This window comes from Lynx canadensis, chromosome D3 (genome assembly GCF_007474595.2).
Source record: "Lynx canadensis isolate LIC74 chromosome D3, mLynCan4.pri.v2, whole genome shotgun sequence".
Classification (NCBI taxonomy): domain Eukaryota; kingdom Metazoa; phylum Chordata; class Mammalia; order Carnivora; family Felidae; genus Lynx; species Lynx canadensis.
Window position 1 is genome coordinate 44,856,555 of NC_044314.2, and position 72,089 is coordinate 44,928,643.

Below are 72,089 nucleotides of genomic sequence, written 5' to 3' on the forward strand. Positions count from 1 at the left end.
TGTGTAAATTGCCTGTTTTTTTTCAGGGCCATTTCTCTTCATTAAATGCATTCAGAACTATTAGTATGCACATACAAATCAGTGCCCTTCAATCCCAATAATTTTGCAGGCTGGTTGTAAATATTTGTCCTCAGAGAGTACACTGTCCCTGCTTATGCTCCTGCAATTGAAAATCCTGTCTATTCAACATCTTTATTGTTATACTAAGAAAAGTGGTCAAGTCTTTAAGGTTTTTGTTGTTGTTGTTGTTTATTGGAGGGAATGGAGCAGAGAATAAACAGGATGTGAGATTATGTTCTGAATCAATATCCTTGATAGTACATCATTTAACACAGATCTCAATCTTGCCTTCCTTTTCTCTTATAGATGACACTAGAATTTCAGCATATTTGGGGGCAGTCGTCACGATTTCCATATTAATTCTTCATTCTATTGGTTCTTCTGTCCCAAGGTTTTTTTATTTTTACTGTTTATTTATTTTTGAGAGAGAGAGAGAGAGAGAGAGAGAGAGAGAAGCAGAGAGAGAGGGAAACACAGAATCCGAATCAGGCTTCTGGCTCTGAGCTGTCAGCGGATAGCCCAATGCGGGTCTTGAACTCCCTAACCATGAGATCATGACTTGAGCCAAAAGCAGATGCTTAACGGTCTGAGCCACCCAGGCACCCCGTGTCCCAAGTTTTGTGACATATTCCCCAAATTTTTACTCCTTTTCATGACAGTGGTTATGCATAATTCCAAAGGAACAGAAAGCAGTCTTACACCCTTACCCTCTGAACTATAAACCCTGTTTCTGAATCCATTTTATTACTACCTAATAAAACTTCCTGACTCAGAGCATAGCTGAAGAGGGGAACTTTGAGAGACAGATACATTAGGAAATGTACAAGGCCCACATCACATGCATTGTTCAGTTTTTATATACATACGCTCTATGTGCCTAAGAACCATGTTGTTTAAATCAGTGACATTTAAGCCACCATTTGTGTTGCCTCCAGTAGTATCCACATCTGGAAAAGAATCCATCAAGTCTGAAAAAAATGTTTTACTGCTTTAGATAAAATACATATGTCTACACATTTGTATATTTCTCTACCATTATTGATCCATTTGACCTTCATACCAGCCTTGCTTGAATACCTGAATAAGTTTGCTACCAGAATTGTTTTTTTAATGTAAGACTCTAGGGTTTAGTATTATGTAGTTTCAAAATCAAAATATAAAATAAAAAAAGCTACAGAGCTTTTTATTAAAGTTGACAAATACTAAGTAATCTTAATCCAGATTCAAGGAAGCGTTGTTGTTATCAAAGTAATCAAGGTGGGAATCTAGAGGGTGACAGTTTACATAAGTATGTGAATGGTTTGTGCATGTTCTGACTCTCATTTAAAAGTTGCCAGATATATCTAGCCCTCAGTTTGCTCTTCTGTAAAAGAAGAGAATTGAACTGATTGTCCGGCAGGTCTCAAATATGGCCATGACCAAATCACCTGAATGATTCTCAATCCCATTCCAATAATTTTGCTATGGGTTGAATCGTGTCCTTCACAAAAGGTATGTTAAAGTGACTGACGATGTGGCCTGATTTGAAAATAGGTTCATTGCTCATGTAATTAGGTAAGATGATGTCATACTGGCATATGGCGGAGCCCAATCCAATATAACTGGTGTCCTTATCAAAAGAGCCACAGAAGCACACACATACAGGAAAATAGGCCATGTGGTACCTGAGGCAGAGTGGAGTGATGCCCCTGCAAGCTAAGGACTACAAGAGATGGCTGGTGACCACCAGACGTAGGGAAAGTCATGGAAAGATTTTTTTTTTCAATATATGAAGTTTATTGTCAAATTGGTTTCCATACAACACCCAGTGCTCAACCCAAAAGGTGCCCTCCTCAATACCCATCACCCACCCTCCCCTCCTTCCCACCCCCCATCAACCCTCAGTTTGTTCTCAGTTTTTAACAGTCTCTTATGCTTTGGTTGTCTTCCACTCTAACCTCTTTTTTTTTTTCTGTCCCCTCCCCCATGGGTTTCTGTTAAGTTTCTCAGGATCCACATAAGAGTGAAACCATGTGGTATCTGTCTTTCTCTGTATGGCTTATTTCACTTAGCATCACACTCTCCAGTTCCATCCATGTTGCTACAAAGGGCCATATTTCATTCTTTCTCATTGCCACGTAGTACTCCATTGTGTACATAAACCACAATTTCTTTATCATGGAAAGATTTCTTTATAAGATTCAGATCCAGCCTCCACAACTGTGAGACAGTAAACTTTCGCTCTTTTAAACTACTCTGTTTGTGGCACTTTGTTTTGGCAGCCCATGGAAACTAGTATCATTACCAAAGATCTTTAAGAATAAACCAAGGGAATCTGTATTTTGAAAACCCCACCCTCCCTGGTGGTGATTCTCCTATGAGCAAGGTTTGGGGCACTGGATGGATGATCTCTGAGGTTCTGTTAACATCCCAGATTCTACAATGTGTGGATGCATATGTGTTGCAAACAGTAAAAAGAAAAGAACAAAAAGATATATATACATGTCAATGATGAAATAAGGTTGAGGACTACTAGCACTTCACAACAATACCAAAAGTTTCCCTCCTATTTATGATAATGAAGCCCTAAATGATGCTATTCTATTGCTGCTACCCCAAAAGTACAAGGCACTTGAAGGTCAATCCAATTTCATCTTGACAAACACATCTATTTGAACTTATTTGCTCTTGGAGATATGATGCTTATTCAGTTTTCAGTCAGTAAGTGTTGGGGTACTGTTTGTGATAGATTTGCCTCCTAATGGGTAATATATCTTCTGTGTGTGAACATCCAGTTCTTTTGCAATTGTCTGTGATGATTGATATTAAACTATCATTCCTTGGTCTGTGTCATCAAGTACAAACTTATCTTTCATATTGCCAACTCCAGACGCTTCTCTCTCCTGCCTGGGTCTGCCCTTGAGACACAAGCACTGTGGGAGCATCAGGGATCCGCATCATGCCTGGAGCTGACAGAGTGCCCTGAGTAATGGCGGCAACCTTCCAAAACACACTAGTGGGGCCTCCATCTATAGCCGTACCAGACAACAATGACCCCTAACTCCACAATACATCTTGTTCATCATTCCTGTAAGCTGTTCTTCTACATTTTTCTCTTTCTTTTGTGTCTTCACCGTGGACTACCAATGGAATCCTGTAAGAAATGCAATTCTCTGAGAAAAAAATTCAGAAGGAAGAAAAGAAAAGAAATACTCTTTAACATTTTTCTCTCCCATAGTATATTACCAAACAGAATGGGATTGGAAATGCTGGTCAAAAGTAATGAGGCACCTGGGAAACAGAAAGAAAGCTTGTCCTTCACAGCCCTGTCCACTGAAGTGGTTTCAGTACACAGGGTGGGTACCACCTGACTTCTGTCTTCATTGTCATCCTGTGTGTGTGTGAGCATGTGTGTATTCATTTGTGATTGGCTTATTATCCCCAGTTTGGCATGATCTCTTTATCCACTCCAATAGGAATGTCCATATGAGAGTTAATCATCATGGTTGTATAACTGTCCTTTCTCAATCTTTTGTCTCACAAATGAAGAAGATTGCTTCCTTTTAGATGATTGCAGCAAATATATTATCTTCTATCTCTTCTATTGGAATTGACAAGATTAGTGTATTGGAGGCATCCGTTACAATATTAAAATGATTAGTTTATGTGTATACGACCACCAGAATATTGTAAGGTCTCTAAGATTAGGACTCATGTCTAAACCTATATTGGTATCCCATTCCTTAGCTTTGTACCTGGCACATACTAGGTACTACATATATATACATATATATATATATATACATATATGTATATATATGTATACGTGTATGTACACGTATATATTTCCCCCCCCCCCCCCCGAATTGTTTCCTGATAGGTGAGGCACTTCTGTCTTCTAGAGTGAAGGAGGAGCATACAGAATTCTGTATCATGGTGGTATTCACTCCAAAGTAGTTGGGAATCAAGTTTCAGATGAGAAGCAAGACACCAGTTCATAGAACTGGTAGATTATAAATATAGTATGAAAACTGTGGAGAGCCAAGGCTAAGAAGAATGGAGAAGGTCTAAACTGTTGTTGCGAGCATAGTTAGAGGTATAGAACCATTTGGGAAAAGTGTAAAGTGAAAGGGAAGTTTCAAGACTCTAGAGTCTGAGGATCAGTGAGCTGGAATTTGAGTCAATAGGCAAGATGAAGACATTACAGTCACTCTCAAAGACCAATATAGATCCAACACATGGGTTGAGCAATAGGAGGTGAGGAATACATTCCTTTTTCTTCTCCCAAACAAGGAAACTGAAAATCAAGAAAGAGATACGCCATTTTGGGCGACAAGATGTAAATGGTTTGGTTAAAAAGAACAAAGTAAAGCATAGAATGATTGAGTATATCGTGTGTTGTTGTTGTTGTTTTAAGCACACGTAAAGAATTTCCTTGAAAGAATTTTATCCAGACTTTCAATTCTAGTTTCAAATATTTAATAAAATGGTTAATTACCCACTTTATTTTAAAAAGTCCAAAGGTAAGGCTCATATAATTACGCTGATAAACTATGTTGAGGCAAAAGTATTCGGCAGATTGCATTTATACCTGAGCTTTAAGAGAACTTCACATACATAATTTAATTTAAACAATACTTTTGGAGCATGCTGATATTTCTGCTTTAAGACAAAGTAATGGACACAATTTAAAACAACTGTTACTGAAGCAATAGTATACCTATTCACACCCATTAAATCTCTTCACACTGAAAGGGTCAATTATGCAACCAACAAAATGGTTCCATACCAATGTGAAAATCACCAATGTGGTGCCTTAAATATTAAAAATTCAGTCCTTCTTGAGTAAGGAGCAGTTCCAAGATGTGGGAATTAGCCCTGAGGCATATCTTAAGACATTCAAAGACCAGGTGCATTCAGCATTCATTTGACTAAGTACTTGCAAATGTTATGTAGAATAATTACTTAAGCACAGAATATCTGCTTACAAAAGTGAAAAGCTATTGGAAGCAACATTAAGATGAATAATTATGATTTTTACTAGTGTTTTATGGGAGTATAATTTTTATACAGTAAAATGTCAAGTCCTAAGTGTTCAGCTCAATAAATTTTTTCATGTGTATACTTCTGTGGAATCACCACCTACTTAAAAATATAGAACATTTCCGCCAGCTCCAAAATAATTTCTATTTTAAAATGAAGCTGCACTGTGAACATTGGGAAGATGATGGGGGATTACACATCCAAATTTTTAAAAAATAATCAGTAGGAAATCATAATTCACTTTATAAATATTTGATTCACACACAATTTTTTCAGGCGTGTTTCTGGTGTATATAATGATGGTCTCCCACATATCTCAAAGTCACTTACCTACTTTTTTTTTACCATAATCCATTAAAATATTTTTAAAGACACTTGTCTGGTTATAAACAAATAAATAGTATTTGTTAAAGGTATGACTTCCCACTGTTTCCCAGCATGCCTATATTTCTTCATCAGCCTGCCTCACTCAGCTTTGATTCCTCTGAAGATATAGATAATTGTGGTTGAGAGTATACTAGTGACACCTAGTGCTTATCCACTAAAAATGTCTGTGCTTAAGAGAACATTTATTTTCTCATGGTTAGCTACTGTTAATCAAGTTCCTGTTTATGTGCGGAAAGTGACAGTGATAACATAAGTGCTATTTCGTGCTGTTAAAGACAAAATGGATAACCTTCCAACGTAACCTCTTAACATAATTAAAGCAAACAGATTTGACATTAACACTGTGCATTAAGAGCACGAGCAGAGAATGAGAGGATCACAGAATGAGAAGGCATATGCTTGAATTGCATTTTTATTATTCATAAGCAGATATGAATGCCAAAAAGTTGTGGCATATTGGCTTAGTCCACTCATTAGGAACTAGTAGGTGACATGGGAAACAGAGGTGAGGTCTCTTCACACAATGAAAAAAGACATAAATAAGGCTCCTTGTTATTAATACTTTGGTTCTAAGAGTTTCCATAACTTAGGTCAGATCCTGAAACACAGTGAGCCCCTCAGGCAAATGTCGCAAGGCTTGTCACTTCAGTTAGATGGACAAGTCTTAGTCTCTCCTCTCTTGCTGTAGTACAGAAAGAAAATCTCAGCTCTCAGTCCCGTTACCTTTGTGGAATAATAGTGATAGTGCCAGGAAGCCTCTCCATGCCCAACCAAAGTATTTTCCATCTACCTATCATTCCTATTATACCACTGTTATAAGAACTTCTGTCCCTTGAACCACCAAAATCTTGGTATGGTATTATAAGCTAAACAATACTGGGGATGAGTCAGCAGTTGATCTCTGGTTGACAGTGGTGAAGCAAAAGTGACTCTGGGGGAGGAAAGAGTCGTGATGAAGGTGAAGACAGAGAATGCTAGATTAAATTTAAATTCAAAAACATACTGCACAATTTTGCCAAAGATAAGTCATGAAACCATGTAGCTACTTTCACTTTTGTTCAGCAAACATTTTTTTTAAATTTCTTTAATGCTAATTTATTTTTGCGAGAGACAGAGCATGAACGGGGGAGGGGCAGAGAGAGAGGGAGACACAGAATCCGAAGCAGGCTCCAGACTCCGAGCTGTCAGCACAGAATCAGACGTGGTGTTCAAACTCACAGACTGTGAAATCATGACCTGAGCCGAAGATGGCCATTTAACCGAATGAGCCACCCATGTGCCCCTTTCTGCAAACATTGTTAAACATCAAGGATGTTGGGCACTCTGCTCAGTACTGAAACATTTTATATATATTTGATATATATTATATATATGTTAATGCATAAGATATATGTATATGCATATATATTTATATATCATATGCTAGGTTCTAGAATCTGGAGCTAAAGTAATAAACAGTATAAGTAAGAGGTCTTTCCTTATGCAGGTCATATACTACTACAATACACAGATAGTAACTATAATAACAACAATAACAAAGATAATTTTGGATATTCATAAGTACCAAGAAGGAAAAACAAGGTGAGATAATGTGCTAGAGTGATGTTAGAGGGATAAGGAAACTAACTTCTGCAAAGGTATCCAGGGACAACCTCTATTAGGAGATGACACTTGAACTGAGAGCTGAATGAGAAAGCACATGAAGACATGGCAAAAAATGAGGTCCTGGTAAGTACAAGGTCCTAAAGGTAAGAATAATTTTGGTGTATTTAAGGAACAGAAAAAGGACCCATGTGGCAGGAGAGGAGAAGAAGACCAGGTCTGAGGGAAAGACTGGAATGAGATCTTACAGGTTGTTATGGGCTCAATGTTTGTGTCTCCCACAAAATTCGTTATGTTGAAAACTTAGCCCCAATTTGATGGTAGTTAGAGGTGTCTGGGGAGGTAATTAAGTTTAGACCAGATCTTGAGCATGGGCCCCCATGATGGGATTAGTGCCCATATCAGAAGAGGAAGAGCAAGAGATCTCTCTGTCTTCACCAGCATATTCCAAGGAAAACCCATGTGAGGACACAGCAAGAAGTCAGCGGTATACAAGCCTGGAAGCAGGCTCTCACCAGACACTGAATCTTCCAGCACCTTGACCTTGGACTTCTCAGCATCTGACACTGTCAGAAATAGCTATCTGTTATTTAAGCCACCAGTCCATGATATTTTGTAAGACACAAATGATGGCATGAAATTTGGAATATGGTTGTATAGATGTAGATAGATAGATAGATAGATAGATAGATAGATAGATGATAGATAGATGATAGATGATAAAGATTTCATTTTATTGCAGAACACTGTGATTACCATATAGATAATAGATATAAGGGGTAAATATTCGGATCAAGATGCCCTAATGTAATTTACCATCTATCTAGGAAGGTAGGACCCCTACATGACAAAAGCTAACATTCATAAAGAATATAGCCTACATTATGAACATACCCTATTCTGCAACATTGATACTAATGATTTCTTCCCATGGGTATATCAGTTGCATGTGAAGAATGCCCTTAAGAAACAAACCCTTAAGAATGACAAGTTAGTGGACTTGGAAAATCTACATCATGAAATTCTACTCTCTTTTGGGACTTTACACTATTATAGTTCTAGTCTCATACATCAAGTCACTTGAGGTGTCACCTTACATGATTTAAGACTGAAAAAGATAAACCCTCTCTGTCTCTGGGCACCATGTATTGGGTATTTGAAGGGCAGGCCAATGATTGTTTATTTTCCTGAAAATGTCCACGGCTGGAAACATAATGAGAAATACCTCCAACAACTTTGCCGAAGAGCTAACAAAAACTCCCATACAACATCAAAACTGTGTTTTGAATTTCTATGTTTTTTTCTGTGGGGCTCAAGTTGAACTTTATTTAAGGAAACAAAGTCTAGTTTTTGGTTTTGCTCTTTCTTTTGATTTTACATCATACATTATTTTGTAATGTTTAGGAACACAACCATACCTTCTGCTCATAGTTCGGTTTAGATGTATCATTCCAATAATTGCTGCTGCTTTCTAAACACACACACACACACACACACACACACTCACACACACACATGTGCACACAAACACAGTCACAGTTATGCAGATTCTAATAGCACATTACCATCTGGTCATTTATTAGCTTATTTTTCTTATTCTGCTAATTAAATGTGATTCCACTAGAGGCTCTATGTTAAATTGTATATTCCTATTTGGTATTCTAGATGACAAGAATTCTTTCCATCCAAGACCAGGGTTCTTCATTTATTTACTCAGTATTGAGTGTAAACATGTAAGGGATATTTCACCTTGCATGGATGGCAAAACTTGATATGACATAGCTCTTGCCCTCAACAGTGGCACACTGTCATGGAGAGGCTTACCAGGGCTGAGACAAAGGGCAACTCCTACTTACACACAGAAGGTGGGGAAAGGTGTTGTGATAGTGGTGAACTGAGCTGGTGGGTGCTCTACAGATATTATTTCAGGCTTGGTTGCATCATTTATTATACATCCCCAAAATGCCCATTCAGCCATCTGATTCTTTGTTCATGTGCCCATTCCCTCTAAAAAATGTTTGTTCCAAGACTGTGCTAGGCACAAGATAGGCACACAGAATAGTGATGACACTAGAGCTTACAGTCATACTGTTCCACCCTCACTCCACATCTCAAAAACAAAGAGTGTTGGGGTGCCTGGGTGGCTCAGTCGGTTGAGCATCCTATTTTGGCTCAGATCATGATCTCACAGCTTATGGGTTTGAACCCCACATCGGGCTCTGTGCTGACAGCTCAGAGCCTGGGGCATGCTTCAGATTCTGTGTCTCCCTCTCTGCCCCTCCCCCCCCACTCATGCTCTGTCTCTCTTGCTCTCTCTCTCAAAAATAAATCAACATTAAAAATAATTTAAAAAAACAAAGATTGCTTATGGTGCATACTCAGTACATATAATGTTTATTAAGTGAAATACAAGCCTTTTGATACAGTCAGTATCTAGACATATTTGAATGATGCCTCTCAATTACCCTATTTGTTTTTTATTTTAAAAAAGGGTTTAATGTTTATTTATTTTGAGGGAGAGAGAGAGTGCAAGCAGGGGAGGGGCAGAGAGAGAGCGAGAGAGAGAGAGAGAGAGAGAGAGACAGAATCCAAAGCAGGCTCCAGGCAGGCTCTGGGCTGTCAGCCAGAGGACGACGCGGAGCTCGAACTCATGAACTGTGAGATCATGACCTGTGCTGAAGTCAGACACTTAACCGACTGAGCCACCTAGGCACCCTATCCAATTTGTTAATAAAAGGTATGGAAGTGATTTACCCAGAATGACTTGATATTTTTTCTTGAATTATTTAACAAATGTTTATATAAAGCTTATGTCATTCTATGCACTATTCCACACAGTGCAGAGTGTAAGCTCATTTAAGGCTCACAAAAACCCAGTGCTGCTGGTAGGATCCTCCATCTTGCAGACGATGATACTAGGCAAGGGAAGATCAGAGGCAGAACCCACTTTTGAATCTAGGCAGTCTGGATCCAGAGTCTACACTCTTGACCACTACCCTACGCTGGTTCACTTACCATGCTGGTCTTCCTCACGTTGTTGGCTCTTGAATCCTACATCCATTCGTGTATTCAGCAAGCATATTCTTTTCCAAGTGCACTGCCACCACTCTTGCCAAGCCCTCACCTTCACGTGCTCATGTTTGAAAAATAGCTTTCTATCACCTCCTCCTGGACTTTCATCGCTAAAATCACCCCAGACTGGGTTCCTGGTTTTGTGTTTTTATCTCTTTACATTCTCTGCCTTGGAGAGCTTCCCATTCAAAGTGCTCTATCTTCTGGTTCCAAACTTATGCCTCAGCTTCCCTTGTCAAATATTCTGCTCCAAATATACCTTGCCAACACAGCATGGAACTTGCTTCTGTTTTGTCTGGTCTCCACCAGCTCCACCTCTCCACTTAGGAAAATTCTATATCTTTAGGGAGATGAACCAGTCTCCAAGAAGCTTTTGCGCCTTCCCTGCTCCCTCCCTGTGATCCTTCCATCCCTCCTGTGTGTGTTCCTTTATGCCTGCTCCCAACACCTCTTATTTGGTATCTAGGCAGTACCTTCTAGTGGTTGGTAACAGAGGATCTGCAGTCAAGTTGCAGTACTCATAGCCCTGTTCTGAAAACTCTGGGAAGTTCTGTCTCATCCATGAAATAGGGATAAGAATAGTGAACTCATGGAATAGATACCAGACTGATTAAATTAACTAATGCCTTGATAGCTTAAGATTAAAATATAGGTTGGATACTGCCTGGCACATTGAATACATGTTAGCTACTATTATTCAGCTATATATAGACCCTTGTAACATCTCTGATGATAATATTTAACTCCTAAGATGTTTCCTATCCATTATCAGTCCTTATCTCATTTTCCATGCTGTTGTTCCCTGCAATCTGCTGTCATTGTGTTCTTTATTTTTAATTTGTAATATATTTTTTAATTTAATTTTACTTTCAATAGGCTCTGCACCCAATGTGGGGCTTGAGCTCACAACTCTGAGACCAAGAGTCACATGCTCTACTGATTGAACCAGCCAGGCACCCCTGTCATCTCATTCTTACTAGCTTTGTCCACTGTTCTGAACTTTCTGATTGTAATACCTGAACCAGATCTAAAATTGGATCCAATGGGTTAGACTTCCTATCTGTCTTTGCTGAGGCTTTCACTTGTCCTGCATTCAGCCAAGTTCTCACCTTGTTCTCTTTCTCTGTACTTGCCCATTGACACAACTGGTTCTTTCCCCCATCATTCTCCAGCATCTAGACCCCTGCAAGCTGCATTCCATAATCTCCTGGATTTATTCAACTAGAATTTAAAAAACATTTTTAAAATAGCTGTATATGGAGCATACTAGATGCTCCAAAAACAGGTATCAAATGAATGAATGATACAAAAATAAAGATGTTCATAGCTTATCATTTTTTTAGTTTTCAAGAGAAGACAATTTAGATCAATGAAATTTGACAGGCACCTGTGAAGTCATATTTTGAGTAGGTTCAAAGAGATAGTCAGAATATTTCATTTGATTTGACAAATAACCATTCCCTCCTACCAGCAATAACACTTAAAAGAGACTTTATTTCATTAGTGGGGAGAGGTTTATTTGCTTATGGCTCCTGGAAGACAAGAATTTGGTATTTATTCTGAGGCAATTGGAAAATTGATTCGACCCATTTAGGAGTTTAACAATGGATTCATAATAACTCTCCTCAAAGAGTACAAAAGAACAAGAACATCAATTGATCAATGGTGCATTTAAGAAGAAAAAGAACTCAAGATCAAGGGAATTTAAAGAGATTGCTAAAGAAAACTCTCTATTCAGAGAATTAAATCATAAAGTGTTGCAGAGGGGCAGAGGGTACAAAACAAATTCCAAAGTGTTTCTTTAACTTTGGCACATGGATTTCAGGGAGGGGCCTCAAAACTCTTTCCTGTCAGTGCAAAATCGAAATGACAATCCCACACAAAACTGGCGTCATTGAAAACCTATTTAATTTAACCCTGTGGTCAGCCTCTGATGTCTGTTTAGAGCAATTCTGGGTTCCCACAAAGTACAACGCTTTCTCTCAAGGCCAATTAGATCCACAGATTGGAGAGTAATCCCCAGGAAGGTCCTGATGAAAGGGCTAGTGGACAGAAAAGTCTGAGTGGATGTTTTACAGTGAGTGCCCTGCATGGAAAAACAAGATTGCCTCCTTTCTGATTTCTCCTAGAAGAAACACCAGCAGTCTGAATGCCAATCTTTCCCATCAGTCATTATCAGGACTTAGCTCTGATCAATATCCAGAAAATTCCAACTCTAACAGGACCTAATTTTATCCAGCTCCATCCCCCTTCTCCTGGTAGATGAGTAGTCTTTCAGTAAGGTAGCTTACCTGAATAAGACCCCAGGTAATTAATGGGTGTTGTTGGGTTTTTTTTTTTAAATAAGTGAACAAATTAGTTTCCTCAGGCATTCATCCAATTATTTTCTTGGAGTATCAGTAAAGTTGGGGCAGAATGAGAGAAAATGAAAATAAATATGTCAAAACTAAAGAAATTGGCCAATATTAAAAGGCAAATTACCTTCTAATGCTCACTTCACGACAGAAACATAAGGAAAATATACAATTAAAGAGAGCTATTTGTAAATGCTCAAATTCTGTACTAGAGTTGTAGGTGCATATTCTGAAGGAATTTATGTTATAGTAAAATAGCTGAAATAGCTATTTTAGAAGTTCATGCAAATGTAATGATAATTGTCAAGTTTTAAAAATACACTATAGGAAGAAAAACCTTCTCTCTTTTAAAAGAAATGATTTAGATATAAATCCAGTAAAGCTATACTTGATTAAAAACTGATTTGGGAAATTTTTTTTTCTCAAGTTAATAAGACTATAATCACTAACCCAGAAAACAGAATATTATATTAAGGATAATAGGATTATTAAGCATGAAGTTCACTAGGTAAAAAAAAAAAACTTCTAAATATAGCTCCCTTGGAAAATTATTTCAACCTTCACCTGCTATCTTTCACCTGCCATTGTCATTCATTCATTTATTCCATAATACTTGTTTCAATCTATTCTGGAGAAATAGAGCTGAGACTCCTATTTATGTCTTAAGTTTTTTGAATAGACATTATTTTTTAGAGTAGTTTTAGATTCACAGAAAAACTAAGCAGAGAGTATAGAAGGTTCCCATGCCCACCTTGTCCCTACACATAGCCAACCTACCCCACTGTAGGCATCCCATATCACAGTGGCACATTTGTTACAATTGATGAACTTCCATTGACACATCATCATCACCCAAATTATACCTTTATTTTCATCCTCGTTTTTCCTACAGTAATAAATTTTTGGACTATAATTAGCCATCAGTTATTATATATTATGTTATAGTATGTTATACTATACTATATGATATGATATGATATATGATATGATATGATATATGATATTCTACATCACATTTTTCAGCCTCTCCTGTACGTGTGGCCATGTGACTCAAATATGGCCAAAAAAATAGAAAAGAATGTGACTTGTAGCAGCTTCCAGGAGCCTTCTTTAAAAGGCATAACAAGTGTACCCTTAACTCTTTTATTCTTCAGCCCATCTTTGTGTTTCCTCTGGAGTACAGAAACCATCATGGTCCCCAGGATCCAAGCCATGCATGGCAGAGCAACAACATAGAAGGAACCTGGATCTTTGAAGACTTTGTGCAACAGAGCTATATTACCAGGCCTAAATTTGCTTAAGCAAAAGAAAAGTAAATTTTATCTCATTTAAAGCACTATTACTGAGGGTATTCTAAAACACATAGCCATATCTAGTACAAGCTAATGCAATAAAACAAAGTACTATAGATGTAGTACCTATAGATGATAAAATATAGATAAGGTCCAGCCCTTGCTCCCACGATTCCTTCAATCTACTAGGGAAAATAACATATACAAATGAATAAATGGGCTATAAATGTCATACAAACTGAGTCTTATAGGATATAGAAGAGAAAAATAATAATTTTAGGGTGTGAAAAAGGGTAACTTTACGGGCAAAATAATGTGAAATTTGGGTCAATAGCTGATATTAGAAAGGGAAAAAATGGAATGTTTTGGGAATAGACTGAACTAACAGAAGCTCAAAGAAGGGCATTTGAGAGAACCAAAGTGATCTAGTTTGGCTAGAGAGACATGAAAGACAAAGGAAATCAAGACAAGTAGATTAAGGCTGTTTACAGAAAATAATGCCAGGCAAACAATTGTGCTTTTAGGGAATAGAATTCATTTAAATCTTGGGGCACCTGGATGGCTCAGTTGGTTGAGCTCCCAAATTTGATTTTGGCTCAGGTCATGATCTCATGGTTCATGGGATTGAGCCCTGCATCAGGGTCTGGGCTGGCAGCATGGACAATGCTTGGGGTTCTCTCTCTCCTCTCTTTCTGCCCCTCCCCCCACTTGTGTGTGTGCACGCATGCTCTGCCTCTCTCAAAAATAAATAGGTAAACATTTTAAAAAAGTTTTAAAAAATAAGAAAAATATTTATTTAAATCTTACATTAGGAAAATTCATTTGGTTATAATGTCAGAGGAGGTCAGGACAGGAGCAGTGAAGAGAAGAAGACAGCACTCCTCTTCCTGCAATTAGTATGATGGCATCAAAATGGAAAGACAATGATGGGTGGGCAAAATGTTGGAAAGGAACCATCTTTCAGACTTGGCAACTGATTATGAAATGTGAAGAGAAGTAAATTAAAAAGCCCAGATTTTAAGCCAGGTGACAACTCAAGATGTAGTCCATTAACTGAAGAAAGGCAGTTAGAAGCAGGAAGCTGTTTGACGGAGCAGATATGGAAAGTACTGTTGGAGTCATTATGTATTTGAGGTGCTGGAAGGAGGGCATATCCATTAACCATTGGAAATATGGACTTTAAAACAGGAGAAAATTTCAGGCTAAACTTACTAGTTTTAATCTGAAAGAATCTTTGTTATGAAAAGCACAGTGAAAAAGGTTGATGTTGATGGGTCCCAGCTGGCAGTGACTTGGACAGACTTTCAGTGTCTGGGGACACTATCTCTCTTCTACCTTTGGTGAACAGCTGTAGTAGGTCACCATGCAGCCCTGAGGAAGGGAAGAGAAGAGGCGGGGCGAGGCGGGGCGAGGCGGGGCGAGGCGGGGCGAGGCGGGGCGAGGCGGGGCGAGGCGGGGCGAGGCGGGGCGAGGCGGGGCGAGGCGGGGCGAGGCGGGGCGAGAGAATTTAGCACTAATGTGCTGATAGAGAGGTAAAAAGAAGGACCCAAAACAATTTGCTTTCTTCAGTCAGCCTTTCAGTTTCCACAGAATGAGCAAGTTGCAATTCAAAAAGACTCATAAGTATGTAGTTAATAAAATTAGTCCCGCAGGTGATAGCAAATAAAGAGGAGGTGGAGAATTTGTCTACTGTCTACATTTACTGCAAAATCCTGGAATTGAAATTCGTTTGTTAAGATTGAAGTTAGCAAAACACTGACAGTCTGTCCAGGCCACCATGAGCAACCTTGAAGGTAAGATTAAACATGTCTTTCATCTCTGCTAAGACATTTCTGCAACATCTTTTCAGTCTGGGAACTAAAGCCAAGTTAGGAAAAAGAGCAATGTGAGTGTGCCATTCCAGTGGTTCAGAATGAGAGACATGTGTTCATGTGCTCGGGTACTTAAATGCACATAAGGTCTAGCTGGGTGTCTGAAATGGTTCATGTTGCCCAATATAAAACCCTTCCTCTTGAACCTGCCCCTTCCCAATACTAAAATTGAACAGTAGTTCTGAGCTCCTGTTTAGTTCCTAATGGAACTAAAATATCTTGTTGAACTCATTTATTGTTTCTCCTCCTTGTAGTCTACTCTCTGAGGTCAGAAATTTTCTTATTCTTTGGAATTCACTCCTAGGCCCTCTTCTTGCTCTATTCTCTCTCCTTGGACAATCACATCTCCCGCCCCCCCCCCCCACCCCAGGCCTTCAATTATCATTCAGGGACCAACAACCTCATGTTTCTGTATCTAGTCCTGATTGCTGGGAAAAGGTAGATAGAAATGCCTACTCAGTACCTGCACTTATATGTCTCAAAGACCCACAAATTCAACATATCCAAAACAATGGAATTCATGGATTTCCTGGTGCCAAACCTACTCTCTGTCCACTTTTCCCCATTTCAGGAGGTAACCCCAGATTAGGAGTTATTCTTGATTCCTCTTTCCACTTGACTCCCCAAATCCTATTGGTTCTTCCTCCTAAATCACTCTCTCTCTCTCTTTCTCTCTATCTATCTACAGCAGCCCATGGTTCCAGCTACCATCTTTTCTCACCAAGAATATTTAAAAAGCCTCTTAAATGGTTTACCTGCATCCATTATCACCCTCTTCCAGTTCATTCTCTATCATATAGCCAGATAATTCATTTTAGAATAAGAGATTTGTTCCTCTTCCTTGCTAAATACCTTTCAGTGGTTTTCTACTCCTCCTTGGATAGAAAAGATACAGTCCATAATCCTTAATATGTCCTTTGAGGTTCTGCATGATCAGGCTGCCTCCTATCTTTCCTGCCTTGGTTTGCTCTTCTCTCTATACTCCAACATTATTGGTCTCTAAAAAAAAATTTCTCTGATGGGCCATTCTCTTTTTTGCCCCAGGACCAATATATATGCTGTCATATAATTTTTCTCTTTTTCCCACTTGCTCTGCCTTTACTTATCTAGTGCCTTCTTTATGGTCAACACAAATTTCATTTCCTTGGGGAAGTATTTCTGGACTCTACAATACAATTTCCTCTCATGTGCTTGCACAGAACATTTCTCCTACATAGAACTCAATAAAATTGTTTGATGACTCTCTTCCCTACTAGGCTGCAATCTGTCTTGTTCAGCGCTGTGTATCTAGCAACAAGCACATTTTCAGCAAAGAAAAGTGGCTAAACAAATAAATGGTTTTAGGAAACTATTGCAGGCTTGAGTTAACATTTCAAATCCAGTATTTTTCTTCTGGCAGAGTAACAATTGTCATCAAATAATGGCTCAGTTCAAATTTGTTTATCAGATTAGGAGAAAGCAAGGTGTCAAAGAAAAGTAACACAACAGAAAAGTAGGATTTGTGTGTGTGTGTGCGTGTGTGTGTGTGTGTGTGGCAGAGCAGAAGGTAAATGTTGCAAATATAAGACACTTGTGCTAAAAGGAGGCCTGTGGATGGTGGACCCTGCAAAATAGAGCGCTAAGGGGAAGGAAGGCATAGAGAAAACAGCTTTATATCATCTTGGCAATAACTTGGGCTTTAGAGTCAGAAAGACCTGGAGCTCAATCCCAGCTCTGCCATTTACAAACCAATTAACTAATCTGTCTGGGTCTCCATTTCTTTACTGTGATTTGGAATAATAATACTGCAAAGAAAGAGTGTGAGGACGACTTCTTTTTAAAGAGCAGGCAAATTTTTGACACATAACAAGAGTCTGAATTGTTACTTTCCTCCTTCTTCTCTAGCTCCAGGAGGACACGTGCTCCACTTACAGTGTATTTTACATTCAGTTTATCAAGCAGTAAAATTCGTGGCCCATAAACTTAATGTAAATTGTGTATCAGTCAGGGTCCCATGGGAATACATGAATCATGCCACGTAATTCAGGAGGGTATTTTATCCAAGATACTAGTTACAATAGTGCTAAGAGAGAGAGCTGAAAATGTCAACACAGAAGGTGAGATGATCAACACGTTGACGACAGGAAGCTGCTGGCATCCTTCAACCCAGGGAACCAGAGAGTAGAACCCCTGGAACCTTGTCAGAGGGGAACTAGCTGCTGCCCACTGAAGGTGCCACTCAAAGTAGAGAGAAGTGGAGGAGTATTCTGACATCCCTCGTCCTCCCCCCTTCCAGCTTCCTGCCAACATCTCCCGCTGGAGACTGCACGGCGCCTCCAGGGAAATATCACTTGCCCAGGCGGACCTCTGCGACTGAAAGCAGAGAAGGGAAAAGCAGAAGACAGATCTGAGTGAAAACAGGCAAATGACTGGCATGAAGGGAAACCAAAAGTGAGTTCGTTTAACTTGACCTAAACAGAACTGCCGTGCTCTGGTGGAATTCCATGAGACCAGCTCAGGACACATTACAAATAATAGTAATTTTACTCTTTGAGATACACAAAGCACCTGCAGAGGGTAATCTGGTGTAATGGAAAGAAAGCAGGCTTGGAAGGAGACAGCTGTGGTGTGCAAACCTAAACATGAAGGGACGTCGAAGGAGAGAGCAAGTTTCTCGTGCTCTTCTTTCTACTCTTCTCCCCAAATCTGTACCCCTGTTACCAAACTGGTGAAAGACTTGCAGAAGTTGTTGAAATATATACAAGCAGATATGTATACAGAGACATACACCCTATTGAAAAATACAGAGATATACACCTTATTTAAAAAAAAAAAAAACAGAATGCTAAATATATTGTTCTGAAACTTCTTTGTACTTCACAGTAGATCTTTGACCTCTTTCCATATCACATATATAATTTTGCCATTACATTTAATGAGTACATATATCCTACTGTATGCTCAGATGATAATTCACTTAACCAATCCCATACGGGGAGTTATTTTTACTGTTTCTAATTTTTTTTAACTGAAAATAGGTTTGGAAAGAACATATTTGTACAAATATCTGCAGGGTAAAGTTCTAAAAGTGAGATTGCTGGGTCAAAGGGTAAGATGTCATAAATTTTAATAGATAGCATTACCACAAGGCATTCCTAAATTTGTTTCAATTTACATTCTCAACAAGATGGGGGGGAACCTTTCTCATGCACTCCAGACAATTCAGTGTTTTCTCCTTTTGAACCACATAAAATACACACAAAAACAAATTTCATTACTGATTAATAATGAAATTGGATTTTGCTATTTTTTTCACATCTTTAAGTTTAACATTTACAGGTACTTTGGCCGTTTTTATTTTTCTGTCAACAGCTAACTCATATTCCATGACAATTTTTCTGTTAGATGGCTTTTTAAAGTCTTGCTTACTGACTTGTAAAATATGACAAACTTTATCCTAAGTTGTCAGGTATTGCCACTTTTCCCTCATTTGTCCTAGGCTGTTGAATTTTTCCGTTGTTGTTTGTCATGCAGGAATTCTCCCCTTACAAACTGTAGAGTCTTGAGCAAGTAAATGAAATTTGATTAGCCTCTAATTAATTTATGCATCTGAAAATGGGGGATCACAATATGCTCCTCACGCTATGTTTTGAGGCTGAGGACGTACGTTTACATTTTCTTTGACTAGAACATAAACCGCCATGTTTACTGTTAAACGTTCTTTCATGTTACGCCACCTACATCCTTCTGAAGTGGGTATGGTGGATCTTAATGTTTTCATTTTACAGATTAAGAAGCTGAGGCTCAGCAAATTTTCTCAAATCCATTACAGTCAGACACCAAGAAAGATTTAAAGAATCAATTCTTGGTCCAGAATATCAAAAATAAACACACGTATCCCCTTACCCGTCTGCTTTTTAGTAGCTGCATGTTGAGACCAAAAGGAGAGACCTTCTACGGTTTATGAAAAAAATGTGCTAGCAGGACTGATTGATTTGGAAGCAAATTCGACTGGGGGGGGAGGGGGATGGAGCTTTTCAAATGTGTTCCAAATTGACATGTTAACTAACGGACAAAGACCTGTAATCTTTCTGGCCATGAGGGTGGTGAAAAGAAGAGACAATGGTTGTAAGCTCTCTTAAAAGGCATTTTGTAGCATTATGTTCCATTCAGCTCCTGGATACTGCCTAAAACAAGAGCCCAGTCTTCATACAAAGAAAAAGACAACTGTTTACTGTGCACAAATCTATTCAGCCAAACTTCATGCAGACTAATAACTCCAAGAAACAGGATATTTGAATACAAAGGGAAAAAGATATTTTCCAAAAATATCATGTTGGAATATGCAACAGTATTTTCATAGCTTTTCATCTGCTATTCAGGGAAAGTTACCTGTGACATGAAAGAAAATTTAACAATGAAACTTGATCATGTAGAAAGAGCTAACGTATAAATAAAAATGGAAATGCCTCGCATATAGGCCATTATCAGCAAGCTAGATGAAAGTTTAAGCATTTCAAATATCCTAGGGACTTCAGTTGCTCTAAGAAAATGGAAATGCTTCCAGACACACATGCTTAGAGAGATTACTTCAAGGTTTACAGATGCAAAGCATTTTAGTTTCAGAGGCAAGATTGGGAGCCTAAATCAGATGAGACTAATAGCAAGTTCATCACTTCTGAAACCGCACACAGACACTAAAGATTTTTTTCACAATAATTTTAGGAGGACAACCCTGTGGCTCTGCACTGGAGAGAGACACAGCTATTTAAGTATTTGGAAGGTGAGGCAATATATGGCATAAGCCATTAAAACGAGGAACCACCACCAGTAGGTGCCATATGGTTCTCAGAATATCTTTGTAGACAGAAGCACACCTACATTATGGGCCATTACCATACATCACCCTGGAAGAGTGTCCTGCCTTGTGGATTTTACAACTACAGCTAGAGATTTTGAAAATTCAAAATGTTATTGGAAGTACATTTTAAACAATAAAAAACTTGAAGTCCTTCAGTCAAGGAATGTAAAATATATTTTAGAAATACATTTCTTTGGCCAAACATCAGCCTGAGTTTGCCCAGAGGCAGGAATACCTGTAAGATAGCACAAAATGAGGAGTCTCAATGTTGACCTGGCCTAGGGAGATCTTGAACTAGTTCTGTTCTGTGTATACAAGCACACGAGTACGTCAGATGCTTTCCCCTCTAAATCATGTATACTCCTTTAGGTGATCAGGGACCTTCTGTCTCTGAGGGGATCATTGGTGTTTGGGACTGCTGAAAGAAGTGTGGTTCACAGAAGTTGGTCTGGGGGCAAGGTCTGAGAACAGATGGAAATCATTCTTATTGGATGATAAGCTGTCAACGACTGGTGGAAGGTATTCCCTTGATACCAATGGAACAATGCTTAACGGCCAGCTTGATACAAGCAATGCACGAAGCTCCCTGGAATGGAAATATGATGGTTTGTGGGTTCTTGGCTTCTACATGGCTTTCAGAAATGGTTGACAGAGTATAATCATTCATCCTGAGCTGAGGCAGGTCCTGGATGATGATGCCCCTCCCATCAGTGTGATCATTCAGGTTTGATTCTCTAGTTCTGGTACCACTAACCCTTGGTCACAGTATAATCTTTTGTCTTCTTCCTTTCTCATACAGACTTCTCATTTGGACTATTGTCATGATAGCTAGCATTTCAGCTATTCCTCAAGACCTGTTCTTTATGTCCTGACTTAAGTACTAGATCTAAAGGGCAAGAATTTGATTGTTTAAATTTTTATTTCTCCTATTTTTTCCCTAAGGCAGTAGTTACAAGATATGAAATTTATGGGATAGAGTGGGGCCAGGAATGTCACAAGAAACAGAAAACTACCAGGATTAGAAAACACAACGGCTAATATCCTGCTCTACACCATCTTAAGCATTTGAGAGAATATTTGCAACTAAAACTCAGAGAAAATAGTAGACGATGGGCCCGTCCAGTTTAATTATGATCTTCTAACAGACTCTACTTCAAAAGTAGCATGTGTTAACATATTGCTTCAAACGTATATGCATCCTCATGTGGACATTATGTCAGAGCGAGTTGGATGGAACTAGTTCTGTCACGTGGTTCTTGTTACAATAAAGCAGTAAGACAGGAGAGAGTTCCATAGTCTGGGTGCATTGTGCTTTTGAAATGAAAAGGGAAGGTTGCCTCTAATAGGCATTTCCACCAGAGAGCAGTCACAATGCCCAGTTGGTTCTCATGCTTTTGATAGTTCCTGACTGTGTCTAACTCTCCTGCTGAGTTCCTGTCTCAGGCTCACGTATTAATATTAACTCAGGCTGCAATGAAGACGATTTCTCTTGTAGAGAGGGAGCATTTTGATCTGTGCACTTTATCATTAAAACGTTCCCTGAAAGCCTATCTTGCAGCATTTCCCAAATCATGTTCCATAGAATCCTGGTATCTAGTGAGACGTAAAAAGGTGTTGCACAGATAAAAGGAATCCGTACTCAAACTACTCAGCAATATTCTGCAAACTTTACCTCTTATCATAAAGATTCAGAATTCAATTAACATATAAAAGGTTCAGAGGAAACCTACATGAAAGAAACCTGTCTAACTTTGATAAACCCACTATTTCTCAAACTTTGCAAACACAATCTTGGCTTTATTCATCTAATATCAATGACTATCACATGGCGCATATCTGAAAAGGCTGCTGTATTCACATGACATAATTTATTCAGATATTTGATTCCACACATCTCTTCCTATAGAGATAAAATCTATTTCCATTTAGGACAAAATCATACAATATTCAGAAGCATAAAAATATTTTTAATTGAGAAAAAGTTTTTACATACTAAATTCAGAACTTCTAGTGGTCCTTGTGCAACCTGAGAAACTAAAGTTTGAAAATTGTGGCACCATTAAAATTAATTTGTATGGACATCACTGTCATTATATAAGCCATCAACCTTCTGTAAGGTAAGAGATCCAAGTAATAGATAGATCCATGTAAGTCAGGAGCAGGTGAACCATATAGAATTGAGTTGCACAGACCTCTGTGCTCAGAGGAAGATAGTGAGGTGTTGACCCATGAAACCCAAGGGTAATGCAAGGCAATGGATGGATTGAAAGGGAGTCAGGACCCAGAAGAATGCAGTCACTAGAAAGTAGTTAAGGCAATAGAGCAAATTCCAGGATCCCAGAAAAGCACAAATACCGAAAGATTAGACAAAGTGGGAGAAAAGACATACAGGAGCAAGGGTGCAGAAACATAAGCAAACAGACTGGAGAGGAGGTATGAACACTGACAAAAAAGACCTTACTGTGAATGTCTGCTATAATAAATAACTTACCAAAAAACCCAAAACTCTGCCTCTTAGGACAGATGACATTGTTGGGTGGGGGCTATTCCAAAGTCTTGCGCTGTAGCTGTTTAGTGGTTCATCTGGATAGAGGAGGAAAAACAAGATGAAGGTAAGGGCAGGAATCATCCTCATGTTCACCTGAGTTTGGAGGAAGAAGGATTTGACCAATTATTACAATCAAACCATCAATTTTGTAGAAATCTTCTTTACTACTTTATGATAATAATTCTGTTTTCACCTTTTCTCATTTACAAAACAACAATGAGTTATGTGATAGAAATACCCATATCAATGAACTGACCAATATGCCTGTCATTTGTGTGTTTTTTATCAGAGATGACAAGTATTAACATATTCATAAAAGCCAATGCGAGCAAAGACAACTTTCAATAAGTATGAAGAACCAAAATTTGAGCTTACATTATCATACAAAAGAATTAAATGTAAAATGTCAAGAATTTATCATATACTGATAAATGTACTATAATTGATTGCAATGAATTGAGTGATGCTTTATGTTTTTTTTATTTTTATTTAATTTTCATTTTATTTTTATTTTAGTATATTTATTTTAGTAAAGCCTTGATCCTAACCCACAGATCCCTATTAACACAAATTAAGAAAGTGTAACACTGGCCATGTTACCTTTTCTGGGGATTAAAAGCTGCGCTTAATTGGTCATTGCAATGGCTTTGTGTTAGCCTGAGGAGATATACTGGGTAGCTTTTGGCATGGATTGATCCTAGGGTCTCTCCTAATCACTAATTTATTGATGACCTAATCTAAAAGTTTATAGTATACTATCCATATTACTGGAGAGCTTGTGTTATGAGGGTTACTAAGATTTTGGAACTAGGAAATAAGGCCCAATATGATTTTCATAAAGAATATACTGCATTTGCAAAACCACAATGAAATTCAATAAAAACATACACAGACAGATTCGGGTAAGGAAAAGAATCTGAGAAGGAATATACAGTGTTGAAATAATAATCATATGTATGGAAAAATTATCCATGTCAACATAATGCCAAGATGTATTCATATGACTAACTTATAAAAATAATCTCAAGATCTCTCATAAGAGGCCTCTGAGAATTTATTATGAGCAGACTTTGAAGAGAAAGTGGTCAAACATATAATCCATATAAAAGAGACTACCTTAAAGGGGTGAGAAGACCTATCTGACAGTGTCCTCATTGGCACATAGTATATTTTCCATTGGTGTCTACTGATGTATCATCTGTCAGGATTTGGTCAGGAAGACAGAGGCTACTCCATATACCCCTGGCGTAAAGGATTTTAATATAGGAAATGTGGGCTTAAACAACTTTTGGAATAGTTGGGAAGGGCAAGGCCAGGGAAGCCACCACTGGTGATCTTGGCCTGAAGCACTGAAGAGAATGGTTCTCCACACTAGCTAGGCAGATGCACTGAACCTCTCATATGCCCATCCATTTGCCTACAACTGTCTTCAGAGATTGATGGCTAATTCCTTCTCTTCCACCTTCCAAATCTTATTGGAGTACTTCTCGTTGTCAAGCTCTGCCAGAGCCATGTGAAAAAAAGGGATTCTGGGGAAGATAATCCTCACCCTAGAGGAAGGTGATGACATGATACAGAGCTGACAGCAACCCTGCACAATTATATAAATGAAGATCCTTTGAACAAAGAATAGGCAATTTGTATGTTTAGCCTAGAGGAGACAGATTTTCACAAAATTTTTGACCTCTTGGGAAGCCAGGTTAAAATTCTTAGCCAAATCAGTTTGTAGATGATTAGGTCAACAATTGCCACAATAGTAGCAAACACTCTCAATTGTTTCCGGGCTACAATAACCAGCCATATGTCTTGCCTATGTGTCAGCATGTCAGCTTGGGCAACCATGCTGATCTCATCTGGGGCTTGGGAATTATTTCCAGATCAAGGTTCAGAATCGAGTCTGCTTCACAAGTCACTCGTTTTTTTTAATGATTTTATTTATTTTTGAGAGAGAGAGAGAGAGAGAGAGAGAGAGAGAGAGAAAGAGAGAGCCCAAGCAGGGGAGGGTCAGAGAGAGAAGGAGACACAGAATTCGAAGCAGGCTCCGGCTCCAGGCTCTGGGGTATCAGCACACAGCCCAACACAGGGCTCCAACTTGTGAACCATGAGATCATAACCTGAGCCAAAGTCAGATGCTTAACTGACTGAGCCCCCCAGGTGCCTCACATATCATTCATTTATTTTATTTAATTTTTTAATTTTTTAAAATTTACATCCAAATTAGTTAGCATATAGTGCAACAGTGATTTCAGGAGTAGATTCCTTAGTGCCCCTTACCCATTTAGCCCATCCCCCCTTCCACAACCCCTCCAGTAACCCTCAGTTTGTTCTCCGTATTTATGAGTCTCTTCTGTTTTGTCCCCCTCCCTGTTTTTATATTATTTTTATTTCCCTTCCCTTATGTTCATCTGTTTTGTCTCTTAAAGTCCTCATATGAGTGAAGTCCTATGATTTTTGTCTTTCTCTGACTAATTTCGCTTAGCATGATACCCTCTAGTTCCATCCACATAGTTGCAAATGGCAAGATTTCATTCATTTCGATTGCTGAGTAATACTCCATTGTATATATATACCACCTCTTCTTTATCCATTCATCCAACGATGGACATTCAGGCTCTTTCCATACTTTGGTTATTGTTGATAGTGCTGCTATAAACATGGGGGTGCATGTGTCCCTTCGAAACACACCCGTATCCCTTGGGTAAATGCCTAGTATTGCCATTGCTGGGTCGTAGGGTAGTTCTCTTTTTAGTTTTTTGGGAAACCTCCATACTGTTTTCCAGAGTGGCTGCACCAGTTTGCATTCCCACCAACAATGCAAAAGAGCTCCTCTTTCTCCACATCCTCTCCAACATCTGTTGTTGCCTGAGTTGTTAATGTTAGCCATTCTGACAGGTGTAAGGTGGTATCTCATTGTGGTTTTGATTTGTATTTCCCTGATGATGAGTGATGTTGAGCATTTTTTCATGTGTCGGTTGGCCATCTGGATGTCTTCTTTGGAGAAGTGTCTATTCATGCCTTTCGCCAATTTCTTCACTGGATTATTTGTTTTTTGGGTGTTGAGTTTGATAAGTTCTTTACAGATTTTGAATACTAACCCTTTATGTGATTTGTCATTTGTAAATATATTCTCCCATTCTGTCGGTTGCCTTTTAGTTTTGCTGATTGTTTCCTTCACTGTGCAGAAGCTTTTTATTTTGATGAAGTCCCAGTAGTTCATTTTTGCTTTTGTTTCCCTTGCCTCCGGAGACGTGTTGAATAAGAAGTTTCTGTGGCCAAGATCAAAGAGGTTTTTTCCTGCTTTCTCCTCAAGGATTTTGATGGCTTCCTGTCTTACATTGAGGTCTTTCATCCATTTGGAGTTTATTTTTGTGTATGGTGTAAGAAAGTGGTCCAGGTTCATTCTTCTGCATGTCACTGTCCACGTTTCCCAGCACCACTTGCTGAAGAGACTGTCTTTATTCCATTGGACAGTATTTCCTGCTTTGTCAAAGATTAGTTGGCCATACGTTTGTGGGTCCATTTCTGGGTTCTCTATTGTGTTCCATTGATCTGTCTGTTTTTGTGCCAATACCACACTGTCTTGATGATTAGAGCTTTGTAGTATAGCTTGAAGTTTGGGATTGTGATGCCTCCTGCTTTGGTTTTCCTTTTCAAGATTGCTTTGGCTATTTGGGGTCTTTTCTGGTTCCATACAAATTTTAGGATTATTTGTTCTGGCTCTGTGAAGAATGCTGGTGTTACTTTGATAGGGATTGCATTGAGTATGTAGATTGCTTTGGGTAGTATCGACATTTTAACAATATTTGTTCTTCCTATCCAGAAGCATGGAATCTTTTTCCATTTTTTGGTATCTTCTTCAATTTCTTTCATAACCTTTCTATAGTTTTCAGTGTATAGATTTTTCACCCCTTTGATTAGATTTATTCCTAGGTATTTTATGTTTTTTTGTGCAACTGTAAATGGGATTGATTCCTTGATTTCTCTTTCTGTCACTTTGTTGTTGGTGTATAGGAATGCAACCGATTTCTGTGCATTGATTTTATATCCTGCAACTTTGCTGAATTCAGGAATCAATTCTAGCAGTTTTTTGGTGGAATCTTTTGGGTTTTCCATATAGAGTATCATGTCATCTGCGAAGAGTGAAAGTTTGACCTCCTCCTGGCCAATTTGGATGCCTTTTATTTCTTTGTGTTGTCTGATTGCAGGGGCTAACACTTCCAATACTATGTTGAATAACAGTGGCAAGAGTGGACATCCCTGTCTTGTTCCTGACCTCAGGGGGAAAACTCTCAGTTTTTCCCCATTGAGGATGATATTAGCATTGGGTCGTTCATATATGGCTTTTATGATCTCGAGGTATGCTCCTTCTATCCCTACTTTCTTGAGGGTTTTTATCAAAACAGGATGCTGTATTTTGTCAAATGCTTTCTCTGCATCTATTGAGAGGATCATATGGTTCTTGTCCTTTCTTTTATTGATGTGATGGATCACATTAATTGTTTTGTGGATAATGAACCAGCCCTGCATCCCAGGTATAAATCCCACTTGGTCGTGGTGAGTAATTTTTTTAATGTATTGTTGGATCCGGTTGGCTAATATCTTGTTGAGGATTTTTGCATCCATGTTCATCAGGGAAATTGGTCTATAGTTCTTTTTAGTGGGGTCTCTGTCTGGTTTTGGAATCAAGGTAATGCTGGCTTCATAGAAAGAGTTTGGAAGTTTTCCTTCCATTTCTATTTTTTGGAACACCTTCAAGAGAATAGGTGTTAACTCTTCCTTAAATGTTTGGTAGAATTGCCCTCAAAAGCCATCTGGCCCTGGACTCTTGGTTTTGGCAGATTTTTGATTACTAATTCTATTTCCTTACTAGTTATGGGTCTGCTCAAATTTTCTATTTCTTCCTGTTTCAGTTTTGGTAATGTATATGTTTCTAGGAATTTGTCTGTTTCTTCCAGATGGCCCATTTTATTGCCATATAATTGCTCATAATATTCTCTTATTATTGTTTTTATTTCTGTTGTGTTGGTTGTGATCTCTCCTCTTTCATTCTTGAGTTTATTTATTTGGGTCCTTTCCTTTTTCTTCTTGATCAAACTGGCTAGTGGTTTATCAAATTTATTAATTCTTTCAAAGAACTAGCTTCTGGTTTCATTGATCTGATCTACCATTTATTTTTGGTTTCGATAGCATTAATTTCTGCTCTAATCTTTATTATTTCCTGTCTTCTTCTGGTTTTGGGTTTTATTTGCTGTTCTTTTTCCAGATCTTTAAGGCATAAGGTTAGGTTGTGTATCTGAGATCTTTCTTCCTTCTTTAGGAAGGCCTGGATTGCTATATACTTTCCTTTTATGACTGCCTTTGCTGCATCCCAGAGGTTTTGGGTTGTGGTGTTATCATTTTCAATGATTTCCATATACTTTTTAATTTCCTCTTTAACTGTTTGGTTAGCCCATTCATTCTTTAGTAGGATGTTCTTCAGTCTCTAAGTGTTTGTTACCTTTCCAAATTTTTTCTTGTGGTTGATTTCGAGTTTCATAGCCTTGTGGTCTGAAAATATGCATGGTATGATTTCTATCTTTTTGTACTTACTTAGGGCTGATTTGTGTCCCAGTATATGGTTTATTCTGGAGAACGTTCCATGTGCACTGGAGAAGAATGTATATTCTTCTGCTTTAGGATGCAATGTTCTGAATATATCTGTTAAGTCCATCTGATCCAGTGTGTCATTCAAAGTCATTGTTTCCTTGTTGATTTTTTGATTAGATGATCTGTCCATTGCTGTGAGTGGGGTGTTGAAGTGTCCTACTATTATGGTATTGCTATCGATGAGTTTCTTTATGTTTGTGATTAATTGATTTGTATATTTGGGTTCTCCCACATTTGGCACATAAATGTTTACAATTGTTAGGTCTTCTTGGTGGATAGACCCCTTGATTATGATATAATGCCCTTCTGCATCTCTTGATACAGTCTTTATTTTAAAGTCTAGATTGTCTGATATAAGTATGGTTACTCTGGCTTTCTTTTGTTGACCATTAGCATGACAGATGGTTCTCCATCCCCTTATTTTCAATCAGAAGGTGTCTTTAGGTCTAAAGTGGGTCTCTTGTAAACAGCATATAGATGGATCTTGTTTCCTTATCCAATCTGTTACCTTATGTCTTTTGATTGGAGCATTGAGTCCATTGACGTTTAGAGTGAGTACTGAAAGATATGAATTTATTGCCATTATGATGCTTGTAGAGTTGGAGTTTATGGTGGTATTCTCTGGTTGTTTCTAATCTTTTCTTGCTTTTGGTATATATATATATACATATATATATATATATATATATATATATATATATATATATATATATGTATGTATATTTTTCCATCTTTTCTCCCCTCAGAGAGTCCCTCTTAAAATTTCTTGCAGGGCTGGTTTAGTGGTCACAAACTCCTTTAATTTTTGTGTGTCTGGGAAACTTTTTCTCTCTCCTTCTATTTTGAATGACAGCCTTGCTGCATAAAGAATTCTTTTTTTAAAATGTTTTTATTTATTTTTGAAGGAGAGAGAGACAGAGCATGAGCAGGGGAGGAGCAGAAAGACAGGGAGACATAGAATTTGAAGCAGGCTCCAGGCTCTAAGTTGTCAGCACAGAGCCCGATGCGGGGCTCGAACTCACGAACCGTAAGATCATTACCTGAGGTGAAGTCGGACACTTAACCAACTGAGCCACCCAGGTGCCCCACTGGATAAAGAAATCTTGGCTGCATATTTTTCTGATTCAGCACACTGAAAATATCCTGCCACTTCTTTTTTTTTTTTTTTTTTCAACGTTTACTTATTTTGGGGACAGAGAGAGACACAGCATGAATGGGGGAGGGGCAGAGAGAGAGGGAGACACAGAATTGGAAACAGGCTCCAGGCTCTGAGCCATCAGCCCAGAGCCTGACGCGGGGCTCGAACTCACGGACCGCGAGATCGTGACCTGGCTGAAGTCGGACGCTTAACCGACTGCGCCACCCAGGCGCCCCTATCCTGCCACTTCTTTCTGGCTTGCCAAGTTTCTGTGGATAGGTCTGCTGTAAACCTGATCTGTCTTCCCTTGTAGGTTAGGGACTTTTTTCCTCTTGCTGCTTTCATGATTCTCTCCTTGTCTGAGTATTTTGTGAATTTGACTATGATATGCCTTGTTGATGGTCGGGTTTTGTTGACTCTAATGGGAGTTCTGTGCTTCCTGGATTTTTTTTTTAATTTTTTTTAACGTTTATTTATTTTTGAGACAGAGAATGAATGAGGGAGAGTCAGAGTGAGGGAGACACAGAATCCGAAACAGGCTCCAGGCTCTGAGCTGTCAGCACAGAGCCCGACGCGGGGCTCGAACTCACGGGCCGCGAGATCATGACCTGAGCTGAAGTCGGACACTTAACCGACTGAGCCACCCAGGCGCCCCTGTGCTTCCTGGATTTTGATGTCTGTGTCTTTCCCCAGGTTAGGAAAGTTTTCCGCTATGATTTGCTCACATAACCCTTCCACCCCTATTCCCTACCCTCTTCCTCTTCTGGGACCCCTATGATTCTGATGTTGTTCCTTTTTAATCAATCACTGATTTCTCTAATTCTTAAATCGTGCTCTTTTGCCTTATCTCCCTCTGTTTTTCTGCTTTGTTATTCTCTATAAGTTTGTCCTCTATACTGCTGATTCTCTATTCTGCCTCGTCCATCCTTGCTGCTGCTGCATCCATCCGTGATTGCAGCTGTTATAGCATTTTTTTATTTCATTCTGGGTGTTTTTTACTTCTATTATCTCTGCAGAGATAAAGGGATTGTAATCTATTTTCGACTCCAGCTAGTATTCTTATTATTGTGATTCTAAATTCTGGTTCAGACATCTTTCTTGTATCTGTGTTGGTTAAATCCCTGGCTGTCGTTTCTTTGTGCTCTTTGTTTTGGGGTGAATTCCTTCGTTTTGTCATTTTGAAAGGAGAAAAGGAATTGATGAGGTAGAAAAGTTGAAATAAAAAAATTAAAATTAAAAAAATATTAAAATTAAAAATTAAACACACACACACACAAATACCGAATAGATGATGATAGATCCTAGGTGTGTTTTGGTCTGGGTGTTGAAAGTGTTTTGACACATTAGAGAAAAAAAAGGTGGGGAGAGGAAAAAAAAAGGAAATCATTTGAGCATTTGAAAAAATGAATACACTGATGTAGACTAAAATGAGATGATAGGGGTAAAATAGAATTTGGAAAAATATACACAAAAGTAAAGAATATAGTAGAAAAATTAAAGAAAAATATTTTTAATAAAAATTAAAAATAAATATGAATTTTTTCACTTTCTGTAATTAAGAAAAAAGAAAATAAATGAAAGAGAAAAAAGATTAAAAAAAGGAAAAAAGAAAAGAAAAGAAAAAAATAATTCATTTGAAAATTTGAAAAAGGAATACACTGTGTATACTAAAATAAAATGATGGAAGTAAAATAGAATTGGAAAAATTTACATAAAAGCAAAAAATATAGTAATAAAAATTAAACAAAAATATTTTTAATAGAAATTGAAAGTAAAAATGAAGTTTTTCTCTTTCTGCATTTACAAAAAAGAAAAGAAATGAAAAAAAAGAAAAAAAAAGGAAGTTGTTTGAAAACTTGAAAAGGTGAGTACACTGAAGTAGACTAAAATAAAATGGTGGAAGTAAAGTAGAATTTTTAAAAATTTACACAAAAGTAAAAAATATAGTAATAAAAAATAAAGAAAGATATTTTTAATAAAAATTGAAAATAGAAATGAATTTTTTCTCTTTCTGTATTCAAGAAAAAGAAAAGAATTGTAAAAGAGAAAAATGAAAAGAAAAAAAGAAAGAAAATTGAATAGATGAACCTGCTAACAGATTGAAGTAGGACTGAAATTGCTTCGTTTTCCCCTAGAAGTCAGACTACGTAGCTCTTTATAGTCCATAAATTAAGATGGCGGTGAGACTTGTGTTCTTGAAGAGCGAAGTTGGCCCAGTTGGGCAGGGTTCAGTGTAACAGCTCTGCTCTCCACTAGATGGCGCTGCTAACCAACTGCGGTGGTTGCAGGTGTGTATGCGCATGCGCGGGAGTGGTGAAAATGGCATCAGCCCTCTACCCAGTCTGTTCTCCCGGATCAGCAATCGCGCACCCATCCTCTGTCTTCAGCTCTCGTCCACTCACAGCTTTTTCACTCTCCGTGACCAGGCCCCAGGCAGTACCTCTCTCCTGAGTTTTGTCTCAGATGCGGCTGTTTTCCCCAGCCCCTCACTTCCGAAGGACTGCGGCTTTGACCCTTTCCGCCCCGCTGCGGGAGGGTCTCACCGAGCAACGGCGAATGAGCAATGGCTGAATGTTGGCTGCACCCAGAAACGCCCTCTGGACCCTGCTGCTGCTGGTGCCCTGAGACTGCGGCCAGGTGCAAGCCTGCTCCAGAAAGAGTTTGCGAGACAGTGTAGCAGCAGTGCCTCAGGGATTATGGAAAATCACAACACACGTCTGACACCAGGCTTCACCCTCAACGACCTTGTTCCAGCACCAGTGATTGTGGCCATTTTCTGGGGTCTGCTGGGACCAGGTGGCTTCAACAGTCTCTACCAAATGTCCTTCCAGCAGTGGGACTGCTTTTCCCCGTGTGGCCCGAGAACCTACCGAATCCCACTCTGTTCCTGGGGATTCGCCCTTCCCACCAGAGCACCGCCAGGTATGGAGCTGCAGAGCTGCAGCCTTTGAGCTCCCCTTGTTTACGGTCTTAATGGAATTTAAACCCTCTCCTTTCTCCTTTCTCCCTTTTTAGTTTAGTCCCTGCGGCTGTTTCCAATTTTCCACTTTCTCTCCAGCTGCTTTTGGGGAGGGGTGCTTTTCCCATATGCTCCCCCTCTCTCTGCCTGCAAAAAGGGTTCCCTACCTTTCACAGCTTCTTGCTCCCCAAGTTCAGCTCTCCGTGCCGCATACCTGCTGAATCTGTGGATTGTTGTGTAGGTTATTGTGTAGATTCTTGTGTTAATCCTCCAATCAGTTTTCTAGGTGTGTAGGATGGTTTAGTGTTGGTCTGGCTGTATTTCATGTACACAAGACACACAAAAAGCTTCCATGCTGTTCCTCCATCTTGGCTCCTTGGTCAAAATTGGAACTTAAATATGAACAGTCTAAAATGTGGAATTTTTAGAAGGAAAGAAACTGGGATTTCTTGGGTATTTTCCTGGGTTGCGGAAGGGACCACGAGCTGTCTGGGTGATGCCTGAGGGTAACGAAGAAGGGAACATGCCATCGGGTTGGTGGAATGAATCACATATCATTCATTTTTAAGAACTACCTATGGTAGGTAGACTAATGGTCCCCCGAAGGTGTCAACATCTTACTCCCCAAAACCTATGAATATGTTACGTTGTATGGCACAGGGTAATTGAGGTTGCAGAAGATATCAAGTTGCTAATCAACCGACTCAATGATGGGAAGATTATGTAGAATTCTCCTATGTTACCTGGGAAAGTCCACCAGTGTCACGGGATCTTGGAAAGTGGAAGATAGAGCAGGAGAGACAGAGAACAAGAAGGAGAACCAGAGAGAGAGCAGCATGAGGAGAACTTGGCCCAATGTTACTGGTTTTGCAGGCAGAAAAGGAAGCTACAAACCAAGGGATGTGTGCACCCTCCAGAAGCAGGGAAGGGCATGGAAACAAATTCTCCCTAGAGCTTCCAGAAGGAAGGAAGCCTGCCAACACCTTGACTTTAGCCCAGTATGACCAGTTTGGAATTCTGATGTACAAAACTGTCAACAGTCAATTGATATCATGTTAAGCCATTACATTTGTGATAATTGATAAGGCAATTATAGTGTAATAGAAACATAATATACTACCCAAGGCTTATCACCTTTGTGGTAAGGACCGAAGTATTAGAGAGTGAGCAGAAATGCTCAATGTTCTTAAGGCCTCAGCCTTGCACTGCACCCTGTTCCTTCTGCACATTAGGTCTTGTGGAGGGAGCTTCAAAGTCATAAAGGAAAAGGTGTGGATTCAGGGAGGGGTGAAGTCTTGGGCACAGTAACGCAATTTCCTATAGAGGACATCTTACTGCAGTAACACGAATCCATAAGTAACTCTTATAAAAGGAGATCAACCATTGAGTGCTCCACATATTGAATTAGAATTCAGGCATTCCTTATTATTCAGCCATAAAAAGAAGGAAATCCTGTCATTTGCAACAACATGGATTGACTTTCAGAGCATTATGCTAAGAGAAGTAAATCAGACAGAGAAAGTCAAGTACTATATGATCTCACTTAGAAGTGGAATCTCAAGGAGTTAAGCTTGCAGAAACAGAGTAGACTGATGGTTGCCAGGTACAGAGGGGTTGGGGAAATGGGGAGATGTTGGTCAAGGGTATAGACGTCCAGCTGTAACATGAATAAGCTCTGGGCATCTACTATACAGCATGGTGACTATAGTTGTCAATATTATATACTTGAAAGTTGCTAAGAGAGTAAATCTTAAATGTACACACATACACAAAAAATGATAACTGTGTAAGGTGATGGATGTGTTAACTAACCTTATAGTAATTGCCTCACAATATATATATGGATCAAATCATCATGTTAGTATGTATTATATTAAAAATGCTGTATATTACTATATTATATTATTACATATTTTATAATATATATACACATATAATGCCTGAATTTTTTTACTTATGTTTCTGCTTGATTGAGATATAATTGCATATATTTAATGTATATAAATATATGCTATCATATATAATATATACATTAATATAATATATACATATAATATATAATTGTGATGTATATAATATATGTATGTGCAGTTTATACAATGTATTATATATAATATCTATTGCATATATGTAATGTAATGCAATTATATCTCAATCAAGTGGAAACATAAATAAAAAAAAAAGCACTCAGGCATTCCATTCTTTACAATGAGGTACAATTTTAAACACATCATATTGGCCAATCATGAAAGTTGGATAATTTTACATGCTACCTGGGAAGTATGCAAATGAATAGCCTAGGGCCATATAAACTGGTACTGCCATTGTTAGGAGAATGAAACATAAAATGTGACAGGTGTATTATGGAATACTGGGCAGCATCAAAAGCAGTGAGTTAAATCTGCATACAGAAACATGGATAGATTACAGAAACATATGTTGGGTGGGGAAGAGAGGGAAGGAATAGGAGATCCCATAGCACAATACCAGCTATGCAAAATTAAATGCCCACCCAGGACTGTGTAGTTTTGAAGCATGTGTAATTATCTAAATAAGTATGTAGCAGATGGATTTGAAGAGATACGTGGTAGATACACTAAGAGGTGCTTATAGGCAGTAGGAAATGGGATTGAGAAAATTATACAATAGGGAAAATCATCAGATTTTTTTAAATGTTTATTTTTGAGAGAGAGAGAGAGAGAGCATGAGCAGGGGAGGGGCAGAGAGACAGAGAGGGGGACAGAGGATCTGAAGCAGGCTTCAGCAGATAGCCCAATATGGAGCTTGAACTCATTAGCCGTGAGATCATGACCTGAGCTGAAGTCAGACGCTTAACCTACTGAGCCACCCAGGTGCCCCAAAATCATCAGATTTTTTTTTAAAAAGACACTCTGATAGATGATGACAATAGTGATTTATGAACTAAGGAGTATTGGATAAATAAAATTTTGCACACCTGATCCTTAGGGAGCGAGGAAGGGAGAGAACATAAGGAGGAATAGAGACTTCTGGGAGAGGTAGAGGAGGTGATTGGTGGCCATTAGGTAAAAATTTCATAAAGCAGCAGAATTTCTCTATCTTTAACAAACATGATGCTAGTTTTATAGCTTAGGTCAATAGATAGGTATAGATATGTGTATACAATTATATATAGCCACTTTATTTAAAATATAATGTATTTTATTGTATATTATTATAAGTATACATTATATATGTATGAGAGAGAAAGTCATCTCAATGAAATTTCTCTATAGCTATTTCATTTCTCTCCTTAACTGTTCTTAATAAGCAAGTTTTCTAAGAGCTATTTGGCCTTCAGGGTTAATTTTTAAAGATGCATTTCAAGGTTTCCCTTTTAAAAATACATCTCCCTTGGGGTGTCTGGGTGGCTCAGTTGGTTAAGCATCCGACGTCAGCTCAGATCATGATCTCATGGCTTGTGAGTTTGAGCCTGCATCGGGCTCTGTGCTGACAGCTCAGAGCCTGGATCCTCTTTGGATTCTGTGTCTCCCTGTTTCTCTGTCCCTCCCCGGCTTGTGCTCTGTCTCTCTGTCTCTCTGTCTCTCTCTCTCTCAAAAATAAATAAGCCTTTTTAAAAAATGCATCTTCCTTGTGAATAAATACTGCAAAATGTGGCAGCTGAAGTGACAGTTACCTTGGGTGTGTCTTCAGTCATGGAAAATTTTCTGTGCAAGATGGAAATTGCTTCCATCTTTCAAAGTGAAGCAATGGAGAGAAGGCTGAACCAACCTGTTAAGACATGGGCCGGGGAGGGGAGGGTGGGGAGATCTAGTCTGTCAATGAGGGAGACACGATGTGAGCTGCAGGCTGCAGCCACCAGGACGGATGCCCCCGTGTCAGCCACAGAAGGGAGCCATGCCTCCTGCTGCTGCTTGCTGACCACCCCCTTGTTTTGCGGTCCCATTGTCATGTGTACGTTTCGGCTCTACTGCATTAGAACTCATTTCTTCTGGCACTGTAGCTCTCCATACATGACTGCTCTTGCCAGAGATAGATGATTTGATGAGACTGAGGGTGATGCTGGACACATAGTAATTTTGTGATTATCACATGCATTAGTAATGAATGAACAAGCGAATGAATGTCCACTCCATCCCTCTCTCCCTCTCTGTATGTACACACACACACACACACACCCTACCCCTACATTTCTCCCTAGAGACCTATTCAGCCATCTCTCTCACTGCCATCAACTCTGTTTCTGCTAGAGTCCTTGCTCATTCTGCTGCCTCCTCATTCTTGCACAGCTATCGCTCCTGTGGGTCTCAACCAGGCTCTCTGCAGCTTGCCCGAGACCAAGACTCAGAAGCCTCACTGTTTAGGAAAATTGTAGGGAAGGATAGAATCTGATAGGAAACAAAACCAGAGGTTCTTTTCTCATCTAACACCCTCCTCCCCCCACCTTCCGGCTCATGGACAGCCTCTGGCTCAGTTGGCAGGGCAGGACCAGGAGTGAGTGAGGTGCCTGCCTGCCTGGCCCTCGCCTCCCTATCCACCTTGTGTTTTCCTGTGGCCAGTCTGCTCAGCAGTGCTCAGGGGAAACACAAATCCATTCCGACTGAAAGTGCAGAGGACTCCCTCTGATTGTCTTTCATTGTAAAAGGAAAAAGGATTGCTGAAAGAGGTAACTGTGCTGATGATAGGATTTCCGGCTTTAGTGGAGAAGGCATTTTAAGAAGTCAAGACCATCCCCGAGGGTGAGAAAACAGAGGTACCCACGTACCACCTCTGCTTTAACCCATTTCAAATGTGAAGCAGGGTTAGCACTTTGTCTTAGTCCACTCAGCCTGCTGTAGAAGAAATACCATAGACTGGGTGGCTTATAAACAACAGAAATGTACTTCTCACAGTTCAGGGGGCTGGAAAGTCCAAAATTGGGGCGCTGACGGATTTGGTGTCCAGTGAAGGCCCACTTCCTGGTTCAAAGGCAGCCATCTTTGTGCTGTGTCTTCATGTGGTAGAAGGGATAAGCTCTCTGGGTCTCATTTATAAGGGCAATAATCCCATTCATGAGGGGTCCATCGTCACCATCTGTTCACCCCCTAAAAGCCTCATCTTTCAGTACTATCACATTACTTTTCAATGTAAGATCTTGAGGGGTCACACATTTTCAGTTGATAGCACGCCTCTTCTCATTTACCATAAACAATCCCTTCACTAGGTGCTCCTAAACAATGTGCAAAATGTGGAGGCAGGTTTTCACATTACCCAGTGGGCAATGTTTACTTCAAAAGTCCACATCTGTTCTCAATCCTTCACAAATACACCTCGGTCCCTTCTGTAAATCTCCAAACTTGCACACCTTCACCCCTCTGCCCTGACAACAAAAATTTCCAAATACCCCGGATTCATGCAGAAGACAATGAGGGCTTTCTGTTACACATAAAATAGGCCAAACTGTGAGCTAAGAACTAGAAATTTGGGCTTCTTTGTGTATGTAAAACTCTTGATTGTATATGTGTTTGTGTGTACATGTCACATCAAGAGAGACTCTTCATGGATATTTACCAGTTCCAATGGTTTGCCCAGATTGTTTCCCAGAAAGAAAAAAAAAAAAAAAAAAAAAAAGCAATTGCAACCAGTCTTATTTTTTTTTAATTAAAAAAAAATTGTTTTTAACCATATGTAAAAAAGCTCTAGGTGGCTCTGATTCTTTAATCATGACAATATTAAAATATGCAATCTGTACAGCAATAAGGTTCTTGCCAGTGAAAAGGTTAAATTGTAAGCAGCTGAATTGTAAGGCTGACTTCAAGCTTAGCTCAGAGTGGAGAATTTATTACATAGTCATGATCTCATTTAGTATGCAGGGTAAATAGCCTCATTAAGAATATAATGTGAAGGAGAACCACAACTTTTCCAACAGGGTCAGAGAGATCAACTAAGGAAGAAGGGGAGCCCAGGCAATGGAAATAAGCTTCTGACGTGCTATATTCTTGTCCTGTTTGCTGCCTATAAACTTAGTCAATTTAAGAAGAATGGCATCAGTCACAGAAGGAGAAAAGGCCCTATTAGAAGGTTGAAACCCAAAAAAGCCCTCCGGAGTTTTTTCCAGAGGTCATGTGTACAAAATCCAGTAATAGACAGGCAGTTGAGCAAGTCACAGAGCAAAAAGTGAGAAAGTGTAGCAAAAGGGAACAGTCTCTTCAATTAACAGCAACATTTCTTTAACCTTGAGCTGGCCCTCAGCACAGCTGGGAAACAAGGGAAGGTTGTTTTCATAATCCACACTTTCATTTCTCTCTCTGGCAGGAAATCTCTTCTTTACTCATGGCAAAACTAACTTCTCTTCTAAACGCCCCAAATCCAAACTTTCAGTACAGAAATCTCTATGAAACTCTTCTGATGCTCTCGAGGCCCACTGGAGCATGATCTTGACATTTCCATCCTACCAGAAGGTTGTCTGCTGCCTCTAGACAGTCATGCCCTATCTTTTCTGGCTCCCTTTCTAGCTCCTCCTACAGTTCACTTGGCCCTTCTCTCCCCACAGCTTTGCACATTTTGTTTGATCAGGTAACATTACACAGCCAGACAGGCTGACTTCTTTGTTTTTAAAAAAAAATTTTTAATGTTTACTTATTTTTGAGAGAGAGAGAAAGAGTGAGTGGGAGAGGGGCAGAGAGAGAGGGAGAAACAGAATCTGAAACAGTCTCCAGGCTCTGAGCTGTCAGCACAGAGCCCGACGGGGGGCTAGAACTCAGAACTGTGAGATAATGACCTAGGTCGAACTTAGACGCTTAACCAACTGAGCCACCCAGCCCAGAGAGGCTGACTTCTGCACATGGACTGAAGGGAGAAGCCCAAGGGACCACAGCCCACAGGCCATCAGTCCTTCCCTTCCAAGTCAAAAATGAATTCGAGCAGTGGTCTTCTGAAGGCAACTCTCCCTGTGGCTTTCTCTCACAAAAGAATGACTTTAATAGATATTTCAAAGCAAGTAGGTTCCATTTTGGTAAGACAGCAAAAAGACAATTATTTTTGGCATCAAATGAAAACCAGAGACAGAAAAACAGTCCTTCCAGGCTGGGAACTATCTTTCTAATGCATGGAGGAGACACAGCTTTAAAGTTCCTAAGATAACAGTAAATATTAAAGATATCAATGCCTTCCCCACGCTCATACATTGGGGAAATGATCTCATTTTCTCTCAGAAAAGAAGCATCTAATGATTTAGGAGGTAAATCTCTAATGTGCCAATACTGTGAAATGATATTATTAACTTACTGGACAATCATATAATACTGGTATTTAAAGGTGCTGGGGAAACTTTTGGGGACTAATTTTGATTAACTATACAACTCTGCCAATTTTAAAAAGAAGAAGGTAAAAATGATCTCCCATTTACGTACCATTAGCCACTGTAATCGGGAAAGAATGAACTTAGGGAGCTCACGGATTGTAGAGTTACTGCTTTGCGGGTAGACAGGGGAAACATAAAAATGTCACCGCTGAGTAAAAACGAGCAAGGCTTTCATTCCAACTCCTCTGTGGCGCTTATCATCATAATTGTAGTGTCCTGATTTTTAAAAGAGAGTAAACTACAGGGTCTTAAGATATAATTCAATTTGCCACTTTGGGGCATTTAGATATTTTATACTATGGCATTTGGCCATGCATTCCTGGCTTATGATAAGCAAGATGTGTAATATTCACAGAAATAAAAATGAAGCAAGTAGATCTTTGTTCTTTTTTTCTTAATGTTTACTTATTTTGAGAGACAGTGCGAGGGGGAGGAGGAGCAGAGAGAGAGGGAGACACATAATCCAAAGCAGGCTCCAGGCTCCAAGCTGCCAGCACAGAGCCCCATGCTGGGCTCGAACTCACCAACCCGTAAGATCATGGTCTGAGCCAAAGTTGAACACTTAACCAACTGAGCCAGGCGCCCTGAAGCAAGTAGACCTTTAAGGGGCAACTGTTAGTCATTTTGGAGTCTACCAGTGAAGAAAACCATTGTCTGGCTTTCATTGTAAGCTTGTGGCTGGCAGATAATCCCTGCCTTACTCTGTAGGGAGGAAAAAAGAAAACAATCAGAAGAGGAGGAATATGGTAACAATAAGGAAAAATAGAAAGGCTACTTTCTGAATCGGGAACTAAACAATTTGAACTACGAACATCATGTCAGTGGCTAATGTATCTTTTTCTACTGTAGCAAATTTAACAGTCTGGAGGAAGGTAGACAGAACCTCTGTGCCACATCTTCCTTCCCCAGCCACCACCCTATCAGTATTTGGACCAGGTAGAAACATGGCCGACTATAGCGTCCTGTTACATACAGGTGATGTATTTTGAAGGAACCCAAAAGGTGCCCATTCCTTTGCCAAACACATGATGACTTCATTCTATTTCTCCTCATGCATCAAAAGGCACAGAAACTAAAAGGCAGAAAGTAGAAGAAAACAGGAAGTCACCCATTTATTCCTGAGAAGTGTATTTTGAATGTGTAAAATCCCACAGTCAGTGCTAGAAATGATAGGATTTTTGGTAGCAGTGAATGTCAGAGGTTGTAAATGTTTGTGGGCTTCATTAGCTCAGATTACCAGAAAAATCATCCCCAGGAGATTTAGGAAAACCCACCTCAATTCAGGTGGAGCTCTGCTATGTGAAAACCTTTCAGGCACTCATGAAAATCCCTCTTGAGCAGCCTCTCTTCCCTGATCTCATTTCATCTCCATTTCTGACATGAAGCCCCTAAATATTTTCAGATCATTTTCTCCTGTCCAATTACAGTTAACACTCCAGGCAGGAACAAGGGCCTTTGGCTCACTGGATTTACTACAACTAGTAGAATATCATGCTCTTCTTTTAGCACATTTTTGCTAGACTCTCAAAATCCTGAGTATGATTACTATAATTTTTCCACCTGGCTTAAAGTGAACTGGATGCTTGGGACAAGCATAAAAGCAAAATTTTAATTATAAACTGTGTTAATTTGGGTACCAACCTTTCTAAACTCCCTGTTCTGTAAAATGGAGAGAATAGTAAGACTTTTATGCAGCATTATGGTAAAAATTAAATGAGATGAAACAGTACACCACTTGATAAAGAGTAAAATCTTAATAAAGTAGCAATTACTAAAATAAAATAGACTATGAAACAATAATTTGAAACCATACACAAATATTATTTTGAACTATTATTTATATTATTATACACATATATTAGTCAAAGGAATATTCAAAGGACAATATATAGCCTTGTACATATTTCAGTATTAATAGTAAGCAATATAGAATGAAAATAAATGAAGTAAGCATTAAACTAAAAAAGTTAGAAAAAGAAAACTATAGTAAGCATAAAAGTTCAATAGAAAAGTAGATAGAAACCATTGAAGAGAAAACAGAAAAATTATAAAATGAATGCAGTTTCCATTTTAATACTTTAAGACTTTCAAGTTTCATCAATTAGTTCAGAAAATCTAAGTGTATATCAAAATATAAAAGGTCACATAAGTAGAATCTGACGAAATTAAAGCAATTATGAGAGACTAGAATATTTAGCATTAAATTATAACATATCATTGATACAAATGATTCTCTAGAAAGACGTAGAATCCCAAAGCTGATACAAGAAGTGGAAAATGTGACTAATCCAAAAACTATCTCAAATCTATATAGTTCTCTCAATATTTATGATGGCAATTTTTTTCTGCAAAGGGTCAAATAAAAAATATATTGGCTTTGTTGTCTATATTGCATAGACATATAGTCTGTGTTGCAACTACTTACAAAAACATGTTGGGGGCCAAAGTTGGCCTGCTGGCCACAGTTTGCAAACTCTCAATCTAGTGCAAATGACTAGCATCTCTCTCCTGGATTATATCAGTAGCCTTCCAACTAATTCTCTTGCATTTACTCTGCAAACCAGCCACCCCACCCTATCTGTCCTTCACACTTCAGAAAGGCAAATCTAATTAAGTAACAAAGCCCCTGATTTGCCTTTAATATTTTAAAATATGCTTGCACATAAGATAAAAGCAGAAGTTCATAAGGCAGTCCACAAGGCCCTGAATTATCTGTCCCTACCTGCTCCAGACATGGGCTTCCATTCAGTCCCTTCTACCACCCTGTTTCCTTCCACTACAGGACTTTTTTTTTTTTAATGTTTTGTTTGTTTGTTTGTTTGTTTGTTTGTTTTTTGAGAGAGAGAGAGAGAGAATGTGAATGGGGGAGGGGCAGAGAAAGAGGGGGACACAGAATCTGAAGCAGGCTCTAGGCTCTGAGCTGTCAGCACAGAGCCCGACATGGGGCTCGAACCCACAGACCATGAGATCATGACCTGAGCCGATGTCGGACGCTCAACTGACTGAGCAACCCAGACACCTACCACTACAGGACTTTTGAATGTGCTTGTGTCTTGGCCTGGATGCCCCTACTCCTCTTTTCCCTAATTAAGATCTCATCACTCATACCCCAGCTCACATTTCACTTTCTCAGCTAATCATTCTCTGATTTACCTGCCTATTACAAAACCCCTGGCTATTCCTACCTAGCACTACATTGTGTGAGCTGCAATTTTATCCCCATTTGTTGTAACTGGATTATTGTGCATCTCTCCCCTAGGCTATACACCCTTGGAGGCAGGAGACATTGCTGGTCTGTTTAAAATTTTGTCCTGAGTGCCTAGCATCTTGTCTGGTATATAAGAGGTGCTCAATAATTATTTCCTGAATGAGCTAACAAACTAAAGAATGAATAAACAAATAAATGAATCAGGGATCAAATTTCAGCTCCTCAAATAAATACATTCATAAAAGAGTCCTAGGCCAATGATTAAGTGATTTTTCTCAACTTTTTTAGTTCTCAGCCTTTTACAAAAGTTCCAGAGCATAGGAAGTCTACCCAATGTGTTATAAAACTAACATCAACTTTTATTTAAACACAACAAGAAAAAGAAGAGTAGAGGATTGACTTTTCATAATATACTTTCTTGACTTGCTTGGCTCATTCATGAGGACATTCCATGATTCCAGGTAATTCCATGAAACTCCAGGTAATTTCAATGTGCACCCAGGGCTGAGACCCATTCATCCAGGCAGCCTCACCTAGGGCAGGATGGGAGGAAGTGAACAGTTTAGGAGACCCGTGGTCACTGATAATCAGATTTAGATATTTCCAATTAAGCCAACCTCTAGCCATGTATATTTTTATTATTAAACACTGCATTTATAAGCGACACTGAGATTACAAGATTAGGATGTATTTTTACCTCTCCAATTACTTTGAGAACCAGGACATGCTGATCCGAGAATAGCTAGACAGAACAATAGAACAAAAGAGCCCTGAACTCTATGCTGGCCTATATAAGAGTGTATTTTAAGATAAAAGTGAGTTAACAAATCAGTGGTAAAATACATGATTATTCAGTAAGCAGTGCTGGAAAATTGTTTAGTCATTCAAAAAAGGTAAAGATTTCTATCCCATATAGTAATACAAGTAAATTCTAGTTAAATGTAAAAGAAGAAACTAAAAAACAACTTGAAGTTGGTAAATATTTAATTTTTATCATGTACACACTTCCTAAAACATTAAAGTACCGACAGACATAGCAAATAAAAATATCAGTAGCTTGTCTGCATTAAAAACATCCATGTTTATATATATAAACATCTATATGTATATATGTCTATGTGTGTACATGCACATTTTAAATTAAAAGACAAAAAGGGAGACAAGTATTTTTTGTAAATATAGCCAGGTTAATTTCTTTAATATTTAAAGAGATCTTAAAATCTGTTTTTAAAATGATTAAAACTTAGGGAAAATAGGAGAAGAGCACCATTATATATGAATGAAAGAAGAAATTTAAATGTTGCTGGCCCACATTAAACATATGTCCAATCTCACTAATGTAATAAAAATTGGCGATTTAACGAATAATGAGAGATCATTTTTCAGGTCTAAAACTGGCCTATTTTTGCTTTCCTTAATGATAACTCTCAGTGCTAATGAGGGCAAAGTGCAGTGTTTACTTTCGTTTATGGTTGATGCTAGCCCAAATTGATAAACCTTAAAGAAAGCAAATTAGGACGAAAAGGCTTTAGAAATTACAATTTTGGCCCACTAATTCCCCTTCTAGGAATTTATTCTGTATAATTGCCAAGTTATTTGTGATAGTGAAACACTGGAATGACCTAAATGATAATAATGTGAGAATGGCTAAGTAAAATAATGTGTTCCTTATGACTATAGTATTCATGTAGTAATATTATTTATTATATTATTTAATATGTTATATTTAATACATTATTAATTTAGCTCCATGCTAGTGAAGTGTACTTCAAGGTCATGAGAAAATGTCCATGACTGAACCAGGGTATACAATGCATGAACTAATAGGGATACACAAACTCTGTGTGCATGCATGTGTGTGTGTGTGTGAGAAAGAGAGAGAGAGAGAGAAAGAGAGAGAAAGACTAACATGTCAACAGCAGATCTCTTTAGATCAAAAAAATAAAATTTATTTTCACTTTATTCTTCACAGTTGTCTTCTTTTTCCAAATTTCATTACGAAGTCATGCTTTTCAATCCGAAGAAAAAAATGAATTCTAAGTTAAAGTAATATATAACTTTCTAAATACATTCTCAGATAACAGTTGCCTTTCTTCTTTTTACTTCTTTCTCTACTGGTGTGAATCAGTCCATAAAAGAAAGGAAGTAACCAAACTGCCGAATTCAGATAATGATCTATTTTTGATGTTTGTATCACAGCCTTTTTCTTTCTTTAACATTGAGTTTATGCTTTACAGTCATGTTTGGAAAAGTGATTCTATCATGAATCATGCATGTGGGATACTAATCTGTAGCAGACAATAATATTTAATCATTATCATTTCAGATTTAATTGACAAAATGTCACAGCTCCACAAAATACACATTTTGCTTAAGATAGAAAAGCAAGCCAGGGCTACCGGGAAGAAGCAGCACATTGAGTAGGTAAATGTTCCAGTGACACTTAAGGATCCCTTCTGAGAGAGGAAAGCTAACTTAGTCTTAGGTTTCTTCCACACTCATTCCAGTGTAGTGTCCAAATACTCAGCTTACTTCAAAATAAAGCCAACATCCTGGGAATCCTAAAATCTCATGTTTTGTGAAAAACTAAGTTCTTTTTTTCTTTGAAAGTTTATTTATTTTAAGAGAGAGAGAGAGAGTAGGTGAGCAGAGGAGAAGCAGACAGAGAGGAGACAGAGACAATCCCAAGCAGGCTCCATACTGTCAGGGCACAGCCCTCTGTGGGGCTCGAATTCAAGACCCATAAGATGCTGACCTGAGCCGAAACCAAGAGTCAATGCTCGACCAACGGAGCCACCCAGGTGCCCCTTGTGAAAAACTATAAATTCTCATATGGGCTTTAAAATGTCTTCAGAGGTGAGGATGAAGTTGTGTCACTTACCTGAAGTCTTTCTATATTTGGAAATCTCTAATATACACTCTCTCTGTAGCATTGTATTGGCTTTCAAATTTGTTCACTGTTTGCGGATTTGGTTTTGTCTTAAATGTCAAATGAGGAGCAGGACCTCTTCTTAGCTCCTATCTCCATAGTTAGAAGACATGTAAAATCACAGATGCCTTATAGACATCTGGCAATGCTCTGATCTTGCTTGGCAGAGCAGATTCATTTCTTGATGTCTATTAGCCCTTTACAGAATAATTCAGCTTTTGAGGGCAAAGCCATGCTAAGGGGAAAGGAACACTCTAACTTTGGAGCTGTCCTTTCATTCCAGACCAGGCAGAGACACAAGGACCCCATTCTGAAAAAGGATATGACACTGTAACTACCTTTAGTCTGCAAGAGGCTCTTACCTCAGTAAAGATCATTTTCCTCCAGAAAGAGAGCCAACTGAAGACCACAGTTGATGTGAGTCCTTGATAATGAGAATGTTTCCCTGAAAGCACTTATTCTGGAAGATGAATAAAAGCAACAATGATCAACATTTGTTGAACATTTACTCTAGGTTAGACAATGTTTGAGCAATAATTTATAGATAATAACTCATTCAATCATTGCAAGAACCCTAAAGTTTTGTGATGCTCTTAGTAAAATAATGGCAGAGAATCTCAGGCATGGACAAAGATAGCAATGATAAAGCTGGAATTTACTTAATCCTGAAAATTAATTGTATTTCTGTATAGTAGGAAAAAACAATTGAAAATAATACCATTTTAGGGGCACCTGCAGTCGGTTAAGCGTCTGACTTCGGCTCAGGTCATGATCTCACGGCTTGTGGGTTTGAGCCCCACGTCAGGCTCTGTGCTCACAGCTCAGAGAAAAATTAAAGACCTGAGTAAATAGAGGTTCATGGATTGAAATGCTCCATATTTTTAAGATGTCCACTTAAAATATTGATCTATGGATGGAAATTTATCGTTGTGTCAGCAAGCTGTTACATAGAAATTAAAATGATGATCCTAAAATTTACATCAAAATACAAAAGACTTAGGATAGCCAAAACAAAAGACCCAGATTGGAGAACCAACACTTGTGGATTTCAAGGGTTAGTACAAACCTACAGTAATTATGACAGTGTTGTACTGGTTTAAGGATAGACAAATAGATCAATTAAACCAAATAGAGATTTCACATATACATTCAATTAATGTATTGTATTACATGTACACATATGTATTACACATATACATTCAATTAATTTCCTACAAGGCACTAAGGTAAGTCAGTGGACAAAGATGGAATCTGGAGGTGAGGCCTGGTCTTCCAGCTGCACCTATGATTAGGGCGGGACTCACTATGTCAGCATTTCAAGTGGAGGAGCTGGTGCCTGGGTTTAGCTTGAGTTAGAACCCAGGTCTTCTCGAAGCCACAGCTTATGTTTTTTACCTCTATGGTCTATCGCATCCTAAGGTTGTCTTGCAGTGTTGGGATATTATTGAATTAAAATAACCTGGACTAGAAACAAGTAATTTTTGTTTTAGATTTTACTTACTACAAATAGTTAATAACTGCTATAATTACTTATCACAAAACCAAAACCATCATAGAATCATGAAACAATCCCTGAAACACTGGGATGTGACACTGATCAATACCCTCTACAAGTGATCAAATATATGCACAGATAAGTGTGCCTGCATTCCTGGTATTTAATTTCACACCACATACACTTCCTGCTGTGGACAGGGTCTCAAATGTACAATTTTGCACTAAGAGACATGCACAAACTAGAGTTTTGATATTTGTTCTTTGTTGGTTTAATTTTACAGTGTTTATTGGAAGAATAATAAAGAATTATAACGTGTAAACAATTACATATTTATAAAAATCAAAATATGTACACAGATGCCAATTTTGTCCTTTGTATGAAACTAACTTCCCCATCAATATTAGGTAACTCGTTAGCAATCTGGAGCATTATGATCTTTGGTAGGTGACATATTGAGTATGAGTGTTGTTTGCTATCACTCCTTTTGTTTGTATGTTGGTTTTAAATTAAAATCTTTATTTTGAGATATTTGTACATTGTTACACAGTTTTAAGAAATAATACAAAGAGATCCCACATACCCTTTATTTAATTCCTTACAATAAGATCATCTTGCTACAGTGTAATACAATATCACAACCAGGATATCAATATTAATATAGTCAAGATACAACATTTTTCCATCACCACAAGGATCCGTTTTATACACATCCCCTTACCCTGTCTGTCCTACCTCAGTCTTCTCCCAAACTCTAGGCAAACACTGAGCAGTTCTCCATTTTTATAATTTTGTCATTTCGAGAATGTTATATACATGGACTCATACACTATCTAAACTTTTGAGGTTTCCCTTTTTTTCACTTCACATAATTTTCTGGAGATTTATCCAGGTTGTCAAGGTGTCCATTTTATTGATGAGTCATATTCTACGGTATGGAGGTACCACAGTTGGTTTAACCAAAAGCAGCCATTAAAGGACCCCTAGGTTTTTCAGTTTTGATGATTGTGAATAATTCTGCTGTGAACATTAGTGTTGAGGTTTTGTGAAAACATAACCTTCATTTCTCTGTGATAAAGTCCCAAGTGTGCAATTGCTGGGTTGTATAATAAGCACGTTATTTTTGTAAGAAACCTTCATGCTCTTTTTCAGAATATCCATACCATTTCACATTCCCACTAGTAATGTATGAGTGATCCAGTTTTTTTCTCATCCTTAGCAGTTTCTGGTGTTATCACAGTCAGTTGTTCTGATAGGTATGTAATGAAACCTCATATCCTCCCAAAGACTTGTAGTCAAAGTAGCTTGCAGTTCCCTAATGGATGATAGTGTTGAACATCTTTCCAAGTATACCTGAAGTATATCCTCTTCAGGGTAATGTCCCTTCATGTCTTTTGCCCATTTTCTCATTGGATGGTCAGGGGTTTCACTGCTCAATTTTGAGAGTTCTTTATATATTCTAGATCTTATTCCTTTCTCAGATATATGGGTTTCAAATATTTTTCTTTCAACCTATAACTCATGTTCTCATTCACTTCACGGAGTCTTTTGCACAAGCAAAATTTCAATTCTGATGAGGTCTAATTCATCATTTTTTCTTTTAAGGATTGTGCTTTTGGCATCAAGTGTGAGAACTCGTTGCCTTGTCCTAGCTCCTGAAGTTTTCTCCCATTTTTTCCCACAATACTTTTATAGTTTTGCATTTTACACTTAATTCAATAATCTGTGATTCAGTTCAAGTTAATTTTTGCCTATGACTGTCCAAGTGCTCCAGCATCATTAGTTGAAAAAGCTGTCTTTACTCCATTGAATTGCTTTTGCATCTCGGTCAAATACCAATTAGGGAAATTTTTGTGGGGTCTATTTCTTGGTTCTCTATGCTGTTCCATTGATCTATGTACCTATTCACTAATATCACACTGTCTTGATTATATAGTCTTGAAATCAATTAGATTGAGTCCTCCTACTTTATTTGTGTTACTCAAATTTGTTTCCATTCTTCTAAACTCTCTGCTTCCCCTATAGATTTTAGAATAAACTTGTCTATGCCTAAACAAAATGTTCCTAGGATTTTTGTAGGAATTGCATTCAACCTACAGATCAATTGGGGTTAACTGACATCTTTATAATACTGAGTCTTCCAATCCATGAACACAGTATATCTTTCCATTTATTTAGATCTTTGATTTTTTCCATCAGCATCTTGTTTCTAGGGCACAGAAACTGTACATGTTTTGTTAGATGTATGCTTATGTGTTTCATTTCTTTGGAGCAATTATAAATGGTATTGTGTGTTGAATTCCAGGTTCTACATGTTCCTGTTATTATATAGAAATGTGATTGCTTTATTTTCATGTGTTTGTCTCCTGTGACCGTTTTTGAGCTAGTTTACTAGTTCTAAGAGGTTTTTTTTTTTTTTAAATAGATTATTTGGGGTTTTTTCATGACAATCATGACATTTTCAAATAGGGACAGTTGTATTTCTTTCCTTCCAATCTAGATGGTTTTATATCTTTTTTTTTTTTTTTTGGCCTATTATTCTAAGATTCCTAGTACTTTCATGAATAATGTGATGAGAGTGAACACCTTTGCTTTGTTCCCAACTTCAGAAGGAAATTATTCAGCCTTTTGCCATTGACTATAATGTTAGCTGTAGGTTTTTAGTAATGTTTTTATCAAGTTGAGGACTGTCTCCTCTATTCTTAGTTTCCAGAGAATTTTTTTTATACCATGCAAGCCTGTTGAATTTTGTCCAATGCTTTTCTATGTCAATTGATATGACTTTTCTCCTTTAACCTGTTAATATGATGGATTATATTAACTGATTTTCACATATCAAACCAGCTCTGCGATGACCCCCACTTAGTCATCTATACGATGACTTTTTTTTTATATCACTGAATTCTGTGTTTGAAGCCTTTAGTTTTCTTTTTTCTTTGTTTATTTGCTTATAATACTGCTTTATCTGGTTTTGATATCAGGTTAATACTAGCTTAATACAAGTAGTTCTCTTCTTCTACTTCCTGGAAAAGATATTGTCAAATTTGTGTTAATTCTTTAAATGTTTGATAGAATCCTTTAGTGAAACAATCTGAGCCTAAAGATTTCTTTTTTGGGAGTTTTAAAATAACAAATTCAATTTCCTTAATAGTAGAGGTCTATTTATATGATCAGTTTATTACTGAATGAATTGTGGTGCTTTGTGGTTTTGAAGAATTGGTCCATTTCATCTACATTGTAAAATTTATGCATATACAGTTGTACGTAGTATTCTCTTATTATTCCTTTGATGTCTGAATAGTGTCTAGTGATACCTTCTTTTTACTCTTCTTGACATTAATAGTTTGTGCCTTCTTTCTTTTCCCTTGGTCAGTCTGGAGATTTGTCAATTTTATGAATCTTTTCAAAGAACCAGCTTTTAGCTTCATTGTTTTCTCCATTTTAATTTTTTTTTCAGTTTCATTGATTTCTACTGTTATCTTTATTATTCCCTTCCTTCTAGAGGAGGCCACTTAGGAGATGTAACCTCTGCTTGACTTGCCAGTTGGACCCTGGCAATCAGAGGCTCCTTCCTCCCTCCCTTTGGGATGTGGGTTCCCCCTGCTTTTTCCCTTCTCAGAGGCTGCTCCAAGGACATACCCTTGAGATAATTAATGATGCAATATTGAGAACATCTGAATGGTATACATGACTGAACCCATGGAAAAGCCTTTATATAAACTGTTAAGATGTGGCCAGTGGGTAAAGAAATCTACTCACTCTGTGGCTACCCAAGCCTTGTATGTAAGTTCTCTTACTTATTAAACTGCCACCTACCAATCTGGAATGACCTGCCTCTTTCTTAGGTCTCTCCCTTCCCTCTGCATATGGGGACCAGTTTCAGATTACATAGGAAGCTGCTAGGGAACTTTTGAGCCAACGTTTCCCTCTGCTTGTTTTGAGCTTATTTTGATCTTCTTTTTCTAGGTTCTTGAGATAGGAGCTTGGATTATTTATTAGAGACTCCTTCTTTCCTAGTGTATCCATTTAGTGCTATAAATTTCCTTCTCAGGACTGCTTTTGCTGTGTCCCACAAATTTTGATATAGTATATTTTCATTTTCATTCAATCTAATGCCTTTTTTACCTTCCCTTGAGATTTCCTCTTTGACTCATGGATCATTTACATGTGCTGTTTAGTTTCCAAGTGCTTGGAGATATTCCTGTTATCTTTCTGTTACCAATTTCTAGTCTGATTCCATGTGATTACAGAACACAGTGTATAATTTCAATTATTTTAATTTTCAGTTTGTTTATTGCTCAGGATGTGATCTACATTGATACATGTTCTCTGGACAGTTGAAAAGAATGTGTACTCTGCTGTCATTGGGTGGAATGTTCTATAAATGCCAATGAAATCCCATAGGTTGATGAGTTATTTTATATCCTTGTTGGTTTTTGATATAATGCTATCAAAACTGAAAGAGAGAGAGAGATTGAAGTCTCCAACTATAATTGTGGATTTGTCTATTGATCTTTCCAGTTCATTCAGTTTTTGCTTCACATATTTTGTGAGTCTGTTGTTTGCTGCAGACACATTCAGGATTGCTTGTCTTCTTGATGGATTGATCCTGTATTACTACATAATGTCCTTTTGTTTCTCTTGTAATTCTCTTTCCTCTGAAGTCCACTTTATTATTATTTATATCATAATAATAGTAGTAAGAGTGATAATATAAAAGTAGAAAGCCACTTTCTACTTTCTTTCGATAAATTTTCCTATGATGTGCCTTTCTTCATCTTCTTACTTTCACTCTGCTTAAATGGTTTATTATTAAATAAAGTTTATTTATTTATTTTGAGAGAGAGAGAGAGAGAGAGAGAAGGGAAAGGGCAGAGAGAGAGAGAGAGCGAGCAGGAATGGGTGAAAGAGAGAGGGAGAGAGAGAATCCCAAGTAGGCTCTGCACTGCCAGAGAGGAGCCCAATGCAGGGCTCAAACTCACCAACTGCCAGATCATGACCTGAGCCAAAATGAAGAGACAGAGGCTTAACTAGTTGAGTCAACCAGATGCCCCTGATTTGCAAATATTTTCCCACATTACACAGATTTTCTTTTGTTGATGGTTTACTTTGTTGTATAAAAGCTTTTCAGTTTGATATAGTCCCTCTTGTTTCTTTTTGGTTTGGTTGCCTTTGCTTTTGGTGTCAAATCCAAAATAATAATTGCCAAGCACAATGTCAAAGAGTTTACCTTTAATGTTTTATTTTAGGAGTTTCATGGTTTGGGGTCTTAATTCAAGTCTTTAATAACCCAGATTATTTTATCTGCTGGTGTACAATTAGTGTCTCTGGTTTTCTTTCTTGCCTTCTTGTGGGTTGCTTGTACCATTTTGAGAATTCTATTTTGATTTGTCTATAATGTTTATCTATATTCTATAATGAATGTGTCTCTTTTTTTTTTACTAGTTGCTTTAGATAATATATGTATGTAAAACATATACATAGAAAATACATATGGTTTTATCATTTTACAGTTCAAATTAAGAAAGGAAAGCATATCTTCCTTTATATTCCCTTAACTCCCTTGTTTGTAATATAGTTGCCTTAGACCTCAAGAGAAGGAAGAAGAAAATGAGAGAGTATTATATTTACCCTTATTTTTGTTGACCATTTTCTTTCATCTTTATTTATGGTCCAAAATTCCTTTGTTGTCTTGTTTCCTTTTTTGGAATTTCCTTTACCTATTCCTTTAGGGAAAGTTTATTGGTGGCAAATCCTCTTAGTTTTTCTTCACTTGAAAATGTCTTGAGTACTACTTCATTCCTAAATGACATTTTTGCTGGATATAGGAATCTGGATTGAAAGTTCCTTTCTTGACGCACTTGATAAATGTCTGTCACTTCCTTCTGGCTTTCATGGCTGCAAGACAGAAATCCACAACTAATGAAATTGTTTCTCCCCTGTAGGTGAGATGCTTTTTTTTCTCTTGCTGCTTTCAAGAATTGTTTTTTATCTCTTTAGTTTTCAGAAGTTTCACTATAATGTTTCTTAGTATAGATTTTTGGGCTTATCCTGTTTTGCATTTGCTTAGATTCAAGAATCTGTAGGTTATGTATTTTGCCAAATTTGTGGAATTCTTACCATTATTTCTATGAGTGTTTTGGGGCCCCACCTTCTTTCTTTTAGTCTTTTTTCATACCTTGATTACACACATGTTACATCTTTTGTTGTAGTCTCATGAGCCCTGGAGCTCTCTTCTTTTGTTATTTTGGGATTTTTTTTTTCTCAGCCTATTTTCTCTCTTTCATTAAGACTGTGTACTTTCCATTGTTTTATCTTCAAGCTTATTATTTTTTTCTTTTGTCCAGTACACTCTGTTATTAAGACCATCCATTGAGTGTTTTATTTTTCTTATTGTATTTTCAGTTCTAAAATCTCCATTTGGTTCCTTATATTTTCTATTTCTTTGCTGAAACCTTTTATTTTTTTTCACCTTTCAAGAATGCTTGGAATTGCTTACGGAGGTATTTTTATGATAGCTGCTTCATCAGAAATTCTAATTTCTCTGTCATTTCTATGTTATCTATATTGGCTTTTTTTTTTTCATTCATTTTTGTGTCTTCCTGGTTCGCAGTATAAAAAGTGGCTTTCAACTGAAACCTGAACTTTTTGGTTATTACATAATGATTTCTGGTTCTTATTTAAACTAATGTTTGAACTTACCTCCTTTGACACTGCCTTGGCATGGAAATGGTTGGGGGTGGCTCTGCCTCATTACTGCCAGGTGAAAGCAGAAGTCCAGATTCCCTGCTCTGTACCCATTGGCACCCGAGGTGAGGATTCCTTTGGGACTGCCTGGTGGAAGTGGGAATTCCACTGATAGTTTCTGGACTGGGAGACGTCAGAATGCTTTGGTGCTGCTGCCCACATTGCCCACGCTGACTCCTGGAGAAAGGGCATTAGCTTCATTACAGCTGCATGGTGCTGAAAGCTCTAACTCTCCAGTAGGTGTTAACCCCCCAGTGGTAACTGGGAGAGTTGCATCCTTACTACCAAATGGAGAAAAAATTCCAGGCTCCCCATGTGGACTCCACTGATGTCTTGGAGGAAGTCATTGTTGCCCAGTGGATATGAAAATCCCGGCATCCTACTTTGCCCTCTGACATCACCCATCACAGTCTTTGGTATTTGGGGTGCTTCATTACAGTCTTATGAGGATTGACATTTGAGCTCCCATTTGGCCTTTGCTGGCATGGATTGGAGAGGGACCATGTTTTTCTCTGTGACATCTTGCTAAAGCAGATATATTATTTTCCAAAAGTTTTGTTTGTTTGTTTGTTTGTTTTATCTCCTCTATCTAGGTTTTCCCTTTCCTGGTCCTATGACTAGACAGAGCAGGCTTTGTTTGAGAATTTTTTTGCCTGTGCATTTTGACATTTCCAGGTTGCCAACTTCTTTAGCCCCAAGTGTGAGATATACAAGGCAAAAGGGAAGCCCAGGGAACTCACCACAATGCTAATTTGAGTGTCTTAAGGCTTCTAGTCTGTCCTACTTCTTTTCTTTCTCTTCTGAGTCTTCTTATGTTTGTTTTAGATATATGTATAGGGTTTTTAGTTGTTCTTAGAATAAATATCTTCCCAGAGTGGGTAATTCCAGCATCACTTTAAAAAATACCACATATGTTTAAAACGATTAAATTTGAATCAAATATGGAAGGCTGAAATCATTACTATGAAGTACTAGTGTTCTGAAAAACAAAATGAAACCAAACAAAAAACAGGTTTGAAATTAGTGTCTGGACCGTGGGGAAATTTTGGAAGGTTTTTAAGACCAGAGATAAGAAGGTCGGGTTTCCATTAGAGCGAGATAACAAGGCAGGACACCCTCAAATGAGAAGATGCCAAGAAGCTGGGTAGGAGACTGTCATTGTAGCACAGGCACAAAACATTGAGGGTCTCCACCAGAGAGAGCATTTGGGAAAAAGAAAAGATCAACTAGGAAAAAGACTGTGGGCTTACTAAGATAAGTAATGATTGGATAAAGGAAAGGAAGGATCCAATGTTGAGGGAAAGAACTTTAACTTATTCATTTATTCCATAAGCATTTATTAAGAGTCTCTTCTGTACTATGACTGGATTCAGGGGACACAACTGTAAATTCAACACAGTCTTGCCCTTTAGAATATGATTGTGCCACAGACATAAGCAAATAATTATAGTGTGAATACGCCCTAGTTTAAGTTGTTGCTGGTGGTGGTGGTGGTGGTGATGTTGGTGGCATAAGTTGTTGATGTTGTTGTTGTTGTTGTTGCTGCTGTTTTAACCTCCATAGCTAAGAGTTTAAAAGGTACAATAGCTCTTATTTCAGATTGGAGTCATCAATTCATTTCTAAGACAAACTGCTCTATTGTTTGAGGGAAAAGATCAGACCAAGATTTATAATCCTATATATAAAAGCCTGAGTCCTCTTCTGAAACACAGATGTTTAGAGCACTGTGATTCATGAGAGCTGCTTGATATGACAAATGACATACAACTTGGTCCCTATTTTAGGCAAAGTTATATTCCTTTAAACTTTCCATGAGAAACAAAAAATGTGTTTTTATCTAAGTATAGATTTAGATTATGAGGAAACTATAAGTTATTTTCTGTTAATGTGGAGACAGGTGTGATCTCATTAAAGCACCTGTGCATGGAGATCAGTTAACAAGACCTGGAAGATGACAGGAAATTTGACTTTCAGTCATTGCTACCAGAAGCACCATAAAGTGGAACTCTGTAGGATTTTGTCAAACTCAACCCAGAGTGTTTTGCTGGTGTTCCACATGTGTACTGAAAAGTGAATATCCCAAGACGCACTGACGATGAATGATGTTCTTCGGTTGTTGTCCTAGTGAGGGCCATAAGGGAAAACTGCATGTCCACAGCACAAGCTTCTCATTTCCCTGAATGGACTCGATGCTGGGGTTGTCAGACACCCTGGGAAGATGCTACACCTGGACATGAAGCAAGGACCTCAGACTGGAGACATGGAGAATTCCCAGGAGTTGGACATGAAATCTGAGCCAGAGGCATACACAGAAGTTGCTCATTTATGGAAGTGGCTTGGCCTCAACTCTAGAAGCACGGAAGGACCCAGGCATTGAAATGCACTACAGAGGAGCCTGAACATGGGTATGGCTGAGTGTCTGACTATAGCCACATCTAACAGCACGTCAAAGTTCTACTCTCCTGTTATTCCCAGTGTATGCATTGGAAAACCTCAACTGTGGCTTTGATTATAAGGATTGTAGATAATCAGCATACGTGTCTGATTGATGTTTTGGCAGCATGAAAAAGTAAAGTGCAAACCCTGGTTACCCAAGGCCAGGATGTCACTTCACTTCCAGGTTGATTTCCTAAATGAAATGGTCTAAGCATGAGCTAGATGCTACATACCTCTGTGGTGGGGAGGGAGGCAGTTACTGAAAAGTTAACCTGGAAGGTGTTGCTGGAAAACAAGGTAAGTCAATAAACTGGGCCAAAGGAGACAGAAGAGCTACCACTCTCTTTGGCTAACACAGGTCCTGTAAGAAAAAAAAAAATCATCAAGTATCTTTCAATTTTCATGTAATGGTAGAGAATTTACTCACCTCCTTAAGATGAAAGCCACATTATTAACTTACTTATCTCATATTTTAAATAGATCATGAGAATCTGCAGAAAAATTTTTAAGGGTCACAAGAGATTCAAAATAAAAGGTTAACAAGCCATGAGAAGAAATCAAAGTAGAAATATCTCAAAAGCTATTGAACAGAAGAAATAGCAACTGTCAAGCTCTCCAAGTGATGAGCAGTCTGTCTTTTTACTATAAATAATTCTTCTAACCAGCAGCCTTCATAACTATTCCTCATTATGGAGAATGGCACATAATCCAGTATCAAATTTTGCCTTTGATAATATACAATAGAACTGATTATTGTCTGCCTAATTCTATGAAGTAAAGCCACAGAGAACCTGATGACCATTTGATAGCTCTTTTAGAACTTGACAGTTGAGCTAGCTTTTGTGTGGACTAAACAACTCCTGTGTGGGGAGAGGAGCAGGGACCTTCATAAATTCAAATGACTGACAGTATTGTTCGAATAGAAAAGTATCATCCATGTGTGGAGGGGATTAAAAGTAGAATTTAGAAGTCCCTAGCAGCAATCTCAATCTCAAAATAAGAAAATACAAAGGAAAATGTAAAAAAAATGAGTGCTTTATACTGATAAAATATTTAATTGGTTAAATTTTTATAATATATATGCTGTGTAACACTGCACCATTTATATGGTGTGAAGAACTTATAATCAATCCTTCAAGACATAAAACAGGATTCTCTTTTTGCATATGCTGTACCTTACGCCTAGAATATTCTTTCCTTTGTGTTTAGCTGGCTGAGGACTACTCATATGTCCAGAGAATTTCCATTGTCTTTTCCTCAGAATGCCATCTTGGAGACGAATACAAAAATAGACAGTGGCCAGAACATACATGACAACAAAACTCTAACCCACCAGCCCAGGAAGCCAAACCTTAATCTCTCAACAATGGGTGCCAAACAATCAGGACTTGGGCATGACTGCCAGCTTCCTTATCTTTTTGTCCTTGCTTCTAACTCATGGCCAGTAAGAAAAAGCCAAAGATGTTCCCAAAATCGATCACATAAGATGCTCTGTTTCCAGCTAATTCACCTCCAGCTTCCCCATGCCAATAGCCTCCTGTCAGAGCATACATGAAACCTTCCACTTTTTTGTATGACTTCCCCCACACCACACCCCTTTCTGCTTTAGAGTTTCTGCCAAGCACAAATGATGGCTGAACCCCTTTTTAACAAGTTCAGAGTACATAGCTTTTGTTTGTTCTCATTTGTGTAGTTCATTTATTTCCATACATCCCTGACTTTCCTCTTCTTAGCATCAGTACCAAAGGACTTAATTATAAGTCACCTTCACAAATAAGGTTGGCTTTTGTCATAGAACGACAATGTTTCTCACTTTAATAAGGATTCAGTATAAATTCAACAGATCTGGTCTATATCTTCATTGGAGTATTTTAGTTTTCCACAATAGATTGTCAGATATATACCTAATTATTTCAATTTTTGGTGCTATTGCATACTATAGTCTTAAGTTTCAATTCCCAACTGTTCATTATTAGTATATAGAAATATGATTGGTTGTGTCCTATGACTTTTCTAAACTCGTTAATTAGTTCAAGGAGTTTTTTATAGATTTCTTAGATTTTTGTATGTACTACCATAACATACTAGAGTGATTCAGATTTTTTTTATGGTATCCTTACTGATTTTCAAATCAGATGTAGGAGAAAGTATTTTAGCCAATCAATTTCAAATACATGTAGAGCAATAAATGTTTAATGAAAAGTTCCTTTCTCTATGTTCTTTTCATTTCTCTAAGGTGTTCTTAACTTATAATTTCAAGATGTGTACTGTGTTTATGGAATGGGAGATTAAATATCAATATTAATATCACTACCAATTCTCTCTAAATGATCTATAGAATTAACTCAATCCCCAAAATATCCTTGAAGATTATTTTGTAGATATCAGCAAGCTTATTCTAAAACATAAGTGGAATGACAAATGAATTAGAATAGCCAAAACAATTTTTTTAAGAGGAAAAATGTTGTAGGACTCATACACTGCTGCTGGTAATGAAAAATGGTACAACTTTGGGAGGTAGTTTGTCAGTTTCTACAAAGTTAAATATATAATTTAACATATGACCCAGCACCCTGCGCCACAAGTATTCACTCAAGGGAAATGAAAACTTATATTCACACAAAAACCTGTATGTGAATGTGTCAGCAGCTTTGTTCATCATTACCAAAAACTGAAAACAACAGAATTGCCCTCCAACTGCTAAAAGGATAAAAAAAGCATGATACATCCATTAATGGAATACTACTCAGCAATAAAACGTAACAAATATTCAACAATATAGATGAATCTCCATGTATTATGTTAAGTGAAAGAAACCAGACTCAAAAGCTACAAATCAAACTCAAAATGATTTCATTTATATGACACTCTAGAAAAGAAAAAACTATAGGTAGGGGGAACAGATCAATGACTGTCATCGATTAGTGGTTAGGAAGGAATTGGCTACAGGCAGTCAGATTTTGATATTGATAAAATCTTCTATATCTTGATATCATGATAGTTGTGTAACTGTATGCAATTGTCAATGCTCATAGAATTTTATAACAAAAAAGTAAGTTTTACAGCATTAAATTTAAAACTTAAACTATTTATCTTAAACTCATAACAGGTATGTAGGACAAAGAAAGAGGAAGATGATTTTACTACACTGGATTCTGGTCTTGGTCCACTTAAAATAAATAATCTAGTCTGAATGCCATGTTTAAGAGTCATAGACAAGGGGCGCCTGGGTGGCGCAGTCGGTTAAGCGTCCGACTTCAGCCAGGTCACGATCTCGCGGTCCGGGAGTTCGAGCCCCGCGTCGGGCTCTGGGCTGGTGGCTCAGAGCCTGGAGCCTGTTTCCGATTCTGTGTCTCCCTCTCTCTCTGCCCCTCCCCCATTCATGCTCTGTCTCTCTCTGTCCCCAAAAAAATAAATAAAACGTTGAAAAAAAAATTTAAAAAAAAAAGAGTCATAGACAAAATGGTAAGTTTTGGGCTTAGAGACTCCAAGGTGTAAAAATGGTCTCCATTCTATACTTCTTATGAGACATGTTTTTAATAAACAACTTTAGTCAAATGGAAGAATCTGTCCTGAGCGATACGGTTCTCTATCACTGAATGATCAAATAACTTAATCTGAGCAACTATTCTGTGGGAAGCTGGAGAGAGGAGAGCTGATGGCCTTTAAATTCCTCCAAAACCTGAGATTCCAGTATTCTATCAACATGGGATCAGTGGGGCTGAGGGGTTAAGGTGGAGGAGTAGCAGGAGGACCTATGCTTGCTTTGTCTCTCAAGCACAGCTAGATAATTATCACATCATTCTAAACACCCAGGAAATTGATATGAGGACTGAGAAAACAAACTGCATAACTAGAAGGAGAAAGGGGCCCACATCTTGGAAGATAGAAGGTGCGGTGATGTGATTTGGGGAAGACACAAATTGTGAGTGCTGCAGAGGGGAGGGAGCCCTGATCACAGGGAGGAGAGAGAGAATAAGAGAAAGAAAGATAAAGCAGCATGTAGAGATCTGCACAAGAAAAACACTTCCCAAAAAACCACTGACTGGGAAAACGAAAGGAGCTAATTATCACAAGTTTTTACAAGAAGCCGTGCTGAAAGTCTGAAGTTTTAGAAGTCTGTGCCATTACCAGGATTGAGTCTGGTGGGCATAGTGGTGCTCCTCTGGAGAAGGAGGGCAGAGAACTAGGTGTGGACAGCATGTTCTGAGGACCCCTTCTGTCACGCTGAGAGAGACAGTTCCCCTTCCTGGAGTGCATTTGGGAGAGGTCACATTTGGGAGAGGGGGCCTCTCAGAGGACAATAGAGTCAGCAAGTGCCATTGAGCTGCCCTGTTCATTAGCATACAAGTAGAGACACCTGCTGAGGGAAGCTAACCTAGATGCCAGCTTTTTACTACACTTTATCATACAATCCAAGCTCCCGTGTAGTCATGCGACTGCTTTTGTGGGACAAACCAGTACCAGCCACTGCACAGCAAGACCCTCCCCCAGAGGATCAGCACAGGTGCACACTGTACCAGGTCTCTAAAATTTGGAGTTTTGAAACCCAGCCCCAAGCCTGGGATAAAACACAGGAGCATTGTACCATCACTGGGTGGGAAGATGGCATGGATACAGACAGGGTGAAGGTAGGGATCTAATGGAAGCCTGGGACACAAGAGGGTAGGTTGTTCATTCTTCTGTGAAGGCTTCCTGAATAGCAGCGAGCTCAAATTCCCCTCTCCAGAGAAGAGAGCGGACAACACCATTCTTCATTCTTCCCATCAACACAGAGAGACTTCAATGAGTGGCACAGCACACAGAGTAGAGGCTTGAGCTACTTACACCAAGCCCTGCCCCCTGGGTTCTGCAGGTATCTTTTTTACTAGGGCAAGTGTGATTGACAGCCAGAGTAGCAGCAGGCCCCTCCCCCAGAAGACCAGCACAACCCCTTCCCCCCACCCCCTGCATGCATCAGGTTTATTGATCATAGAGTGCTGCAAAGCTTCAGCTTCAGTGGAAATAGAACCAGGCACAGGCTTTCCTAACACAAAAGACAGAGACCTAGGCAAAATGCCAAGATGGAGGAATTCATTCCAAAAGAAAGAACAAGAAGAGGTCATGGCCCAGGTGCTAATCAAAATAGATATAAGTAATATGACTGAAGCAGAATTTAAGGCAACAATTTTAAGGATATTAGCTGGGCTTGAGAAAAAACAGGAGAAAACAGAGAGACCCTTACCTTAGTGATAAAAGACCTAAAAACTAGTCAGGCCAAAATAAGAAAATGCTATAGCTGAGATGCAAAACTGACTGAATGTAACAACCACCAAGATGGAAGAAGCAGAAGAATGAAAAAGTGATATAGAAGATAAAATTATGGAAAATGATAAAGCTGAAAAGAAGATGGAAAGAAAAAATATTGAATCATGAATGTAGACTTAGAGAACTCAGAGATTCCATAAAGTATAATAACATTCATATCATAAAAGTTCCAGAAGAAGAAGAGAGGGAAAAGAGGAAGAAAGTTTATTTGAGCAAATTATAGCTGAAAACTTCCCTAATACAGAGAAAAACATCCAAATCTAGGAGGCATAGAGAACTCCCATCAAAATCAACAAAAGCTGGCCAACACCAAGATGTATCATAGTAAAATTTGCAAAATATAGAGATAAAGAAAGAATCTTGACAGCAACAAAGGAAAAGAAATCCCTAGTCTACAACAGAAGACAAATTAGGTTAGCAGCAGATCTCTCCACAGAAACCTGGCTGGTCAGAAGGGAGTGGCATGATATATTCAACATGCCAAATGGGAAAAATGCAACCAAGTGTATTTTATTTAACAAGGCTGTCATTCAGATTAGAAAGAGAGATAAAGAGTTTCCCAAACAAACAAAAATTAAAGGACTTTGTGACCACTAAACCCAACCCTGCAAGAAATATTAAAGGAGACTCTCTGAATGAAAGAAAGACCAAAAGCAACAAAGATTAAAAAGCAACAGAGAAAATCTCCAGAAACAATGACTTAACAGGTAATACAATGGCACTAAATTCATATCTACCAATAATCATCACTATGAATATAAATGGACTAAATGTTCTAGTGAAAAGACATAAGGTATCAGAATGTATAAAAAAAACAAGATCATCTATGGCTGCCTACAGGAGACTCATTTTTGACCTGAAGACACCTACAGACCGAAAGTAAGGGGAGAACTATCTACCATGCTAATGGACGTCAAAAGAAAGCCAGAGTAGCCATACATGTATCAGACAAACTAGATTTTAAACCAAAGACTGTCACAAGAGATGAAGAAGGACATTATATCATAATAAAGGGGTCTATCCAACAAGAAGAGCTAATACTGTAAATATTTATGCCCTTAACATGAAGGAAACCAAATATATAAATCAATTAATAAAAAAAAAATAAAGAAACTCATTGGTAATAGTACAATAATAGAAGGGGACTTTAATGCCCCATTATAGCAATGGACAGGTCATCTAAGCAGAATATCAATAAAGAAACAAAGGCTTTGAATGACATACTGGACCAGATGGTCTTAACAGATATATTCAGAGAAATTCATTCTACAACAGAAGAATACATATTTTTTTTGAGTGCACAAGGAACATTCTCCAGAATAGATCACATACTGGGTCACAAATCAGGCCCCAACAAGTACAAAAAGATTGAGAGCACACCATGCATATTTTCAGACCATAAAATATGGTCTTTTCTTGTGGTTGACTATCACAAGAAAAAATTTGGAAAGACCACAAATACATGGAGGTTAAAGAACATCCTACTAAAGAATAAATGAGTTAACCATGAAATTAAAGAAGAAATAAAAAAATACATGGAAGCAAATGGAAATGAAAACACAACATTCTAGAACCTTTGAGATGCAGCAAAGGTGATCCTAAGAGGGAGGTATATAGCAATACAGGACTTTCTCAAGAAGCAACAAAAGTCTCAAATACACCCCTAACCCTACACCTAAAGGAGCTAAAAAAAGAATAGGAAATAAAGCTAGAGCCATGAGTAGAGGGGAAAAAATAAAGATCAAAAGCAGAAATAAATGATATATAAACAACAACAACAACAAAAAAAACCCACAGCAAGACAGATCAATAAAATAAGACCTGGTTCACTGAAAGAATTAATAAAAATTAATAACCCCCTAGCCAGACTTATCAAAAAGAAAAGAGACTGATGAATGAATAAAGAAGTGGTATAGTTTCACCATTATTTCCATCCCTGTTTTACTGTATGGCTATTTTAGATAACTTGAATTTCTCTCAACAAATTACTTTCATTTTTGACAGGCCAAAATGACCCAGCCTAGTTCTAAGGTAGAATAATCAAAATAAGTGGAGGAACCAATATTTTAGGAATAAGAAAAATACTCCCCATAAGCAAGGTTACTCTTTTTGTACTTTCCATTCTCAGACTGCGTTAAAATATTTAATTTATTTAGCATAAAATATATAAACATAAACAATGTTATTCTCTGTCTTCCCTTTCACATTTAGCTTTTCTTTAACATGCTAAGGGTTGCCATCTGTTTGATTCAGTAAATTATCATGTTACACATGATTGATTAATTAAATCTTGACTCAGCAATTTGGCTATCATTTTTTTTTTTCAAAGACAATTTTACTATCTTTTACTAGAGATAGTTTTCTATCTCTCTTAAGAATAGAAAAGCTTCCGGGGCACCTGGGTGGCTCAGTCAGTTGAGTGTCCGACTTCGGCTCAGGTCATGATCTCACGGTTTGTGAGGTCTAGCCCCACGTTGGGCTCTGTGCTGACAGCTCAGAGCCTGGAGCCTGCTTCAGATTCTGTGCCTCTCTCTCTCTGCCCCTCCCCCACTCACACTCTGTCTCTCTCTCCTTCAAAAATAAATAAACATTAAAAATAATAATAAAAAAAAAGAATAGAAAAGCTTCCAATGTGAGAAAACTCTCTGAGGACTTAAGCAGCATAGAAACCTCAGAAAATGGACAATAATTATAATCTCCTCAGGTTTTACATGGAGAACCAAGATTGGTCTCAAGACTGGTCTTTATAGTTCTAGACCCACTCAGCAAAAAAAAATTCAACATTTTAACAGCCATTCATGGGGTTCACAGACACCTTGAAGCTTCTTTTAAAAGGATGTAGAGAGGGATGCCTGGGTAGCCTCTGACTTTGACTAAGGTCATGATCTCACAGTTTGTGGGAGTCTAGAGCCTGCTTCAGATTCTGTGTCTCCCTCTCTCTCTGTCCTTCCCCCACTTGTTTTCTCTCTCTCTCTCTCTCTCTCAAAAATATATAAATAAACATTTAAAAAAATATAAAGGATGTAGCGAAACGGAAATGGGCCCTTTCATTTGGCTTTTATAGCTCTACACATAAGAATTTGAAAATGAGTAGTCCAGAATAATTTCTCCAGCACCCAAACTGAAAGTCAGTAAGGATACTGACAAAGAAGACTGAATCACTCTGGTATTTTTCTGGAAATAAATAGTAGAATGACAGCTGGTTATAAAAAGACTTTTAATGCAGAAACTCTGAGGACAGTCGTTTCAAACAAAGTTTCTTTCTGTCAGGGTGAGACGTAATGGTCATGTTTTATGGGTCTACCACGGCCAGTCATTTAGAATTCTTTCTACTTAATCACATCTCTGATTGCTTGATTGTTGTTACTGTTTGCACTGCAGTTTCTTTACTCCAACAAGTAAGATGTCATTTCCCTTCTTTATTCATGTTGGCATGGACCTTCTGGAGTGGAATGTTGTCCTGGCACGCAATCACTGCTGCACAACAGAGATGCGTGGCATTTATAAAACATTTCTCATATGCAGGGTTACATATCCAAATTGTGCACCATCTGGGTTAATACAAATAAAGTTGCAATAAATCATTCGACGCATTGTGGAATTTTATATAAATCCATATGAATTTTTTTTTTTTACTTACCACATGGATGTTTTCCAATAGATCTATGGCACTATAAATTCAAGTAAGTTTATTTGTTAATAATCCCATGATTATAGCTTCATTTGTTGTTTTATGCCTCATGTAAAAATGTCATTTTTTTATTGCTAGCAAGGGAGTCTTGATTCAAACCATTTAATACATTGCCTTTTGTGCAGATGGGTTTTGTCCATCCACTGTGCGTCATCATGTCTAAATTCCAGGGTAATAGCAATTTTAACAATATGCCTAATGACAAAAAACTATGTTATATGTTAACTGAGTTTCACCTTTATGCAATTATGACATATACATGTTCCTTTCTTCCTCTTACAACAAAAGAAGTATCCTCCAGGTTCAGAAAACTTGAAAGGAATGGATTTATTTTTAACTTTCCCAATTATCTTCCAAGGGAAATCCAAGGGCAATACTTCATATACAAAGGAAGTACACAAGAAAAGGCATTGGGGTTTGAGGGGGTGGGAGCAGACAAGTCACTTGCAACTCTGCTCAACTGTAAATGAATTAAAATGGACCTTCTTATTTAATGTCCTTCTCTTCCAACCACTTTGGCTTCACAGGAAGCCCCTCCTCAGACAGTTCAGAATCTTGCTGAATACTGATTATGAATGGATCTGAAAGTAAATTACGCTAAAAGGACAAATGAGGGATAGCATCATCACATAATACTTTCCTTGGGTGTTCCTCTATTCTTAAAGTTTGGTGAAATTACTGGTGTATGTCTGTCTTCCGTACTAGACTATAAACTTGGTGTCTTTGGAATGGCATATATTGATCACATAAAACAACAAAAGCTATTTAACCAAAATGAAAAAGGGGGAGTTATTATTACAGGCAACAAGGAAATCTAGGGAAAAGTAATTGCGAGCCATGCCTTACAGGAACCCCTGTAGGTGTTATCACTCCTACACACGACTGTCTTCTCTTCCCACCCGCAGAACATGTGGTCTTTGTTTCATATTTTTGTTCTGCTTCATTCTTTCAGTCCTCCAGAGGAGTAGAACAAATATTATCACACCAGTTTACAAATGTCTAAGGTCAGACAGCTGCTGAAATTAGAAACTAGATTTTTTGAATTTCAGCTGTGTGCCCTTGTTTTGACCCTGTAGCTGTGTTCAAAATGTGAGGGACAGTGCTTCAGGAATCGCTATTAGCCAAGAGTTAACTGTGGTAAAGGAAGGAACAGTGGAGTGAATACTAATGCTCTTGATTGGAATTTCAATTCTGCTATGTACTATCTGGCTGGTGGAGGGGTGAATCTCTTAACCCCAAGCTTCAGTGTCCTCCTCTGTTAAATTAGGGGAAATAATACCTGCCTTTTGCACCCAGAATTTTGGCCTTATTGCATAAAGTAATGTATGGAAGCATTCTAAATCAAAATATGTAGACACATGTAAACAGTTAACTATCTATACTGCTTTTTAAAAGAAGTCATATTTATAATTCTTTGCTATTACATTGTTCATTCACTTTCTGAAATCCTTGTACCTTTCTCTATCCACCCTTCCATGTCTTGATCTCAAATCTGGAGAAAAAAAAAGTAAAGCTTTTCCACATTTAATTTCTGACTAATATGTTGTTTTTACTTAGCCACTGTTCTTAACTACAATATTCATCAAGAATAGATGATAAGATGTGAACTGTGCTTCTGTGAATCCCTGTCCATTTAAAGTAAGTTGAAAATTTAACTGCAATTTTCCTAAGTCTGAAATCTTTATCATTAATCCTTAAACAGCGATTCATACCTTGGATGTCAACAGATATAATTTATAATGGCTTGCTGATTATCTCCAGAATTTCAAAATGTCTACCTAAAATCATGCTTATATCCATGTATGTTTGTCTACATAGGTTAAGTATCAAATTTCCTTCCTTGTAAGGAATTATATTAAATAATCACTGATTCATTCCATGAGAAATTGAATTAGTTAGCTAGTAAATATAATTTATTTGATAGACAATTTCTTTAAAAAACATGCGGCCCATGAATGAAAAAAATGAAAGCATCTCTTGATAGTACAAAGTTGGAGAAACTCTGCATTCTAGTTTTTAAAACAAATTGGCTCTTAGCTGAACCAAGAGTGTTCTAAAAGGAGGGAAATTATACTCGGAACCATGTCACTGCAAAGGTTCATACTGCAAAAGGCAACTTCAAAATGAAGTTATCCACAAACTGCTTCACCAGTAAAATGTTCATTGTATAGGAGAAAGAAGCAGGAAGCTGAATGTGAATGTGCCACAAAAACAGGATAGGAACACGTGTTGGTTGAATAGTGAACCCCCCCAAATTTATGTCTACCCAGAGCCTCAGAATGTGACCTTATTTGGAATTAGAGTCTTCACAGATGCAATTAAGATGAGGTCATACTAGAGCACGGTGGGCCTGAATCCAGTACTGATGTCAATAAGAGAGAGATTTAGACACACAGACACACAAGGAAGAAGGCCATGTCACAAAGGAAGCTGAGATTGGAATGTGAAACATCCATAACCCAAGGAATGCCAAGACTTGCTGACAGCCAGCAGAAGCTAGAAAATGGCAATGAAGGATCCTTTCCTAGAGCCTTCCGAGAGAGCATGGCTCTGCCCACACCATCATTTTACACTTCTAGCCTTCAACCTATGAGAGAATAAACTTCTGTGGTTTTAAACTACCCGGTTGTGGTATTCATTATGGAAATGCTAAGAAATTAATGCAGAAGGTTGAAGTAGTTTTGAAAATTATGTTTACCAATTAACAAGCTCTACTTCTCCATTTGGACCCACAAGTGCGGGGCAGGTGTATTTCCCTGATTTTTGGCTTCCTGTCAGTTTTCAATTTTCCAAAGTCATGCATGAATCCCTAATTCGGCACACAAATTAAAGTTAGTTGCCCAAACATGATACGCAATTTTCCAAAGTATTTAATTTACTTAGTTCCTTGATTTGTTTATACTCTGAGCATCTGAGTCATTTACTTATGTAAGTAAAATGACGTATTTATACACAATTGTCTGTGCTTATGCATATAGTTATGCATATTGTACACAGGAACATGACGTGACTTACTTTTTTCCAGATTCAACACTTTTCTAGAGTCTCCAACAAGACAACAGCCATCAGTTAAAAAGCCACTAAAGAAGGATCAACTTATGCAAAATTTACTAGTGTGCAGTGTTGAAAAACATTAAGTATTGTACTTGTGATAAAATTGCACACAACTAAAGATACATGTACACATGCACAAATAAATGAGTAGATTAAAACCAGTGAACAGGCTACCTTAAAAAAATGAAAACAAAAACATCACTTTCCCAACTAGGTATTATACTGGCTTTGACCATCTATATGCAACAGAAACCCAGGTAAAATCTGCAGATTCCTTGGCCTCACCTCCACAAACTCTTATTCAGTAGGTCTGCAGTGAAGTACAAAAAACTTTAACTTTTCAGCAACCACCTTCTACCTAGATATGAGAATTAGGACTCCAGTTATCCTGACACAGGTTTTCAACACATGAGTCTTCCAGAACACCGCAGAGAATTTAGATGTAATTGATGAAAACCTTAGAGCCGCAGGAATACTTGTGACAAGACTAAAGCACATGGCTCACTGTGTCAGAGAAGGACTCAGGCTAATATTTAATGTTGATTGACTTGTCGTTAAAACAGTATTCTCAAGTTTTTGATGCATTAATTGCTAAGTTCACAAATATTGAAAAGAGAAATAAACATACCAATCTAAACACTTGGATGCGATAACTCCAGACCCCAAATCATAAGAGAAATGCACTATTATTGGATCACCACTTGTGCCCTTATGAAGATAAAATGTATGGCTGGTACTTAATAAATGATCTCTACTCTAAGAAAAAGAAAAGGGTTAAGGAGAAAACTTTCTTTGTACTATACTTGAAACTTTTCTGTAAATTTTTGATTATTAAAAAAAAACACAACTACTGCATTATTTCTGAGACCATAAATAATGATAAGGTAAGGATTCTGCTTAGATACCAAAAATACCTTGGTCTAGGATCTGGTCCTGAATTCTGTAAATCAAAAAAAAAATTTTTGTAAATATTTTCAGAAGTGATGCCTATATTGAAGAGGCCAACTCACATTAATTAAATTCACAAGAGGAGGAAGTATAAATTACAATGCGATTGTTCAATTATAATTTTTTAAATGCACAATGTTTGCGGGCATCACCCATTCAAAATCACTGGTGGCATATTCTCTTCCTGTAAGGAAAATATTTAATGGAAGTTCTAAGTAAATCAGAAGAGGATGTTGGCTAAACTTGGAACGAGAGTTGAAGAATGGTTAATGGCTAACATCATCAAGCTATCATAATGTATATATATTTTTCCATTATGTATGGGAGTTATAGGCTTTGAAGACAAAAAGGACTACATTCACATTCTGGTTCCAAACTTTATTTACCTAATCTTGAACAAATTAACTAAACTTTTAAGCCTCGGTTTCCTCACTCAAAAAGCAAGGATGGTAACTTTGCAAGACTCATTGGACGATTAAATATACTAATGCACATAAAACATTTAACACACAGCTTATACTAAATGTTAACTTGTGGTTACTATCATTATTTTGACAGCTAAGTGAGTTGAATAATTGCTCTGAAAGGCAGAGGCTCGTTCTCTTGTAGACAGGCTTGGGAATATACTAGTAAATTCTTACTCATTGTCATACTATTTCCAGTCTGCTTGGTAACTTTCCACTTTGTGTTAACTCAGTATTTCTGCAGATTGGGTTAAAATTGCTGTTGATACACTAGAGCTTTAGAAAAGATAATACAAGAATTTTTTATAAGATGTCTAACCAAATGCATCAAACATACTAGGGGCTTTATGTATGTTTGATAAATGAATAATTACATGAATAAATGATTGCCATAGATAGAACTGGGATGTCTTCAAAAGCCCTCAGTACTCACTTATAGATTATCAGTTAAAATAGATTATTTATATAGTTGTCTACTCTTCATTGTTATGTATAGAATTTTTAAAACTTCATCCACAAATTATAACCTTCAAGCTTTATGGTTACCTTGAAGGTATGAGATGCTTTTTGGAAATACAATGGTAAAACTTAGCCCAAAAATTTTATTCTGGGCAACCCCTTCCCTTATTATTCCAATGCATGAGTTGTTACCCTACTAAGTTGCAGACCCAGTGTATAAAATAGCATCACAGATGCCTAAGAATTTAATGCCATTTCCAATAATACCCAAATTATTCCCTAGGTTGTCTGTCATGTATACACTATACTTTAAATTCCATTTGGGGTAGAGTATCATGTTTAATTGAAGATTAAGACTCTGTTGTGACTTACATTGACCCATAATTACAAAGGAGGAAAAAAGTATTATGATTAAGAAATAGTTCATATACAAATTCTTAGGTATTTAGGACAAGTCAAATATTCCACATTTAAATGCTTTAAAGTATCATTGATATCTACTGCAAATATGGTTTTAAACTACAATCTTTTTTCCTGTTAAAAAATACCTCTTTTTTCCTTTTGAGAAATTGGCATCAGATCCCTGAACTTCTCTTCCTTTGCCTCAATCCCATTTTACTTTCTGAGCTACAAGGAAAGCTGGCAGGATGGGTAATGTCAACAGAGCCTGATGATGATGATAAGCTTTCCTGAGATTGGACACAGCTAATTTGTACCTCATTGTTCTTGGGGCCACACATGAACAATGCGGCCTTTTACAGCTCCCCCTGAAATCATCTCATCAGCAAGGTGATCAGGCTGGCTAGCACCAAAACTCCACACCAGGTAGCCTTAGCTCCATCTCAGGTCAAACCGCTTTTCATTTCCTCAAAAATCTTAATGAGGCTCCTGGATTTGAAAGTAATCTGTCTTTTGCTTTCCAAGGGTCTAAAGCTCTCAGGGTCTCCTGCCAAACAGGTTTTGATGGTGAGGGGGAAAAAGTCCCACTTTTTTCCCCTCCTACAACTAAAAACATCTGGGAATAGATGCCATGTATCTGACCAGAGAAATGATATCATGGAAGTGTTGGTCTTCTGACCCATTTTTGGCCACGTTGTGCCATGGAAATAGTGCTTGTTTATCATCTGATGGACACTCTTAGACAAAGCTTTATGACATTATTTAATATCACTAGCAGTAACCCCTAAGCTCTGTGCTTTACAATTGCTATTGGCTAGGGACACAAAAGCAACATCTGCC